At 48.0% G+C, this 72,089-nt stretch overlaps 1 non-coding gene and 1 pseudogene across 1 annotated transcript; one reads left to right on the forward strand and one right to left on the reverse strand.

Moving 5' to 3' along the window:
- Positions 1 to 22,983: 22,983 nt before the first annotated feature.
- On the reverse strand, positions 22,984 to 23,118 carry LOC114111108 (small nucleolar RNA SNORA70). Its single transcript, XR_003587233.1, has one exon. It is a non-coding gene; the product is annotated as a small nucleolar RNA SNORA70 (small nucleolar RNA).
- Positions 23,119 to 53,205: 30,087 nt separating this feature from the next.
- LOC114111051 (small nuclear ribonucleoprotein Sm D2-like) lies at positions 53,206 to 53,669 on the forward strand (annotated as a pseudogene).
- The last annotated feature ends 18,420 nt before the right edge of the window (positions 53,670 to 72,089 follow it).

Genomic DNA, 72,089 nt, shown 5'->3' on the forward strand with positions numbered 1-72,089 from the left:
CAGCAGCCAGATTTGAATGAGAACTTTGAGTTGATGAAGTCTCACTCTTCATTTTACAGACAAGACTTGTTCTTTAGCAGGGTTCCTCCCACTTTGAGCACCCTCCATTTTTTCGGCTGCCCCATCACACTTCATCTTCTTGGCAAGAAGATACTTTTCTGACTCTCTTTCCTGACTCCAAGCACAGTGACCTTGCAGCATCTCGTAATTCTTGGTTTCTTGGATCGTCTTCATTTCTTTTCTTCTTCCTGCTGCCCTCCCTTTTTCTCTTTCCCGGTTCCTTCCTTCTCGCCTTCCCTTTTCTTTTTTTTTATTTTATTTGTTTCTTTCCCCTTTCTTCCTCCCCTTCTTTCTTGTCCCTTTCCTTCTTCCTTTCTTTCCTATTCCTTTTCTTTCTTGGGTCTCCATTTTATTAGTTGCATATTATACATACTATTAATTTGCAGTCTTCTAGATTTTGAAACACTTCAATGCAACAGTGAAGTACAGGAAAAATAATGGAACAGAACCAAATACCCACTTTCCCGGTTTATCAAAAGTTCACATTTTGCCACGTTTGCTTCAGCTCTTCATTCAAACTTGTGTCCTAAAGATGTGCTTGGAAGGATAGACTCCAATCATGCTGCAGTCCTTACGTCTGAGACCAGAGGAAGTGGAGAAGCAGTGGGATGGGCTCAAAGTTTGGGGATTTAGCTATTAACTTCCTTTGAGAAACTGGCAACAACCAAAACATCCTGGAACCTGGTTTCTGCACCCCCTGCATGCTCCATCTCCTCTTCTGATGTAGCAGTCAGATGCTTCTTTTTCTCTGGCTAAGGCTCAGGCACTGTGATACACCTTCTCTAAGGCTTGTCTGAACAACCAGCTTGTTCCAAGCTCCTGGAGGGTATACGAGCCACATCATACCCACATTTGTGTTCCACACAGTGCAGAGCCATATGGAACATGTTGGAAGCTTATTTCATTTTATTAAACCGTACAATTCCTATGAATGTGGCATGTGCAGCTCATTTGTTTTATTTTAATAAGGGTTTCTCTCTCAAATTATTAACTTTACAACGTCTTCATTCATCATCCCATGCCTAGTCTGCCCAAGAATGTTGTAAACGGAACAAGTCAAATTTACATACGAACTTGCTTCCAAGGGATTCCCACTACAACGAGGATGAAAAATGGCCACGGGCGGTTTTCAACCCCATCTGCACACACCGTGCTTTGGGGACTCATTAAACACGTTTTCTGTGCTTATTTGGAAGATAAACTGTTGCAGTGTCTCCGTGGTGGGGCAGATGTAATCTTCCCTGGCCGGATCCACCGCCAATGCTCAGCCACCTGATGGAGCTGAATGTCTCAGAGGTCAATAACTCTTCCTATCATTTTTCATTAAAGGGCTTGGAACTGGCAGATCCTCAAGGAATAATTACTTGGAATCTGGCGTACGATTCTAGTTCACCCCCTGGGTTAGCCTTGAGCATTCCAGCCCAAAGCCAGCTCTTGACAGGTTTTTGTGGGAGTCTCACCTCACACCTTGGAACAACTGAAATGTCTTAGGAAAACCACATTTCCAAAGTGAGAGTTCCCGGGCTGGATGGGAGACACAAAACACCCCCCCAAATCACCATGCACCAGGGTGGGCTGACTCTCCAGATGGGGAAGGGGAAATGGGGAAAGGAGGAGCATCCTCATCCTGTTGGCTTCATGAAATGGCTCCTTTCAAACCTTGATTTACAATAGGTAAATGGCATTCTAAATGCCATGCTCTGGTAACAGAATCCAGCTCTTAAGTACAGCTTCAGCCTGACCCACACACCTTGGGATCTCAGCTGTCCTTCTTGACCAGCAGAATCTCATGGTCCAAATCTAGTTCCCGTGGCCAGAGCTCAAGTTCCCACAAGCCAGAGGCAGAGTGAGGGTCTGGGGACAGGTATGAGGGAGCCAGGGGGTCTCATCCTTTCAGACATGAACCACTGGGAGCTTTGGGAGCATTCTCAGACAGAGACACGGAAGCATCTGTACATCACCCTGGGGACAATTTGGATCCATTGGTTTATCAGTCTCTTGGGCTGCAAATAATTCAGTGTGCTCTGGCTCGGATAAACCAAAAAGGAAAGAGGATGAAAGAGAGCTGGATCGACTCAAGGAGGAAAAGACAGCTGAATCACAGCCCACGCCTGCCGAGGCTAGTTACCACTCAGCCCCAAGGGCCTCATGGAACTTTTCTCCAGAGCAGTTTTGTTCAAAGGAAACAAAATTCCAACCACATATATGTAATTCCCAGTGCTCTAGGAGCCACACTAAAAAAAAAAAAAAAAAAAAAGCAAAAAGAGACAGAAGGAATCCATTTCAATAATATATTTTATTTAACTTGATGGACCCGAAATATTATCATTTCAACATATAATTCAAAGAATGAGATATTTTAAATTCTCTTTTTTTTCACACTATGTCTTTGAAATCCACTGTCTGCTTTGCACTCACAGCCCATCTCAATTTGCATAAACACTCTGTAGCCTCGGTAGTTTTCATGTGTTGAGCAACACAACTCTGGGGTGGCGCCATTGGTCTAAATTATTACCAACAATTCTTGCTATCTGTGCATCTAAGCTCAAAATTCCAAATTTCTGGGAGACAGAGATGAAAATGGGCATTTAGTCTTCTAGCTGCCCACTGGATCAATTAGCCATGTCAAGGCGGGACCACCGCACATTGACATGGTGGCTGAAGGTCCAGACTTGGAGGTGGGGGTGAGGATTGGGGCCATGAGCAGGCAGCCCCAGGAAGGGGTAGCCAGGACAGATTTTCGTGGGCACAGGGGGTTTTCAGGGCTTCCCAGGTGGCACAGTTGGCAAAGAATCTGCTTGCCAAAGCAGGAGACATGAGAGACGTGGGTTCAGTTGCTGGGTCGAGAATCCTTGGGGAAGAAAATGGCAACCCACTCCGTATTCTTGCCCAGAAAATTCCATGGACAGGGGAGCCTGGTGGGCTACAGTCCATGTGGTCACAGCGAGTCAGACATGACTGAGCACACACACACGCACCCTGCTAGCATGTGAGATGAGCGCAATTGGGCGGTAGTTTGAGCATTCTTTTGCATTGCCATTCTTTGGGATTGGGATAAAATACTGACCTTTTCCAGTCCTGTGGCCACTGCTGAGTTTTCCAAATTCGCTGACATATTGAGTGCAGCACTTTAACATCAGCTTTAACAGTAACCAGAAGTTTTCAAAGTCTCTTGGGAAATGTACAATGGAGGAGACTTGGGATTCACTGGCTGTTATCCCTATTTTTGCAGGCAAGAACTGATCCCGGAGCACCCTTGGAACTAGTGTAAATGTCAGCCTCTTTCCCTGTCATGGTGCTGTGGTTTCAAGGTGAGAGGCAGGCAGCTTAGATGATACTATTTCTCCACTCATGCGAAGGTCCTCTGTGAATGCTCCCAACGTCCCAAGGTGGGATTGGCCCTCCCTCAACCCATAGACTTGGGTAGCTTTTATTATGAACCCCGATACTTGAAGACACTGCCTAGACCTCCTCAGCCTTTCTTAGCCAGCCTTTCTCCTTGGGTGCTTTCTCTTAGCTTCTCTTCTGTCTCTCTAAGGAGCTCTGATTTATAGCACCTGCCAATTTCGGTGGTGTAAATGCTCCCACCGTGACCAGTTTCAAGCTACCAGCATGGTATCAATCTCCCCACAAAAACCCTGAAAAGCTTCATGTTTTTTTTTTTTCTTTTGTCTTACTAAAGTATAGTTGATCTACAAAATTGTGCCAACTTTCAGGCATGCAGCAAAGATTCTGTTGTACACAAATATGTCTGTATATTTTTTTCAGATTCTTTTCCATTACAGGTTATTACAAGATGCTGAGTGTAGTTCCCTCTGCTACACAGTAAGTCGTTATTGTTTATTTCATAGATGGCAGGACACGACTGAAGTGACTTAGCAGCAGCAGGAGCAGCAGTACGTATATGCTCATCCCAAGCTCCTAATTTACCCTTCCCCAACCCCCTTTCCGCTTTGGTAACCACAAGCTGGCTTTCCATGTCCGTGAAGCTGTTTCTATTTTGTAAAGAAGTTCATTTGTAATCTTTTTTTTTTTTTTAAGATTCCACATGTAACTGATATATAACAAAGACACACAGATGGCCAACAGGCACATGAAAACATGTTCAACATCATTAATTATTAGAGAAATGTAAATCAAAACTCTAGCGAGGTAACTTACAGTGCTCAGAATGGTCACCATCAAAAAGCCTACAAATAATAAATGCTGGAGAGGATATGGAGAAAAGGGAAGCCTCCTCCACTGTTGCTGGGAATGTAAATTGGTGCAGCCACTATGGAGAACAGTATGGATGCTACTTTAAAAAACTAAAAACAGAGCTACCATATGATCTGGCAATTCCACTCCTGGACATGCATCCAGAGGAAAACTTTGTTCCGAAGTGTGCATACATTCCGATGTTCATTGCAGCACTGTTTATACCAGCCAAGACACGGAAGCAGCCTAAGCGCCCATCAGCAGACGAATGGATAAAAATAAAATTTAAAAAAAAGTAAAATAAAATAAAATAAAGAAGATGTAGTGCATATATATATACACAATAGAAAACTACTGAAAATTTAACAGTCAGATCTGGTGACCTGAGAGCAAGCTGGGCCCAGCATCTCACAGCAGCAGAACTAAAGCCCTAACCCCTCGGAGCCCTGTCCACTCTCCCCCTTCCCCAAGTCCCCCAAGCTCTGCAGAAATGTGCAGAGCTGGTCAGAACATGGCCTGCCTCCCAGGTCAGTCTCTTCCTCCCAGCTGGATTCTTTGACATTTGTGTTCATGTTAAGTAACTCTCAGGAGAGTGGTGAGGATTAGAGAAAATCCTTGCAAAGCCTGCTCACAGGAAGTATGCCACAAATGCCACCATTCCTATTTTCCCATCTCGAATTTTCAACAAGTAAACTCATGCAGCGAGCCAGGATGGAGCCAGATTTGAACACAGGGCAGTCCCTCCAAAGATTTCAAATTAAACTACCAACACTGCCCAGTTTGAGACGGCGTAGACACGGATGACACTTGCATCCTTTGGAGCACGCAGAGGGAGGGTCACGGAGTGAGAGGTGAAATTGCCATTAGGATTGTGACGACCCAGAAATGAAAGATGAGACTTCTCTGCTGGTGCTCTGGTTGGGAAACCACCTGCCAACACAGAGGACACAGGCTCAGTCCCTGGCCAGGGAACAAGGATGCCGCGTGCCATGGAGCAACCAAGCCCATGAGCCACAACTCCTGAAGCCCGTGCACCCAAGAGCCCATGCTCCGCAGCAAGAGGAGCCCCTGCAACGAGAAGCCTGTGTACCGCAACAAAGTAGCCCCCGCTTGTCGTAACGAAAGCAAGCCCGCACATGACAACAAAGAACCAGCGCCACCAAAAATAAAATAAATAAAAACGTAAAAGAGATGAAAAATAGTATTAGGTCCTGTCATTTGTTTCATAGGACTGCTGTAAGGAAATACTACAAACTGGGTGATTTACAATCACAGTTTATTCACCTAGTTCTGGAGGCTTGAAGTCTGAAAGCAGGATGCCAGCAGGGCCCTGTTCTCTCCAGAGTCTCTGGGAGTGGATGCCACTCTCTGCTTCTGTGTTCCCATAGCGTGTTCCCTGTCTGTGCATCTCTGCCAGCCTCACCTTACAAGGACACCATCATAGTGGATGGAAGTTTCTGTTATCTTCAATTGACTGAGTCTGCAAATACTCTGCTTTCAAATGTGGTCTATTCATGTGCATGCTGTGTGCTCCATCACTTCAGTCGTGTCTGACTCTTTGTGACGCTATGGACCATAGCCCACCAGGCTCCTCTGGCCATGGGGATTCTCCAGCCAAGAACACTGAAGTAGGTTGCCATGCCTTCCTCCAGGGGATCTTCCCAACCCAGGGATCGAACCCAGGTCTCCAGCATTGCAGGTAGATTCTTTACCATCTGAGCTGCCAGGGAAGCCCAAGAATACTAGAATGGGTTGCCATGCCGTCCTCCAGGGGGTCTTCCTGACCCTGGGAGCAAACCTGCATCTCTTATATCTCCTGCATTGGCAGGCAGGTTCTTTACCCCTATCGCCACCACAGGGAACTTTTTTTCCACGTGTTTGCTGCTGCTGCTAAGTCACTTCAGCCATGTCCAACTCTGTGCAACCCCATAGATGGAAGCCCACGAGGCTCCCCTGTCCCTGGGATTCTCCAGGCAAGAACACTGGAGTGGGTTACCATTTCCTTCTCCAATGCATGAAAGTGAAAAGTGAAGGTGAAGTCACTCAGTCGTGTCTGACTCTTGGCAACCCCACAGACTGCAGCCTACCAGGCTCCGCCGTCCATAGGATTTTCCAGGCAAGAGTACGGGAGTGGGGTGCCATTGCCTTCTAGAGTTACACTATTACAATCATTGATCATATATCGAACTATACATTTGATCAACTGCTTCAAGTCTGGACATCACTTCCGTTGAAGACTCAGTCGTATACTTGGTAATACAAGAAATAATAATCTTGTGAACAAGCAAAATACAAATGGTATAGTTAATAACATTAGTGGAATTAAAAGTAAATATTTTAGCCATGAGCCTCCCACACCAGTTTTTTTTAAAAGATTGTCAAGACTAGGGAAGGGTCACTTAAAGCAGATTTTTCATGTGGTTCAAATGTGTTACATTAAAGGATTTATCAGGTACAAAAATACAGCATTCACTTTGAATTATAGCACAGACATCTCCCTGAGGTGCTGTAAGGTGTCAAGGGTCTTACAGTTGTGTAGCACTGCTTTCTCATCATAGAGATCTCAGAATTCAATAGGCTAATAGCCCGGTTATTATCATTTAAAGCTTATGAAAGTTGTCAAGGTCAGTTACATCCTCCAACCCCATTGAAGGCGCACACATACACACACAAGCTGCTAAATAGTCATACCAGTAGAGTACAGATCTTTGACCCATTGGGATCATACCAATGGTAGATTGGTTGGGGTTACCTGTAATTTGTTAACATGTATGACCTTAAATTCACGGGAATCCCAGGCTACACCTTCGTATCATCCCTGTAGATGTCAAGGCCATAAATTAGTGCCACAAATCCACTGAGTTCCATATCAATCCCTCTCTCTAAGGGTAATAACCGGCATAGTTCATAAAGCACCCAGCCTTGTCTCACAATTACCAGGTTGATCACTTTTAGTATGATTTAACCATTCCCAACATAGACGAGCCTTTAAACTTAAACGACCATAGCCTGGTGTTAACCACGTAGATCCTCCCCATAACTGTAGGAGTTTTCCTTTTAATAGATGAGAAGTTAATTTTTTATTGAGACTTAGCTCATCACTCTGATTGAGTTTAAATGACCCTAAGAGAAAACTTAAATCTATGGCCAGCCTCAGAGCAGGTATTTTTAATTGGCCAGGTGAGAGGATCCCATCTAGAATGATTATGAATAGATAGAACAGGACTGAACACTCATCTAAAACAAATTTCCAACATGTGTTTAGGAGGATACAATTCAACCATAACAGATCTTTTGTAAGACGTGGCCACTGAACATCAAATCCTACAAGATATTTTCAGCCCTCCAGCCTCCTTTCTCCAATGAATAGAAAAGTGTTTTGTCTATTTATAAGCTAAACAAATATATTGTCGAACTCTGTTGACAACACGGAAGGATGGGAGCCTCTTCTCCCGATCCATCAGCCAAGCTTTATCTGGCAAAACCTAGTCTGCAGGCCTGTTCTCAGCAGGAGGACGCTGAGTGCACAGACTCTAGACTTCCCCGGTCACACAGCGTTAGAGCCGAGTCCCAGTGCTCAGACGTGTGGAGTGTCTTTTGCCCGAAGCCAGCCCTGACCCCTCATCACACAGGCGAGAAGCTGAGGGCTCAGAGAGGAGAGGGGATTTGCCCCTCACCATAGACAGAGCGTGAACCTCGCGTTCTCCTCCTCTGCTCCAGGGTCTCATGCACAGGAACAGTTGGAGTCAAGGGCAACCAGCCCCCTCCGTGGGGACAGGTGGGCAGTGCAGGAGGCAGGGTGGCTCGGTGTAGAGAGCAACAATGCCACCTTTGGAGCTGATAAGCCACTCCCCGACCCTTCTCCTTGGGGGTTCTGAAGACAGAACCCCGGACATGGATCAATCTAGCCTTGTGTCTGCCACCCAGAATCCCAGGGGTGATTCCAATCAGTGTCTCTGCAAAACGACAGATGTCCCAGACCTTCAAAGTCACGCTCCACTGTCTGGAACCACAAATGTGGAAACTGCCGATATTAAATATTACTGAAATTAACCACCCACTTACCACTTATGCAGCCTCCAATCAAGCAGAGCCCAAGGGCCCTTGAATTTAACTGGCCCTTGACGTATCTGAGTGACCATCTCAGGGCAGTATTTTTTGGCCACTGTTCCCCAGAATCCCACACCCCTTCACTGGTGATGCTTCTGAAAGCAGAGTGAAATTTGCCGGGGAAGGACAGAGAAGGAGGCTCTTGGTGGGAAGAATTCCCCAGGGGCCGGGAGTGGGGTAGGAGTGGAGGATGATGGCTGGAGGGAACTGCCTGTGATGAGTCTAACAGGTGAGTTAGTTCCAAGAAGAAAAGGCCACTCCGTGTGCCCTGGAGATCTTGCTTCTAGTCACCCCTGTCACCTGCCCTGCAGGTGTGTGTCAGTTCACACGCCTGAACCATCTGCTGGGTGATGGGGGGGAGTTGGCTTTAAAGGAAGATGGTTTCCTGGTGGATGGCAGTGCCCCTTCCTAAAGTCCCAGGGGTGGGGGGGGAGGTGGGGGGATGATGGGGGGCTCACAGGTGACGGGGGAGGAAGGGTCACCTGGTGAAGAGGGATGCTGCCAAGGAGATGAGATCACCAAGCTTCCCCCACATACATCTGGGAGGCTGGATGGGGAAGGCATGGGCAGGGCCCCCTTCTTACCCTCTTGGTTGGATGCGTGGGCGCCTCAGTGCCCTTAGGGCAGATTGCAGCAGTCATGGGCAGGAGGGGTGTCTGTGCTGAGTGGGCAGAAATGGGCTGTGCGCCCCGCCTCACCCCATCTTGCCATGTGTGTGCTCAGTCGCGAAGTCATGTCCGACTCTTTGCAACCCCAAGGGCTGTAGCCTGCCAGGCTCCTGTGTCTGTGGGATTTCCCAGGCAAGAACACTGGAGTGGGTTGCCGTTTCCTTCTCTAGGGGATCTTCCTGACCCACGGATCGAACCCACCTCTCCTGCGGATTCTTTACCCACTGAGGCGCCCGGGAAGCCCGTCAGCCCACAGGCTGTCCTGAGGTCTCTGCCAGCTCCAGTTCACCCTGCCACGCCTTCCTCCCAACTGTCATGCAGGAACAGTGAAAGTGAAAGTCGCCCAGTCATGTGCGACTCTTTGCAACCCCACGGACTACACAGTCCTTGGAATTTTCCGGGCCAGAATACTGGAGTGGGTAGCCTTTCCCTTCTCCAGGGGAACCTTCCCAACCCAGGAATTGAACCCACGTCTCCCGCATTGCAGGCAGATTCTTTACCAGCTGAGCCATCAGGGAAGCCCAAGAACACTGGAGTGGCCAGCCTATCCCTTCTCCAGGGCATCTTCCTGACCCAGGAATCAAACTGGGGTCTCCTGCATCGCAGGCAGATTCTTTACCAACTGAGCTATCAGGGAAGATCGTGGAGGAACACAGAGGCTTCTAACCCTCCCACTGGCCTCCGTCCCTGGAGGCTGGGGAGCTCAGCAGATGCATCTTATCCTGATTTGAGGTATTTGAAAGCTGGAGGCCTGCGTCCCTAAAAGAGCTTCAGAAACCTGAGGGTCCCCCAGGCCTGCTCCTCTCCTCCACCAACCCCTCCTCCAACATCCTGCTTGGCCTTTTCCAAGCGGCCCCAGATTGCAAGCGGAGGAAGATATGGGCGGGGGGCATGCGCTGGGCTCTCAGCCCTGGAGCCTCGCCAGGCAGTGACTGATCACCCCACTTCCGGCTCTTCACTCTCCTCTCCCGGGACAGACGCGGTTATTCAGGCTTTCAGAGTTCTTGGAGAGAGCGTGGTCTTCAGGGCTTTTTCTGTGCAGGGATCCAGATAAGGAAGGAAAACATCCCAAGGCCTGAACAATGAGGGCCTTTGTTGCTGACAACTCTGGGGACCTCTCTTGTGGGGCCTGGCTGGGCGAGGATGGCAGGCATTAGGAACAGGAGCCCGACTTCCCTCTGCAGCAACAATAACCTGGGAAGGAGCCTGGGGAGGGGGCAGAGGGGATGCTGGGGGTGGCGATGAGGGTGCTGGTCTGTGGATTCTGAGAACAAGGCTGATTGTCACTACTCTCTGGCACTGACTGTGCTGCGACCAAAGGACAGGTTAGGGAATTTCCAGGATTTCACGTTTTTAAACATTGCTTTTCTTCCTGTGGTCTTTCTTCCGCTCAACAATTATTACTTTTTAAAAAGCTTTCTGTTTTGTGTTGGAGTATGGCAGATTACAGGCTTCCCTCATTGCTCAGATGATAAAGAATTGTCTTGCAATGCAAGAGACCCAGGTTGGAAAGATGCCCTGGAGAAGGGGATGGCAACACACTCCAGTATTCTTGCCTGGAGAACTCCATGGACAGAGGAGCCTGTCAATGGGGTCGAAGAGTCGGACACGACTGAGGCACTAACACTTTCACTTTCATACCAGATTACAGTGTTGTGATAGTTTCAGGAGGACAGCAAAGGGACTCCATCATACATGTATCCATTCTCCCCCAAAATCCCTCCCATCCTGGCTGCCACATAACACTGAGCAGAGTTCCATGTGCTATACGACGGACCTTGTTAATTATCCATTTTAAACACAGCAGTGTGTCCATGTCCATCCCAAACTCCCTGACTGTCCCTTCCCCGCACCCTTCCCCCCTGGTTACCATAAGTCCGTTCTTTAAGTCTGCATCAACTCAGCAATTATTGAGGAACTACTACCGGCAGTAAGGATTGTGGGAGAGAAAAGCGCTGGTTCATGATGGGCTCTGGGGAGATTAACCCTGAATTACCTGTGGACACAGTCAGGGTCTCCCCTGAAACAGGTGCCTCACAGGACCCTGCTGATTCCCCTCAGGACCCTCCCCCAACCCCTCTTTGACTTTAGACCTATAACTAGATTCAACCCCAAATGCCCAGAGACCCGGAGAAGAGCCCAAGTTGCAGCTCAAGCCCAATAGTCCCTCTCGCACAGGGAGGCCAGTCTTGCTCCCTTCAGGCCTTCAGCTGATTGGGTGAGGCCCACCCACGTTAAGGAGGGCAATCTGCTCTACTCAAAATCCATCCATCTGAACTTCAACCTCACCCAAAAACACCCTCACAGATGCATCCAGAATAATGGTTGACCAAACATCTGGGCATCATGGCCCAGCTAAGTTGATACATAAAATTAATCCTGAGGGTCCACTCTCTGTGTGAGCTTTGCACCCAGACATTGTTCTTAAACCATACTTAATCTCCAAATGAAGACAGTAACACAGTTATAGCCACCCCCAATCCCCCGCAGCATGACACCACCGAAGGCATGCTAGCCCCTCCCCCAGAAGAGGATGCAAAGTCCTTGGGTGATGTCGTACTTCTCCTTGATACCCTGTAACCCAAATATGATGGTGCAACATTAGCAGTACTTAAATACTGTGATACAAATTCAGCACATCTTACGTTGCATAAGAAGGAGATAAAAGAGGAAGAAAATAAAGTTGTCCGTATACACACATGTGCACATACTAATATATTCATTACAAAATAAGGAGAGAATACTCACGACAATTAGAGTCCTCCTTCCTGTGACTGGTCATGTGGCCAGAGCTGGTATTTATAACGACCTTCTTCCACTGTTCATTCTGTATTCCTTTTGCCCTCAGCAAGCACCTCAGCTGGTTGTGGTTCTTAACTTGGTGGAGTGAACCAAACCTTCATTCCTCAAGCCTCTGGGCCATTACCAGTCCTGTCTGGAGGGGGTTGTTGTAGTTTTCCATCAACCTTAATTTCAGGGCATGGAAATACTAACAGAGGCCCTAATGGATCTCCTCTGTTCCCAGACATACTCTTCCTCACCTCTGTTGTGAATAATTGTCCAGTTTCTCCATGGTAGTCAACCCATCTAAGTAGTATCCATGCCCAGCCCCACTGCAGACAGGTGAGACCTTGTATTTCATGCTGGAGGCTGAGAAATTGAAGCTTGAATGATCTCTCCAGTTAGCTTTAATATGCATCCAGTGCTGTGACCCATTAACCCAATGGGAGAGGCAGCAAGGAAGCAGGCAGAGCGAAACACCTTGGGGTTAAGGGTGGAGCAGGTGGGCAGGAAGGACAGTGTGTGTGTGCCTGGGTGTCTTGGATGGGCTTGTTGGGAAAAGGAAAGACAACATCCCAAAATCTATCAAATGGAATGTCCGCATCAAAACTGTACCCTGAGCCGTAATGTCCCAAGAAATTCAACGTAGGAAATAAATTGTGAAAGAAGAAAACTAGCCCTGAACTCGAGGACTGTGAAGGTTGAGGAGACACTTAGCAGGACCATGATTCAGAAGATACTCCCACAGTAGCCAAGAGACCTTTAAGTAAGGTCCCTGGAAGCTGCATCTCCTCCAGATACAAGAAGAGACAGTAAGTATTGAATTTACTCCTGACAGCTGATAAGCCTTCACTTCTGTTGACTAACAAGTACGCAAGATGTTCCATTTCCCCAGTAAGCGAAAAAAAAAAAAAAAAAAGAAAAAAAGGCAAATTAAAGGAAGACACTAGCTCACACGTCTCAGAGTAGTCGAAGTCAGACAAGGCTCTTGCACACGAGAACTGGGACAGCCGCCCAGAGGCACCATCTGGCAGTGAGTCTCTCACATCAGAAATGCATATAGTGGCAGGTAGGAAATCCCTGCCTTGGGGGTGTGCTCCTAAGAACACACACACACACACACACACACACACACACACACACATACAGGCTTGCATATCAAACACATCAGATTAGGTGTATGTGGGAGAGGGGATGGGAATAGGGATGAGAAATGAGCGGAGAAAATTAATGAAACAAAGTGAGCGAGGAGCCCTACAAGACCACTGCTGGGAGCATGCCACCAACTGTGGAGTGTAATTAACTAGGTGTGCTCCATCTGAAGTCCAATTTCATTAATTACCTAATTAATTAATTACCTTGACTCAGCCTCTCAGGGCCAGCTCATCCCTTGGCACTGACAAAAGGCAAGTCTGAACCTTCCAGGCAGGAGCCAGTTTCAACCAAGGCCTGCCTTGGATGATGTCATTATGCACTGTGAATGCAAATCATCTCTACAGGTAATAACATTTTTTTTAAACACTTTTTGTCATTCTGATGAGTGAAGAAGGTACGACTGCATTGTGAAAGAAACACGAGGATTTTAAAAATTAGATCTTTCTCCAAAAGTCAAATGCATTTTATTTTATAAAGTGAAGATTTAGTGCCTTTCTGTCGATGCCCAAGAAATCCCTAAACTATCACCAGGTGGGGCTCGGTCAACGTGGTAGACAGGATCACGGCCCCCGGATGTCCGCGTCCTCGTTCTCAGGACCTGTGACTGTGTTGCCTTAGGTGGTAAAGGGACACTGCAGATGTGAATAAGGTCAAGATCTGGAGACGGCGGGGAGAGGATTGGGGTCTTCCTGATGCCTGTGTAGTTAGTTATACAAGTCCTGAAAGGGTGAGAACCTTTCCCAGTTGTCATCAGAGAGGGAGATGCGACTGCAGAAGGTCAGAGAGTGTGGCAAGGTTGACATCTTTAACAAATCTTTACTGGAGTATAGTTGCTTAGAGTATTGTGTCAGTTTCTGCTGTACAACAAAGTGAGTGTGATACAGATACATATATCTCTTCTTTCTTAGATTTCCATCTGATTCAGATCACCACAGAGCGTTGAGTAGAAAAATTCCCTGTGCTGGACAATAGATTTTCCCTAGTTATCTATATAGTAGTGTGTATGTGTCAATCCCAGCCTCCAATTCATCCTGCCCCGCTTGCTATCCATGTCTGTTCTCTATTTCTGCTTTGCTAATAAGTTTGTACCGTTTTTCTAGCTTCCACATATTAGCAATATTATGCAGTATCTGTGTTTCCCTTTCTGACTTACCTCACTCTGCATGGCAGTCTGTAGGTCTATCAACGTCTCTGCAAAGGGCACAATTCCATTCCTTTTATGGCTGAGGAACATGCCACTGTGTATAGGTACCACGTCTTCCTTATTCATCCCTCTGCCGCTGGACATTTAGGTCACTTCCATGACTATTGTAAACAGTGCTGCAGTGAACACTGGGGTGCATGGATCCTTTTTCAGTCATGGTTTTCTCCAGGTATACAGTAGTGGGATTTCTGGTTTATACGGTAGCTCTATTTCTAGTTTTTTGAGGAACTTCCATACTGTTCTCCATAATGAACCACATAGTGGCTGTACCAACTTACCTTCCCACCAACATTCCCTTTCTCCACATCCTCTCCAGCATTTATTGTTTGTAGATTTTTGATGTTGGGACACGGCCAATTTTGTAGACAGAGGAGGAGACCAGAAGCTACATACTGTGGATAGCCTCCAAAAATCAGCAAGGCAGGGAAATAGAATAGTCTCTCCTGGAATCTTCAGAACCTTCCCCATCCCCCCATATTTGTATGTTGAAACCAAATCTCCAATGTGATGGTATTTGGAGGTGGAGTCTTGAGGAGGTGATTAGGTCATGAGGATGGAGCCCTCATGAATGGAATGGTTATAAAAGAGACCCAGAGAGCTCCCTCATCTCTTCTGCTATGAGAGGATGCTGCAAGAAGACAGCCGTCTATGAGCCAGGAAATAGGCCCACAGTTCAGTTGAATTCAGTTGCTCAGTCGTGTCCAACTATTTGCAACCCCATGGACTGCAGCACGTCAGACTTCCCTGTCCGTCACTAACTCCTGGAGCTTGCTCAAACTCATGTCCATCGAGTCGGTGATGCCATCCAACCATCTCATCCTCTGTCATCCCCTTCTCCTCCTGCCTTCAGTCTTTCCCAGCATCAGGGTCTTTTCCAATGAGTCAGTTCTTCACATCAGGTGGCCAAAGTATTGGAGTTTCAGCTTCAGCATCAGTCCTTCCAATGAATATTCAGGACTAATTTCCTTTAGGATGGGCTGGTTGTATCTCCTTGCAGTCCAAGGGACTCTCAAGAGTTTTCTCCAACACCACAGTTCAAAAACATCAATTCTTTGGTGCTCAGCTTTTTTTATAGTTCAACTCTCACATCCATATATGACTACTGGAAAAACCATAGCTTTGACTAGATGGACCTTTGTTGGCAAAGTAATGTCTCTGCTTTTTAATATGCTGTCTAGGTTGATCATAACTTTTCTTCCAAGGAGCAAGCATCCTTTAATATCATGGCTGCAATCACCAACTGCAGTGACTTTGGAACCCAAAAAAATAAAGTCTGCCTCTGTTTCCATTGTATCCCTGTCTATTTGCCATGAAGTGATGGGACCAGATGCCATGATCTTCGTTTTCTGAATGTTGAGTTTCAAGGCAACTTTTTCACTCTCCTCTTTCACTTTCATCAAGAGGCTCTTTGATTCTTTGCTTTCTGCCGGCCATAAGGGTGGTGTCATCTGCATATCTGAGGTTATTGATATTTCTCACCAGACATCAAATCTGCTGGCATCTTGATCTTGGACTTCGAGCCTCCAGAACAGTAAGAAATAGATTTCTGTTGTTTATAAGCCACCCAGTCTATGGTATTTTTGGTAGCATCCATAGAGACTAAGATAGATGCTATTTTCAGACTATAGGTTTAAAAATAGACTCAAAATACTTAAAGTGATTACAAAAGTCAATCTTCAAGGAGAAAAAGTAAGTCCACCATCATATTGGTATATTTTTCTTGATAAAAAGAACTCTTTTTTATATTTGAATGATCCAAAAGACAAAAAAATACATATATATATCATCAGGGATTTAGAAGGCTTATAAAACTCAGTGAACAAGCTAGACCAAATAGACATATAATTCTGCACCCAACATTAGAGAATTCATATTTTCCCCTCAAGAATGCAGGGTAGATTTCTAATATTTTATTATGGAAGTCAGTCAGCCTTTACCTACTCATATAAATAGACTCTTTTTCTAAAAAAAGTTTATTTTATTGAAGTATAGTTGATTTCCAATGTCATATTAATTTCTAATGTACAGCAAAATGACTCAGTTATCTATCTATCTATCTATGTTCTTTTTCATTGCAGTTTATCACAATATATTAAATATAGCTGCTGTGCTACACAGCAGGACCTTATTTATCCATTCTCTACATAATAGCTTGCATCTGCTAATCCCAAATCTGTCCCCCTAACCTTCTCCCCCTTGGCAACCGTAAGTCCGTTTTCTATGTCTGTGAGTCTGTTCCTGTTTCATAGATATATTCTTTGGTGTCATATTTTAGATTCCACATATAAGTGATACCATATGGTATTTGTCTTTTTCTTTCCGACTTACTTCACTTAGTACGACAATCACTACGTCCATCCGCGTTGTAGCAAATGGCATTATTTCATTCTTTTTTATCCACGCACGTTTTAACTCCTGCTTTGTCCTGGCAAGGAGGTAATGAGAGCCTTGATAAGTAATGGCGTATTTTTAAAAGGTCCTGTTGGAATAGAATTCACACTTGGAGTCAATAGGCCTGGTTATACCACTTGCAGGTCATGTGATTTTTTAGTTCTCAAGCCAGTTGCTTCATCTGAACAATGAGGCGCAAACCGCTCCCCCGACATCAGAGGGTGATGAAGGCCCAGTGAGGCTGGGTATGGGTTATCATCGTCCTTGTCATCGGATCCAGCCTCTCATTTTCTAGAGGAGCACTCCAAGGCTGAGCAGTAGGAGTAACTTGTAAAGATGGCCAACAAAGGATGTGAGCACCCTCTAGGCTAACTCTGTACCTGCCAGCGTCACTCTTCCCGAGAGAGAAGCATTCCCAAGCAATTCAGGCAAAGCTGTCCTTATTGTTCTTAAGGGACAGCGAATCTGCAGCACCTCAGGAAGAAAGTCTCCTATCTGGTCTCCTCCCCAAAGGAAACAATATCCTTATTTTTCCAGATGAGCATAAATGTCAGGACAAGTGATTGCTTGAAAGAATTGTGTTTATTACTTTTTCATGAAAAGTTTGTTCTTCTGATGTTGCAGTGAAGATTGGCCTTCCTCAAATAATGGAACTTCCATGGGAATTGTTGAGCTAATTAATGAATGTGATTGACTTGGTATGAGCAATTGGCAGTAAAAATTTTTAAAAGTGACTTGCTTATCCAAAAGAGCGTACATAATATGAACAAAAATAACTTGAAATGTATATTTTTAAAAAAGAGTTAAGACAATCAAATAAATAAATAAACCAGAAAACAAACGGACTCTGTCATTGTAAATTCTCCATAGGAGTTGACAGAAGCTTTATCAGTTGGTGTGTTACTCTTGTAATAGAAAACCCTATACATGATTTTTCACTTTTTTTACCAACTGATAATCACTTATCTGTGACTTTCTTTGATAAAGTGAAAGAAATGGTCAGACAACACACAGAAGGAGAATGCTTCAAAATGCTAGGAAGGCTTCCCCGGTGGCTCAGCGGTACAGATTCTGGCTGTGATGCGGGAGACCTGGGTTCCAGCCCTGGGTTGGGAGAGCAGCAGCATTGTCTACAGGGTGGGGAGTCTTTCCACATCTCTTCCTCTGCGGCTGCAGTTCCTCCAAAGAAGCCAGAGCAAGTTGAGGGTTAAAATAAGTAAGCCCGACTTGGAGGATACCAGGGGGACAGCAGAAAGAAGAAAGGCCACTTAGCATGCTTTCCGAGGCAACAGCTCCTGGGGGGATCCCTGCTCCGTGTCTTAACTCCCTTGCTCTGGCATGGAAGATCAGTGTTTTCCCACATTGTTGTTGCTGTTGTTCAGTCGCTTAGTTGTGTCCAGCTCTCTGTGACCCCATGGACTACAGGATGCCAGGCTTCCCTGTCCTTCACCATCTCCCCGAGCTTGCTCAAACTCATCTCCATCACGTCGGTGATGCCGTCCAACCATCTCGCATCACATTTCATAATGAAATTGAGATCCTCAGCAAAACGGTTCATCTCAAAACACTGTCATCCCAGTCTCTTCCCTGATTCCCTCTACCCACGCCAAGACAGACCTCAGGGACATTGAAGTAAAGGCAGGTGTTTCAAGGAAACGAGGCAGTGACTGATCTTTATCCAGCACCAGTCTCTTGCCTCACTGGTTTGTGAGGACAACTCGACAAGCCAGCGTCTCACCATTTGACAGACGAGGCCCAGGCTCCTGTCAGGTGGCTCAGAAGTGGGGGAGCTAGGAGGCCAGCCCACTTGTCAAAGCCTAAGTTGTCTCCAGAGCTTCTTAAACTTTCTCAGGAGTGAAATATCCCTAACAAGAGAGATGCGTTCACGCATGTTCCTGGGTGCTCAGGGCTCCATAGACACACCCAGTGGTATTCAGTCTGAATGGAATGTTCCTCCTGACCGTTTATTGGGCAAGTTCCCTGCCATGCTTCCAAATCAGCCAGTCATCACGTCCTCCCAGGTCTGGCTCAGTTGCCTCCCACGGGCTCCAGGATCACACTCAATGCAGGCGCTCTCCTGGGTGGTACCACTCAGTTATTTGTCTGTGTGGCCCCCCACGAGGTCACCGACCACGTCAGCCTTATGCATCTCTGCACACTGCTCGACACAGTAGAACTGCCCGATTAGTGCTTGTTGAGGAAAAGTGTTGACTCTAGCTAAGCTTTCTAGTTCTAGCCTCTAGAACAGCTGTGCACGCATGGCACCAAAACGAGAAAGCAGGGACATCCCTCACCGCATCCCGTCTACCCCATGGTGTTTGCACTCCAGCCATGCGAGCCCTTGTGCAGTTCCTGAAGTAAGCCATGCCCCCCCACCACCACCACAGGGCCTTTGCACACACTGTTCCCTGTAAGTGTGTGTGTGTGCTCAGTTGCTCAGTTGTATCCAACTCTTTGCGACCCTTTGGACTGTAGCGTGCCAGGCACCTCTGTCCATGGAATTTTCCAGGCAAGAATACTGGAGCAGGTTGCCATGTCCTCCTCCCGGAGATCTTCCCGACCCAAACATCGAACCCACATCTCCTGTGTCTCCTGCTTTGCGGGCAGATGCTTTACTCCTGAACCACCAGGGAAGCCCTGAAGTATACCACGTCCTCTTTGTCTGGATCTCTGCACTGTACGCGGCTGCCTCACATCATTCGGTGTGTGATTCAGGTCTGATTGCCTCTTACACAATGAAGGCAGGCAGGGGACCTTTTTGTTTGCTTGTTTGTTTACCCTGGTGACTCGGGCACTTACCACAGGGGCTGACATGTATGAAAGCTCATTCATTGTGCGTGAACAGTGAAGAGAGGCTTCATTGGAGGCCTGTGTGGGGCGATTCCTGAGGAGAGAGATATCATCTGTATTTAAAGCCAAGTGGAGTCCAGTATGTCTGAGCCACATAGAATGACAGGGTGAGTGTCACAGGTGAGGGTACAGGGTCTTCCAATGCACATTAAGGCCTTGGACTTGACCCCTGGGGTCATGGGAAGTCATCAAGGGGTTTGACGCAAGGGGGTTATTCTCCTGTTCCTCACAGGAAACCTGTTCAGCCGTGTCACTGCATGCCACTGTGCCTTTGAAGCTGGTCTCTGGACCAAGGGTCAGCATTACACACACACACACACACCCAGTGCCTCTGTGTCTACCCAGGTTCATCGCTCTCACCTGACGAGGTCATTTTTCACCTTTGCTGTATTATCTTGCCTTCAGCTCAGCTTCAGAAGCAATTTGGGGTAATAAAAGAAGTCCCAGCCATCAGGAAACATTAGAAAAACGAAGGCAGATATTTTCCTGAAGGCCTCCCTCCAAGCTCCTGTGGTATCATGAAGGCCAGCCTTAGATTTCTTGGAATGCGACCCTTGTCTGTTACAGAATATGAGATAGCCAGCCTCACCCCTCCTTATGCTATGATTTTACATACATGCCCCTTTATTTCTTTATTCCCTTTTCTGCTCCTTTGGTTCCTCCTGAATCCAGTTTTGTTGTTGTTGTTTAGTCCGACTCAGTCATAAGTCTCAGTCATGTCCAACTCACTGTGACCCCATGGCCTATAGCCTGCCAGGCCCCTCTGTCCATGGAATTCTTCAGGCAAGAATACTGGAGTGGTTTGCCATTGCCTCCTCCAAGGGATCTTCCCGACCCAGGGATTGAACCCAGGTCTCCTGCATTGACAGGCAGATTCTTTACCACTGAACCACCAGGGAAGCCCACTATATTCAATATCTTGTAATAAACCATAATAGAAAAGCATATAAAAAGAATACGTATATATGTACATTCACATATATACATATGTATAACTAAATCACTTTGCTGTATAATTGTAATTACTTGTTTAAAACAGAAAATCAAAATGATAAATAGATTTGCTTTGTCAAATTGAGACTAAAAGAAAATCAACGATTGCTCCAAAGCAACTCATAAAGCAGGAGGAGGGGGCGGCGTTGAGGACAACTCTGCCGGGTGTTTGGCCAGCGACGGCCGTGGCCACCCAGGGTCTTCCGACCCATCGTTGGGTACACTCATTGTCTCCTTCTGTGTCTGCATCTCTCCCACAGGGAGACAGAGAGCGCCCTGGTGGGACATCCTGCTCCCAGCGGACCAATCCAGACACTCATGACCCACTGGACCCCATAAGGCCCGTTCCAGAACAGGGAGCAGCTGAGTCCGTTTCAACGTCTCAGCAAATCCACCGGCTCCTGGTCGCCCCTGAGCCTCTTTCCAGGTGCTTATTAGCTGCCTTATTGCCAAGTATTTATGAGGTTCACCGTGGGAATCCCTGGCGGCGTTGACCTCCCCACCTTCTGAGCACCGTGTCCGCAGCATCGCACACCCAGAGCCCAGCCTGGCTGCCCCAGCAGCCGGTCCTGTGATGAGCAGAGGCTGTGACCTCCTTTCAGCCCTTGCACAAAGAAGCAGACATCCAAAAGCAAACGTCTTCGTTCGGGAAAAAACAAATTCTTCCTGCCATTATTTTCAACCCAAAGAAAGTGCCAAAATGTTTTCAGTTCGAGGGTCAGATGTGGATCTCGGAACACTCTCCACTGGCCAACGGGAGCTTTGAGCCAACCTTCTGGGCCACAAGTACTACAGATCCCAACTCAGTCCCCGGGCACTCCAAGGTCACGCGAAGCTCTAGAGAAATGGCCACGAGAGCCGCAAAGAGACCCCTGGGCCCACGTCAGCTACAGGCTGTTTATTCGGAGTCAGTCCACAAAGAACCGGATTGTCTGGACTCTCCTGGTTGGCTCACGGCTTTGCCCTTACCTGGGGGTGGGGACGTGCGGGGGACCTGGGAGCCTGATTCTGTTACCATCTGACTGATGAAACCCAGGTGCTCTGTTTATTTCGGAGTGCAGAAGCACACACCAAGAGCTTGAAACTTGCATTACAGACAGGAAACGCACGCCAGCGTCTGAAACTTGAGCTGGGCCTCTTCTCAAACAGAGGCTGTTTCTTCCTTGACGGACGCCCCTCCCTTCGGATGGAAAGAGTGCTTCTGCCCCCTCACCCTGGGCAGTTCAAGGCTCAGCTGGTTGTAAGCCACATGTTTTAAATGTACTTCATCTTCCTTTCTCCTCACATCTAAAAGCAAATGGTCTAAACTTGCTCCCAGCCATGCTGCCTCCAAAGACACAGTCCTCATAAACTGGCCACGAGGGGACCTCCCCTTGGTGATCCAGTGGTTAAAACATCGGCTTCCAATGCAGGGGGTGCAAGTTCAATCCCTGGTCAGGGAGCTAAGACTCCACGTGATCCCACATGCCTCCTGGCTAAATTAAAAAAAAAAAAACAACAACATAAAACAGAAGAGATATTGTAACAAATTCAGTAAAGACAAAAAAAAAAAAAAACAACCTGGCCATGAAAATCTCCCTAAAAATGGATTCTTAACACAGAGTCTGAGTGAACTCCGGGAGTTGGTGATGGACAGGGAGGCCAGGCGTGCTGCGATTCATGGGGTCGCAAAGAGTCAGACACGACTGAGCGACTGAACTGAACTGAACTGAACACACAGATAAATCAAGGGTAGTATCCAGCCAGGGAGAAGGACTGCGGAGGCAGGCTGGGTTTGGAGGACAGTCACGGCCTTGTAAAATCTAATTACCTTCCTATGCTTTTCAAGCATGGAGATTGGAGGGAAATTTTGTTTAATTTTATTTATTTTTGATTGAAAGATAATCGCTTTACAATGTTGTTTTGATTTCTGGAGGGAGAATCTGTGGATGAGCTTTCTGAGCCTGTCGCATTAAAGTGACCCCTTGCCTCCTTGTCCTGCACTTTCTGTCTCTGACATCAGTAGCTCTGCGGGGATTTTAAAAAGATAAACAGAAAGGAAACATCTTTCTTCCTGGTCCTAATACAAGCCTCTTCAGTATTTTCATGTGGGTGTGGGTCAGAAAGAAAATAGAAAACCCTGTTTTCACCTTGGGAAGTCTTTTTTTTTTCTTTCTTCAACAGGAAAGTAGGATTCATTGGTGGGCGTGAGTAAGGAGGGGATAGCGCCAAGGCTCTCATGAGTCCGGGACGGGTCATTTGTCCAGGGGAGCGTCATTAGGGATGTATCTGACCCCACATCCATCTGGAATGAGCTGCTTTTCAGCCACCCTGTTTTCAAATTCATCCTCATTCGACCTTGTAAACCCCCACCTCTTGGAGGTGTGGATCTTCTGGCGGCCAGGGAACTTGAACTTGGCCATGCAGGGGGCCTCAGTCACATGTTCTTTGTTCTACAGCCTGGTGTGGATGGATATTAGGACTTGGCCAGTGTGGACCCTGGCCTCTGCCCTGAGGCTTTTCAGAGGCACCACACACACCTGAATGGAGCCTGGACTGGGGACAGCGTGCCAGTCATGGATGCCCACCAGGCAGGGCTGTCTCCAGGTCTCTTAGGGCCAGCCGTGCAGGCAACGGGATGCACGCACTGCCAAGGAGGCTGCTCTCTGCAGCCATTGCACACTGGGCCCCCACGAGGAAAAGAGCACAGCAGGGCTTCATTGGCCGTAAACTCCTTGGAAGGTCTTAACGCCGCGTACACCTTCTGGCACAGACTGAGGTTCTTTCGCTTGGTACGCAGGACAGTGCCCAGGATTAGCCACGGGCGCTGCTCGGAAACACGCAAGCCCGCAGCGCGGGGCCTCAGTCTCCTCTCCTGTAGAATGGGGGGAGGACAGGACGGCCTCTCAGGTCTCTTCCAGCCCCGGAGCTCTGGTTGCCATGTGTGCTCCTGGTCAAGGGGGCTGCCTGCCTGTCTCTGGAGCCTTTGCAAAGCTCTCTTTGATATCCAAAGAATGCAAGCAATGCAGAAAAGACACAAAAGGAAACTGGTGAAGATATCACGGTGATGGAGCCATTTCTCAGAATTCAATTGTAAGCCTTAAAGGTCTGTGTTAACAACCTGAACCAGGAGAAGTCGTTGGACTGAAGAGAAAAGCATCTGACCAGTGGGGCAATCAGAGGGATAGACCCAAGGGTGTATTTGGAGAATTTCCAGAGACGGCACTGCACAGGGTTTCCATGGTGTTGCAGACACCATAATGAGCCATCTCCAGCTGACTTCTAGTCCTGATGTCTAAATGAAAATGCCAGTTCCTGGCAGAAAAAAAAAAAAGTCTTTTGGATATATCTGAGTTACATGCCTCCTCCTGTGGCTCTGGGAAGGGTCCAGGGACTGACGGATGACCAGGACCCAGGGAGAGGGCGGGTTGGGGGTTCCTGAGGAAGGGGCCTCCTCTGGCTGGTGGGCAGCCAGGCTCTGGGAGGTGAAGCCCCTTCTGCTGTCCTTCTCGGCTCATGACTCCCTCGTCGCAATTCACTGGCTGGGATTTTGAGTCCTGCCAGGTTTGGAGGGGATGGAATCAGGGAGAAGAGTTGAGCCGGAGAACAGTTTCATCTGAGGGCAAGCTCTCCTGCTCTCCAGCCTAGCAGTTAGTGAAAGCTGACCCTCCGATGGGGGTCCCAGGGGTCCTCTGGAGATTCCCCAAACTGGGGTCCTTCAAAGGGAACCACTCAAATGTGGACCCTACTCTCCACCCTCAGACTGCTCTGCTTTCAGCTTGGGCTCCCTTCTTTGGGCACCACGCAACATCAAAATGTCCCCTTGGAGGCAACCTAGAACAGGTCCTCATGGCTCGCACGTGGACCATAGGAAAAAGACCCATCTTCAGAGCAGCTCCCCTCCACGCCTCTCCCCTGCCTGTCCATCCCAGTCAAGCAAGTCAAGTCAAGCTCAGTGCGTGGAATTCTCCACCTGCAGGGCATATATATCAACTCCTGAAGGTTGTCTCTCCCTCTCCTTCTGTGTCCTTCATCTCCAGGAAAGGAGGAATCACTATCAATGGTGCTGATAACCTGCCGGGTGTAAATCCTGCCCAAGGCAGCCAAAATTCCCTTCCAGGTGACTGGTGCTAGCAATTCTTTTTTTCTTTTTTTTTTTCCCAGAAGGAAGTAATCACTGCTCCCAATAGTTGAAAGCCTGGCTAGTTTTTAAGGAGTTTAAACTTGATTTGTTTCCCCCAATTCAAGAGCTTGCCCAACACAGAAGTTTTACAGAAATAAAGGAAAGAAGTAAAGAAGGAGATTTGAAAGAGAGAGGAAGAGAGAAAGGAGGATGGGGGCTGGGGGAAGAAGAAGGGGCTTCAGAGAAGGGAAGGAAGTCCTCCAGCTCCTCCTGCACCCCCACATGGTCCCCACCGCATCCCACAGTATGGAATCCTCAGGACCACTGACTCCCGGGGACCGGAGCTCAGCTGGCCTAGGGCTCCTTCCCTTACATCCTCACCTCACCCCTATCTGCGCCAACCTCACCTGCACCCTCAGCCTACTCAGGACCTTAACCTACAAACAGGGCCACAGAAGCCATGGTTTCCCCTAGAGCGTCCTTCAAAGGCATCCCAGGACAGTGTGTGAGGCCAGGAAGACCGTCTGAAAGAGCTGGACCATTCAGCCTAGGGAGGAGGCGGGAAACATAGTTGGCTCCTTTAGGGTGGTGGGTCACCTCCCCCTCCCCCACGATACCACTGGGTCCAGTTCCTCCCCCCTCCTGCCCCTGGACTCACTGCCCCTCTGAGTGCCCCTGGGCACGCTTTCCCCTCTCCAGCCCACCCACGATCAACTGCAACATCTAGGCATCTGTTTTCTGGGTTAATCTTGTCTCCTCAGGTTGTGTAGACTCACTGGGGCCCAGTCTTTTTAGCCTCTGCTTTGATGAACCACTCCCAAAACACACACTCCCTGACTCTAACAACGCTACTGAAGCCAGCACAGAGTGGGTACCTCAGATATTTTCTGGAGCCCGGGAGCCCCAGCCCTGTGGCCCGCAGGTTGAGAAGTGTGAGATCACAAGGTCAGGCCTGCCAAGTCACAGTGCCCACCAGAGCTGGGGCCCCGGCTGGGACCGTCCCGGCCTGTCCCTCCCAAGTCCCCAGCTTGTTCCCTGTCTTGGCCATCAGGTGGCACCACGGTTCCACGGGTCACCAGGACTGCGGCGTCTGGGAGGGAGGCTTTCTCATCCCGCCACCCGCCTGGACAGGTCCCCAGCCTGTGTGGAGGGGAACCTGGGGCTGTGCCCTGAGCCCTGGGCAAGTGAAAATCAGCGCATGGAACTCTCCCTCTGCGGGCAGAGGTGGGGCTGTCCCATCTTTCCCGGGGCATGTTGGTTACCCCTCTTCGGAGGATGTGCTCTGCGCCGAGCAGGTGAGTAGTTCAGCAGAGCCCACTAAGGCTCTAACCAGAGGGCTCAGGAAGGCAGACGCCTGGGTGTACCACTGACATTCACCTCCACTGGGTGTGCCCGAGTCCCTACATTTTTTTCTTTTCATCCCCACCTGCCCCCACCCACTCCCCTTTCCCAATTCAGGCAGGAGAGTCGTTCGTATTCCCTACAAAGTTATCAGTGGAAAGCAAAGGGACAGGGTACCCAGAGGACCCCTCTGCCCCAGAAGCCACTTTTCTCTCAAGTCCTACCACCTTTTCCCCCGAAAGCCACTTTGACTCACAAGACTTTCCACTAAAATCTCAGCAAAGTGATCAGAAAAAAAAAAAAAAAAAAGAACTTATCCAGTACGTTTGTTTTTGCCAATTAACCTTTCCTTAAAGGCACACAAATCGAATGATGTTGAATGATCTTGATTTCGCATCAATGCCCAGGGCTATGACCACAGGCCCGCCCAGAGACTCTGGAGTGAGTAGCTGTCACCTTCAACCTCGCCCTTGGGTCTGTGTGTCTTTGTGTCCTGTGTCCACGGGCATAGTAACTCAGACCACGGAGCCTATCGGTGAGAAAGAAGAAGTAAGAAGAACAGCTCTAAATGATTTACCAACAATTTAAAAGATACATTTTAATAAATGCAAACTGCATACCAGCAGTGGCATAATAATACGCAGGGCATACAAGGCTCATCTGTAAGCTGAGCTTTATCTGGCGTCACGTGACCCCGAAGGCAGCTTCTACATTTGAGAGTTCTCTCTTTCTCGGTCTCTCTCTCTGTTTTACACACACACGCGCGCACACACACACACCTGCCTTCTGTGTCAGATGTCTGTTGGTCACACTCCAGAAGCCCTTCCCTGACGGCCCCCAACCCACCAAACTGAGTGCATCGCGCTCCAAGCATCTCAGACTTGCCCTGTACCAGGACGGTCCGTGGCCCCGTCCACACCGTGAGCTCCGTGGGAAAGGCGCTGGGTTCTGCTCTTCTCTGGAGCTGGCCTGTGATCCGTTACACCCATGAACACATGTGCGTGAGGCATGTGCACACAGACTCACATCTTTTCATGGGAACTGGACTCCAGGGCATCTCCAGGGGCGACAGGGACCACATGCTCCCCTGCAAGACTCTGGGGTGCTTTTCCAAGTGCCAGGGTGTGGAGAAAGGAGTTTCTGTGGCCAGGGACAGACTCAGACCCGTGCATTGGGCTCGGTGGGGACACAGACATGTCAAGTCAGCAGGGGTCTGACTCAAAACGGCCCTGGGGCCCTCTCTCCCCTCTAGCGCCCAGAAGTGCCCTCTCCTGACACCCCTTCCTAGTGGCCTCCAGCCTGAGAACCCGCTGCAAGGAAATTGCCAGCTTGTCAGGCCCGTCAGCCACAGCCCCTTCGCCTCCTGATTATCCGTTTATCTGAAGAGGGTGGCTGAAGTTCTCTGCATCCAGCCAGGGCAGGGCCTTCAAGTTCATCCCTCACTCTGGGGAATCTGAACCCCAAACCTGCTCCCTGGGGTGTTTCCTCTCACCAAGGTCTTGCATTTTCTAGGATGGCAAATAAACATGCAAAAATGCCTTAAACTGGAAGATTACAATCCTGCTCTTCCTAGGTCATTTCTGTTTGGCCAGAATGAGTAGAGGCTTTGCTCTCTGCTCTTCTTGGCTTAACAAGGTGACTGGGAGGCCAGGGCTGCTCTTTGGAGAAGGTCCAGCACCTTCAAGGGACCAAAAGGGCCTGAAATCATCTCCCCACTGCCACATCCACGGCTCCCTCTAAGCTTCCTCGGTCTTCTTTTTCTTCCCAGCACTTACCCCCACCTGAATTATATTATATATGTATTCATTTTCCTTCTCATGATCTGTCTTCTCCAGAAAGATGTCAGCTTCTTAAAGTCAAGAACTTTGTGTTGTTTATCACTGTAGCTGCAGAGCGCACAAGAGCGCCCAGACGTGGGAGGGATTTGATATGCATTTGCTGGATGAGTGAGTGAGGGAATGCGTGAGTGAGTGAACTGATTAATGCGTTAGAGTGATGGATGTGTGCATGGACGATCGCTCCTGTCCCTCTGCGTCTCCAGCTCCATCTCCTATACACTCTCCTTGGCCTCTGTGCCTGGGCCACCCTGGCCTCCCCTTCCTCTACTCACGCGTCTGTCCCAGGATCCAGCACACTTGATATATACCCGCCCCTCCCAGACCTCAGGAGAGCCCGCCCCACCTGCCCCAAGGGGCATCAGGCACCCGCCACACAGGTCACGCCTACCAGTACCTTGTCTGCACAGCACGTGTCATCCTGTGCAATGCTGTACTTATTAGAGAGATTATTTACCCAGGGACTGTGGTCTCTGACCGATTACTCACCATGTATTCCCTGTTCTTAGGGGTACACAACAGGTTCTTAATAAATATTTACCTCTGATATTTATGATAGCGATGATATTTGTTATACCTGTCTTATTTATGATGCTTTTATTGTGAATAGACATTTCCTTCCAACTCTTTGAGTCTAGGGTAAAGGGTATGATTTGGAGGTGGTGGTTTAATCACTAAGTTGTGTCTTACTGTTGCGACCCCGTGGCCTGTAGCCGGCCAGGCTCCTCTTTCCATGGGACTCTTCAGGCAAAAATACTGGAATGGGTTGCCATTTCCTTCTCCAGGGGTATAATTTATAAAGATAGAAGTCACATCCCAGGTGACCAAGAAGTTTTAAAAATCTTTCTAGACAGACTTTGCTAAATCTTCCTACTTTCAGAAGCCAAAGCACATAGGATTAAACCCATTATTTTTCTGCTCTTTGCTCACCATGATGTTATAAGCTGGGTACCAGAAGGATGGAGAGGTGAGATCAGGAGTGGGAGGCAAGGGGGTGACGATAGGGAACAGGAGGATTTGCCAGAGAATGAGGTCAAGGTAGTTAATTCTGCATCTTGGTCTTCCCTCACTAGGGACTACCTCCCCATCCCCCACTGCTACATTAGAAAAGGACAAAAAACAAGCCCTTATCACGAAACACCTCGGCAGTGCAGACTGTGAAAATGTCTGCTTTTCCTTACCGCCACCAGATTAGCAAGACAACTTGGATCCGATTTCATGGTGCTGGGAACATTCAGATATTGGGCAAATCATGCCATGCAGCCCTCTAACCATACAGATAAGGGAACTGAGGTCCCCAAGATACCCCGGTTCACAGAACTCAGCCCTATCTCCTAGGCCACTCTCTTGGCAGCAAGCTTTCGTTCCCCTAAATTAGCCAAAATTTCCAACGTCATTGTTTGGATTAGAATATGGTCCGTAATGGAAGACACATGACTGCCGATGAGAACAACGTGTATATTAACTACCTGCATATCCGGGCCACAGATAGCGAGTCTTCATCTGGGTTTCCCACAAGGCAGCCTATGACAAAGGTTTGAGTGCAAACAGTTGATTCTGGAAGGGATGTCAGGGAGTGGGGAAGAAGGGGGTGGGGGGTGGCAGGGGATGGGGAGGGGGGTGGTGAGACAGCAGAGGCAGCCCATAAAGTTGGGCCGAGGTGCGATTTCCCATCTTGCTGGAGACAGCCCATGTTGGCTAGTCACCTCGACTCCATCCCTTCTCCACTGAGCTTGCCTGGGGGAGCCTGATGGGTGAGTAGCACTTACAACCTACCCACCTGCCACCGCCTGTCTCCTTGGCCGTAGCCCCTGAGGCAGGGCTGGGGGGCCATGGAGACCGGCTGCAGGCAGCCTCCAGGCAGGTCAGGGGGCATCCACATACCCCCACCATGGTGTAGACATGTGAGATGCTAAGCCATCTAAAGCATGACACTTCACCACCGATCCCTACAACCAGAGGGGCCTTGGAACGCATCCAGTGAGAACTCACCAAACATTTCTGTCAACATCCAGGTAGTCAGTGTTTTGGGTTTGGGGGTGGCCTGGTCTCTATCTGGGACTACTCAGTTCTGTTCTATAGTCAGAAAGCTGCCATAGAGAATATGGGGAAATGGGGCGTGGCTGTGTTCCAGGCAACCCTTATTTACAAAAGCAGGGAGTGGTTAGACCTGGCCCTAGACCATAACCTGCTAAGCACTGACCTGAGCAAAGCTTTTTATTCTAGCCTTGAGGACAGTAGACCCACAAAACTGATCTTGGCTCGGGAGGCACAGTCAAGGACCTACTTCTTGAACCACACAGCAGGCTCATGTCCTCTCGATTCCGGATGGATTCAACGGTGGTTGGGAGGAAGGAGGGCAGTAAGACTGAAGCTGTGTAACCCAGACCGGGACTTGAACCGATGATCTTCCAACGAAATCACAAACCTGGTTTCAGGACTTCAGAAAGCTCAGGTTCTTGATGTCTCATTGCAGAAAAAATTCAGTGAGAGACAAAGGGATGTGTCAGAAGTGAATGTATTTAGAGAGAAACGCACATCACGGACAGAATATGGACCATCTTGGAAGGCAAGAAGCTGCAGGATTTGGGGTCGTCCATTTTTATAGGCGTGGGTAACTTCATAGGCTAATGAGTGGGAGGAGTATTCCAGCTATTTTGGGGGATGGAGTGGAGAGTTCCAGAAATTGGGCCGCTGCCCTCTTTTGACCCTTGGAACTTCGCATGACGTCTGTGGATGTGTCATTTAGCTTGCCGAGGTATTACACTGAGCCTGGACTGAGGCTCAAGGTCTAGGGAAGCTAACTCGTCTACTGCCTTAGACCTATTTGATTCTAATCAGTGTCTTCATATCACTGGGCTATGTCATTTTTTTTTTTAAGTTGTGCCATGCCCCCTTCCCTCCTGTTTTTAGATCAGGACATTTGCTTTCCCATGTTCATCCCAAGAGGTCTCTGCAAACTGAACACTTCCCTCTAACAAAGGTCCAGCCCGGCTGGTCCTGGTACTGACCTGCCCTCACTCCTTCAAGCACAGAGGTGGATAAGACATCCCCGGATGCCAGCGCTGGGGAATCCATACTTTCACGCCTCTCCTACCCTCTTCCCACACCTTTGTAGAAATTCCTGTATTAAATAGTCATGAATATTATGAAATTACCCAACTTCAGTGTGGCATCTGTTTACCACCGGGCTCCTGGCTGCCAAGATATAATATGCATCGAGCGACTGTCCAAAGCTCTACATGCTGTGATACTCAAAGGGGAAGGAGGATCTTCTCCTGGTGGGTCCAGCAGGGCATGCTGACCCGGACCTTGAGGATGGAGGGCAAAGATGAAGCCATGTCTGGAGGCAGAAGGAGGATGGTGGTGTATGTGTGGTGGTGATCAGCTTCAAATCCTTTGCCTCAACTGAGCAAGAGGAGGCAGCCCAGGCAATGCAGTGAAGATTTAGTGAAAAGGCCGGGAAAATGTGCCCTCTGAATGGGGAAAGGGGCTGCCAGCTGCAGACCAGAGGAGGAGATTAATCAGGATTGCCTGCCAGGGTGGCGGGAGGGCCAAGCGGACAGAGGAACCCCCGTGTGCACTGAGACCTTCAATCCTTCTAAAAGGTCACAGAGCAGTCCGCAAAGGCTAGTGATTCTTCCCAAGAAGGTGTGAGGTCAGAGTCAGGACCTGGTATCACAAAGTCCTGCCCTGCCTTTGGAGGCCAGACTCAAAGCCCGAGGCGAGGAGCCAGAGGCTGCAGAAAGCTGCAAGAAGCCACGGCCACCAGGACTCAGAAAGAAGGTCCTTCTCTCCTGGCAGATTAGTCACACGCATACAAGTCACCAAAATTGTGTCCCTGCTCCGTTCCCCAGTACAAACAGAAGCCAGAAGGAAGGCACACACCGACGTGCAAAGACCAGGACGCGCCATCTCCAAGTGGATTACATGGCCCATTTAGCAGCCTTCACCATGGATGCCTCAGACACTCTTAGAGCCAGAAGCCTATAAATTGGATGTAAAATTCAGGCAGGTTTCCTGTAGTCTATCAAGCTGGTGACTCCCTCAAAGCGGAAAACAGAATGTGCCCAAGCTGAAGAGGGAAGAGATGGAAACTTCATGCAGTTAAGATTGGATTTAGAATTCAAGCTTGGGCAGGCGGCTCACTCAGCCCCTGGAGTCGGGGGGAGGCCGTAGGGTCAGGTGGTGACTGGGGAAGAGGGAAGGTTCTGGTTCTTCTATTTGACCTTGGCCTCCAAGGCAGGAGATGTTGGCCCTGGTTATTTTTTTATGGAGTCACAACATGCAAATTTATTTTCCTCCCTAAACTGACTACCTTTGAAATAGCAAAACTTTTTGATGCTTTTGAACTGTGGTGTTGGAGAAGACTCTTGAGAGTCCCTTGGACTGCAAGGAGATCCAACCAGTCCATTCTAAAGGAGATCAACCCTGGGATTTCTTTGGAAGGAATGATGCTAAAGCTGAAACTCCAGTACTTTGGCCACCTCATGGGAAGAGTTGACTCATTGGAAAAGACTCTGAGGCTGGGAGGGATTGGGGGCAGGAGGAGAAGGGGACGACAGAGGATGAAATGGCTGGATGGCATCACGGACTCGATGGACGCGAGTCTGAGGGAACTCCGGGAGTTGGTGATGGACAGGGAGGCCTGGCGTGCTGCGATTCATGGGTTCGCAAAGAGTTGGACACGACTGAGCGACAGAACTGAACTGATACTTCTTCCAGGAAGGTCCCTAAACTGGGTGTTCCAGAAAGTCTTCTGTCTCTTCTTCCCATCAGCTTCATAGACTTTGATCCCATTGGCTTTAGAATTTCAGCCATCTGGTTGACATGTGTACCTTGAGCACCTACTCTGTGCCCCAGAGAGATTCTCTGGCCCCTCACTCCTCATTCCTTAGGGTGTTTTGGTTCTTCTCTGTTCCCCCTCCCCTCCTTGGTTAACTTCCTAAACAGCCTCCCCGGCCTGCAAAGATGCAATGAGTGTGTCATCCCTCTCTTTGGCAAATGAGGCAGTCGCCGTGGTGCAGAGATATTTTATTCTTACAGACCAGCCGCTGGGCTGCGATCTCCTTGGGAGAAGAGAAGCATTGCAGTTCGCAAGTTCGGGCTCAAATTCCACCCCTTCCTGCCAACCAGCCTGGTGACCTTGGACATGCTGATGGTGAACTGTCCCAAGCCTTAGTCTCCTAATCCAGAGGCTGAGGATAATGCCACTTCTCTCGAAAACACGTTGGGGAATTAAGTGCAAAAACTTGCAGGTGATGTGGGAGCCATTCTCATACGCACCCAGACCTCTTGTTGGCAGACGTGTGGATTTCCCACTAGAAGAAGGCGTAAAACTACAAAGAAGAAAGGACGGGGTGAGGAAGGCAAGAGAGAGGGATTCCCTGCTCTCCTAACGCCATGCAGGTCATGAGGAGAGGTCAACAGTAACCTCCTGCCCAGCACACTGGTGTCTCATGGTGGGGGGTCCCTTCTCCCTTCCTCCAGGCCAGTTTTCTTGCAGAGAGCCTTCCTGTAGGTAGGCAGAGAATAGGGCTATTTCAGAGCCATGAAAAGATTGGGGCTTTATATTCAAATAATAGGTTAATGCCGCTTCTGGCTACTTGATATGAACTTGTGGAAGGCAGTGTCTATTTTCCAGCCCTGACTCTCTCCCTCTGGACTAAGAAAGAGTTCCCTTCTCAAATAGGACCTGGCTATGGGAGCTTTGGTTTTTATGTGGGACCTGCCTGAGAAGGAAATTCTTGTCCAGCCAGAGAAGCTCAAAGCTCTTGAGAAGAAGCTGGGGGCTTGCGGAGGAACCTGGCTGATCAAAGTCACTTTAGATCTGGGCAGGTGGTGGGCAGGAGTCCCAGGGGGCAGGTGTGCAGAGCCCCTCGATGTCAGGGCAGATAATTTGGTCCTTTCTGTGCCCCATGGGTGGACTCCGCAGGGACCAGCTTGGACCTGGGCTTGTCCCCTGCAGGCTGGCTGGCAGACGGTTGTGCTTCACTTTCTCCTTGGATAGCCCTTTAAAATAAAAGACATCCATGATTTGAAACCCTTAAGAATCGCTGAGTGGCAGGTGCTGGGGGTTTGGCTGAAGCAGCTGCTGTTGTGACCCACCCCGGGACCTGCCCTGGCACTGAAGCAAGGGGCAGGAGGGAACTGTCACCTGAAGAAAAAGGCACAACCGGAAAATGGAGAGCCGTGTTTTATTCAGTGAAATAAAGCATGAAGAGGTAAGGGAGGAGCCAGGATATAGTGGAGATTTAGCAAAAAAATAAAATCAGGTAGTTGGACTATCAAAAGATTAAAGGAAATCGAGCACCTCACGTAATAAATTTCACGCTTTTCTCTGCATGGGAAAATGCAAAAGTTTAAACTCATTGAAATGATCCCTTAGATGTAGACCTATCTTATTTTTCTGCATCCTAAATCCCCTCAGGGTGCAGGGCAGAGGGTCAGTGGGGGGCAGCTGCAGTGGCTGATGGCTTGATGGCCGCAACATCCATTGTTTGCTAACATGGCAGCTGACATTCTCTGCCCACCATCGCCCCCATGCTTGATCCTCACCAGTCAAATGCAGAACTAGGTTGTTTTTTCTCAAAGTCTGGCTCTTGGATCATCCTTTTCAAATGACCAAGGTATGTTGTGACAGGGGTCCCCCAGGCTGATCAAACAATCCTCATCTTGGAACCCAAGACTGAAGAATCACTAAATCTCTTCTTGATTGTTGGTCATATGACAGTGGGACCAACAGAGAGAGCAGCCAACTCCACCCGCTTCACCGTCTCATCTTTGAAAGGATCAGGGCTTCAGCGTCAGAGTCTGATTAAAATACCACCCACAATATAAAATAAAATACCACCCACACTTCCCTTCCTTAGCTGAAAGCTGTGGCCCATATTCCAAACTCATGGAGATAAGCTGTTATCAGTCACTTAAACCTGAGTCAGGCCAGGCTTCAGATCCTTTTTGAAGATGGATAGAAATACGAACGTGCAGAAAAGTGGGGGCCGTGGGAGAGGGGAGGAGGTGGGACGGGGCAGGGAAAGGAAAGGGGAGGGCAGAGGAAGAAGGGCTTCCCTGGGGTGACCGTTGTTCCTTCACGAGTTCAGCCAGGGCTGATGCCAAGTAGGAAGTCAATCCTCAAGAGTCTGCACGTGCCTTCCAAGACAGGGGGCTGTTTCCGACTTTACTACAAGTTTGGAGTTTAGTACCCCCAGACTAAAGCCTTCAACTCTCCCTGCAACAGAACTTGTGTTGCAGATCGGTGCTTGCCAAAGGCCTTCCTGCTCAAAAATAATATTTGTGGAGGGACAGAGCGTGTCTCAGAGAAGCTCTGAGCAGTCTGGAAGCTTCTCGCTCACAGGCTGGTCCTGTGTAACCAGCCGCACCCCATCCACGAGCCCATCCATCCCTCACGTTTTGGCACTTCTGGGGGACACACCGGCCCCTTCAGACACTCCAGCAGGAACCAGGAAACACTGGAGGGGGGTTGGGGGCAGCACTATGAATACCCCCTCTCAGAAATGACTGGAACAGGCACCAGAGCTGTCTTAGCCTGAATTTAGTGCTGTTTTCACTTCTGTTTGAAACGATCTGGACTTTCCTCTACACTCCTGGGCCTCTTTAGCCTCGTTTTCCCAAAGATTCAATTCCTTTTTCTTCATTTATTGCATGCTGCTCTCAGAACTCCCCAAACTCCCAGGAAACCATCCCTGTTCAGTGCTTCTTGTGTGCCCCCCCACTCATCTCCCCCAGAAGCCTCTCTCCTTCTGGTCTCTTGGAGGTGCCCTGGCCACTCCAAGGGGCTCCTCCCAGCAATTCTGCCTCTGGCAGCAGGACCAGTGAGCAGCAGGACCATTCTGGAAGGTGCATGCTTCCACTTCTCAGAATCAGGCAGGAAATGCTAGAAAAGACCGAAAGGGCGTGGGTCAGTCAGTCAGATTCACTGAACTTCTCGCTCCGGACCAGGAGATTCTGGGGAAGAGCAGAGAACAGGACATGTAATTTCTGTTCCCAAGAAGCTCAGAGCTGGAAGGTGCTGACCACCCTCCGCTCCACAGCCCCTGCTGGGTGTTTCAGGCAGAAGAGCTCAGAGCCCAGACCAGGTGACTTCAGCACCGCTGTCCGTCTTACCATTATGGAAAAGGAGACCCCCAGAGGTGATGCAGCCCCACAGCGGGACCAGGACGAGCCATGATGCTAAGTCAGGGTCAGATGCCCCAAAGCCCAGGGCCCTTCCCGCCCAGTCGGCTTGACCCCCAGTGCCAGGGTAGGAGGTCTGGTGCTGAGCTCACAGGGACTGGCCCTGGCAAGCCAAGTGTGGACTTGAGGAAAAGCAGCTCTTTCTGGAAGGGAGCCTGGGGTCCACGTAGGAGATGCATGGAAAGGAAGAAGGGTAAAGACTCTTTACTGCCATTGAAGGGGCTGTTGAAGGTGGGAAGAAAAGGGGATGACAGATGAGATGGTTGGATGGCATCACCGACTCAGTGGACATGGGTTTGAGCAAGCTCCAGGAGTTGGTGATGGACAGGGAGGCCTGGTGTGCTGCAGTCCATGGGGTCTCAGAGAGTTGGACACGACTGAGCAACTGAACTGAACTGAACTGAACTGAACTGAAGAGGTTGTTAAACTAGTCAACATGATCAGGTGACTTTGTGCGTGTTAATTGTCTTGCAGGGCTGATACTCTGATTTACAATAAGACGTATATAGTCTTTGTCCTGGTTCTAGCAGGAGTTCCTAAAACCCTTGGAATTTCCTAGAGATGAGAGCCTTAAAAATGCCTTTTATTATGTTAAGGACATGATTTTGGGGATGCCCCCATAAGATGAGGACAGGTTGCCAGGGGAACGAATCACGTGACTGGAGGGTTGGACCTTTCAGTCCCACCCCGACCTCTGGGGAGGGGAGAGGAGCTGAAGCTTGAATTGATCGCCAGTGGCCGATAATTGAATCAATGGTGCCTGTGTGATGAGGCCTCCATAAGAACCCCAAGGACTGAGTTAGAGAGTGGCCAGGATGGTGAAACGCATCATGATGTGGGGAGAGTGGTACCCGGAAAGGGAGTGGATGTGCCCTTCACCACACCTGACCCTCAGCACCTCCTCCATCCGGCTGTTCCTGAGTTACATCCTTTTATAATAAACCAGTAACCTAGTAACTAGGGGCTTTCCAGGTCGCTCAGTGATAAAGAATATGCCTGTCAAGCAGGAGACCTGGGTTCAGTCCCTGGGTTGGGCAGATCCCCTGGAGGAGGGCATGGCAACCCACTCCACTATTCTTGCCTGGAAAAACCCATGGACAAAGAAGCCTGGTGGGCTACAGTTCATGGGGTCGCCGAGGGCTGGACACGATTTAGTGAGTAAACATTCTAATAACTAAGTATCTCTCTCAGTTCTGTGAGCTGCTCTGATAAATGGACATCACCAAGCAGGGGGTCCCGGGAGCCTCCGATCTATAACAGGTCAGTGAGAAACACAGGGGACAGTGAGGACTTGCAGTTGGGTCTGAAGGGCGTGGGTGGGCTTAGCCCCCTAACCTGTGGGATCTGATGCTGTCTTGGAAAGGAGGGTCAGAAGCGAGCTGACTCATGGGACAAACAGATGTTGGAGAATTGTTGCTGGTGAGGGGAGATCCCCTTACTCCCACCACTGGACTTGGTACCAAAAGTTTTTAAAGGCAAAATTCAAACAGCACGTTTGTGGGTAGATGGAATTAACTTTTCCAAGCGAGCCCCCCGACCTCCTATCCTCACAGCCCCTAGGATGAAAGGAATGTAAAAGCAGCTCCTTGTCATGCTTTTCTCCCTGAGACCCAGGTCAGCTGTCCTTCCTGTAACAATGAGGGGGCCTCCACATTCAGCCCACACTGTCCACCAACCTGTCCACACCCTGGGCACCGCAGCTGCAAGCATCTCCTCCCAGGCCAGGCCCCCGCCAAGCACATGGCTCCACTCCTGGGAAGTGCCACCAATTGGCTCATCGTCCAGCCATGATTGTCGAGGGCCTGCTCTCTGCCAGACACTGTTCCAGGCCCTGGGATACATCCACTGGCTGAACGCCCTCTTCTGCAGCCTTCAAGCTGTCGGAGAGGGACAGGCATCTCCTAGCAGGGAGGAATGAGACGGCCAGGCAGGTCATCACAGGTGGGGAGCACTCTAGATGGAGGGCCACTGGAGGCCTTTTAAACTGGGGGTTGGAGCCTAAGGGACAAGGAGATTTAAGCCTGCCCAGAAGCTGGAGGGTGAGAATGCCCAGTAGAAGGGGCAGCTGGTGAAATGCTCAAAGGCAATCAGTTTCTCAGTTTGAGGAACCAAACGGAGGCAGACAAGGCTGAATGTCCAGAACATGAGTGGGCCTGGTACTCAACCAGCAGGCACCAGGGCCCACATGTTGGTTTTTGGCCAACATCTGCTCTGATTGGGCAGTTGTCCTCTCCAACTGTGTCAGGTAGCTAGTCAGACACAAGCAGTCCCGCCTCGTCCTGGAAGGGGTCATCTTTCCCTCCCCCACTGGGACACTGGTGATCAAAGCAGATGCAGAGGACTTTCCTCTCCTGGTCAAGTTTCCACTGCTAAGTTTCTAGCCTTATCAGGATCAAGCAAGATAAAATCACCAGCGCAGGCTAGTACAGATGCACCAAGACCTAAAAAGTGACTCAAAGTAACCCAGGGCTCATTATGCCATAATTAAAATAAATCAACATGGCGGGTTTTGCTCCTCGCTCATGCCACGGTGTGCAGGGCCTTGTGGACCATCGCAAGGAGTCTGGATTTATTCTAAATGAGGAGGGGAAACCCACGAAGACGTCTAAGCACAGAGCGAAGTGGAGTGTTCGTACTTGAGAAGGTAGCCTGAGCTGCTCTTTGGGAACTGGATAGGAGGCAGTGTCTGCAGTAGCTCAGATGGAAGAAAATGCTGCGTCATGGCAGTGGGTGTGTGGACAGGGTGTTAAATTTGGTCACTCTCAGTGATGAGGGGCTGTGGGGGCAAAGGGATGAGAAATTAAGGACGCCTATGGTTTTGGCCTCAGCAACCACGTGGACAGAAATTTCATTTGCAGAATATGGCAAGGGTAGGTCAATGAATGATGCTGCTGCTGCTAAGTCGCTTCAGTCGTGTCTGACTCTGTGCGACCCCATAGAGGGCAGCCCACCAGGCTCCCCCGTCCCTGAGATTCTCCAGGCAAGAACACTGGAGTGGGTTGCCATTTCCTTCTCCAATGCATGAAAGCGAAGAGTGAAAGTGAAGTCCCTCAGTCGTGTCCGACTAGTAGCGACCCCATGGACTGCAGCCTACCAGGCTCCTCCATCCATGGGATTTTCCAGGCAAGAGTACTGGAGTGAGGTGCCATGGCCTTAGTTTTCAATCAAAAGTGTCACTGATGGCCTCCTAAGAAACCATGGTTTCTGGAGCACAGCAAACAGCCTAGATTGTTACATGTTAAGCAGATCAAAGTTGTCTAGGCCACAGCCGCAGGCTTTCATCACACCCACCCCAGCTCCAGATTTGCACCAGCAGGGTCTAACCTCAAGGATTTTCTGTGGTGCACAGAAGACTTACCCCTAATGGAGACACTGTCCTGACGGTGGTGGTCAGGAGTGGGAACTGCTCTCTGCTTCCAGCCTGAAGCAGTTACAAAGAGCAGGGCCTCCCAGGGCTTAGAAAAGAACATCTCAGATGAGGTCTCAAGGTTTGGCTCTGCCTCTCTCACTGGTTTTTCCCAAAAAGACTAGACAGATTTGGTTCAAGGTCAGCTTGTCCTTTTACCCCTTCAGCTTATCAACCTTCTGTTTCTCCCCTCTATCCCTCCTGTCTCTGTGACAGTAACAAGATCCTACTTTGAACTGTGCGTTTGGCCTCACACAGCTCTTCTGCATGTGTGATCTCATTTGATCTTCTCAACAAGCCTAGCGTTATCATTCCCAGTTTACAGATAAAAACCTGAAACTCACAGGCTATCACTTGCGCAAGATCATGAAAAGAGAACTCATGGCTTTCCTCTAGATATGCCCTTCCTCTGATTTTCTCCATACCAATGATGGCATGCACCAGGTACGCAAGGATTCATGCCAGAAGCCTGGAAAACATTTTTGACGCTGCCTCTTTCCCAGCCCCTGTTTCATCAATGGCCAAATCCCATCATCCCTGTCTCCTAAACAACCCTTCTTGTCTCCAGCTCTAGACCACCAACTAAGTCGCCATTATCCCTCCCTGGGATGATAAAGTGAAAGTGAAGCCATTCAGTCATGTCTGACTCTTTGCGACCCCATGGACTGTAGCCTACCAGGCTTCTCCAGTTCAGTTCAGTTCAGTTCAGTTCAGTCGCTCAGTCGTGCCTGACTCTTTGAGACCCCATGAATTGCAGCACGCCAGGCCTCCCTGTCCATCCATGGGATTTTCCCAGCAAGGGTACTAGAGTGGGTTGCCATTTCTTTCTCCAGGGGATCTTCCCAACCCAGGAATTGAACCCGGGTCTCCCACATTGCTGGCAGATGCTTTAGCCTCTGAGCCACCAGGGAAACCCCTTACCAGGAATGATAAAACAGCCTCTTATCTCGTCTCCCAACACCACTCATTCTCTCAGTTCAGTTCAGTTCAGTTCATTTCAGTCTCTCAGTTGTGTCCAACTCTTTGCAACCCCATGGACTGTAGCACACCAGGCCTCCCTGTCCATCACCAACTCCCAGAGTTTACTCAAACTCACATCCGTCGAGTCAGTGATGTCATCCGACCATCTCATCCTCTGTCACCCCCTTCTCTTCCCTCCTTCAGTCTTTCCCAGCATCAGGCTCTTTTCCAGTGAGTCAGCTCTTCACACTTGTTCTCTGCTTGCATCCATTCTTGACACCAGGTTGAGCATTATTGCGGCAATGCAAATCTGATTATGTCAGTCTATATTTTAAAGCTCCTTACAAAGTCCCAAGGTCTAATAAACAAAGCAAAAAAAAGAAGAAGAAAATGCATAATCTGGTTCCCAAGGTCCTCATGGTTGAGTGCCTGCCACGTCTTCATCTTCATCACAGCTGCTTCTTCCCCTCCGCCCCTAAGTTTAGGCACAACACCTTCATTCCATTCTCCAAAGACCCTAAACATCTCCAGCCTCAGGACCTCACACCTGTTGTTCTCTCTGTCTGGAATGTCCTTTCTTTCAGTCCAATATCACTTCATCTTGTCAGTTCCAACTCGAGCTTTTGATCTCAACTTATATATTCCTTCTTCAGAAAAACCTTCCTGGCTTGTCCAGATGAGGTCAAGCTGTTCTCTTACATAAATTTATACTTCTCCCTAATGACTAGTATCACAATCAGAACTCATTCATTACTTATGCAATTGTCAAAGTTGTCTATTGCCCCAAAAATGCTGCCTCACAAACAGCTCTGAAACTCATGGACTTCCCACAATAATGATATTCTTGTGGATCTGCCGATGAATTCGATGTGGCAGAGAGTGTGTGTGTGATGTGATGTGTGTGTGGTATGTGTTTGTGGAATGTGGGGTGTGTGTGTGTGTGTGTGTGTGTGTATTGGGACAAAGAGTCAGAGGACAAAAGCAAGGAGTTGAACTTGCAAGCACTTGAAAATCCAGAGTTCTGGTTCTCCAAGTCTCTTGACTTGAAATCTTGGCGTGTGTTAGATGTCTTGCACAAAATTTGGCTGTCACACTCAGAAACAATTTACTTCTCCCATCTCCCCGTGCCACTCACTCTTACTTCCCCACAAAGCACCAGCCCCACAGGAACTGTGATGGCTGTGTGTCAGCACTTGAACTCTCAGGGTCTCTTTGCCTCTTCTACATAATGAGATGATTAGATTCTGTGTTCATTTAGGCTTATTAGGCTAAGTGGTATAACAGAACACTCCCAAATACAATGACTTATATAAGTTAAAAGTCTATGTCTTTTTCTCATAAAATCTAAACTTACGTAGTTCAGAGTAGCGTGTGTTTGTGTGTGTGTGTGTGTGTTAGTTGCTCGGTCATGTCCAACTCTTTGTGACCCCATGGACTATAGCCCACCAGGCTCCTCTGTCCATGAAATTCTCCAGGCAAGAATACTGAAGAGGGTTGCCATTTCCTTCTCCAGGGAATCTTCCTGACCCAGGGATCGAACCTGGGTCTCCTCCGCTGCAGGCAGATGCCTGACTGTCTGAGCTACTAGGAAAGCCACAGTTCAGGGTAGTAAATCAGCTCTAATCAAAAGGTCAGGGAGCCCAGCTAGTGGGTCCCCTCTCCTGTGGTGGCACATGCTTCCACCTCTGGATTTACAGCAACAGAAAGGAGAGACAGAAGAGTCAGGCTTTGCTCTTTAAGGAGATGACACTTAAAGATTTCACACCTCATTCTGCTCATATCCCTCTGGCCCATGACAAGCTGCAAGGCCCCTACACTACAAAGAAGCTTGGGAAATTCAGTATGTAAATGGATCATAATTACAAGCTAAGAGTGGGGGAAATAGTGGGCCTGGGGCTATTTGTAAATAAGTTAAACATATGTGTGAGAAGAGAGCTTCTACCAGAGACAAGTGGGTCTTGAAAGTTCTTTTGGCTCCTCCGGCGACAAGTGGGTCTTGAAAGTTCTTTTGGCTTCTCCGGCGAGAGGCTGTGTTCTTCGGCCATACACAATCTTTCCCAATCATTGGCTTCATCTCATTGTCATGTCTTGACTCCAAATAGTCCATCTTGTTTTTTGCCACTATTTACAATCCATGGCTCGCTGTGATCTTGAATCTCTCTGACATATTTCATATCGATTGTCCAGCTCGTGTGCTTTTTCCTTCCATCTTTTGCATGACCGCTTGTAAAATCCGAGCTAATTAGCAAGCTTCATGGTGGTTATGCTCTTTCTTTGATGACTTTCCTTGTTCTCTTCATTGCTATTATTCCCAATTATTGGTTGGCTTTTCACATGTCATGGAATCTCTTGGGTTATTTTTCGATTTTTTTCCCCTTTGGGAATCCTTTCCTAATAACTGAGGCATGTATCTGGCTATGCTCAACATCCTCTTCCTTTTATTTCTCCCAAGGCTCCCAGACCACGGTGTTCAGCCCAGGAGAAAGAATTAAGGCCAGGGCAAGAGTTCCCCGTATCCTTTACCCTACATTTCAAAAGCTGAGATTAAGGCTAGTCAGTATTCACAGAGGCTTGATTTTCTGCAGATCATTCCCCATTGCCTCTTTAGTCTAGAGCAGAGACCCCAGCCTTTTTGGCACCAGGGACCGGTTTGGTGGCAGGTGAAATTTTTCCATAGATCAGAGTTGGGGGGAGGATGGTTTGGGGATGATTCTCATGAAATGCATGAACTCTGGTTCCCTCACCTGAGCAGTGCACAGCAGGGTTCAAGCTCCTCTGCAATCTAATACTGCAGCTCATCTGACAGAAGGAAGAGCTCAGGCAGTACTGTGAGCGATGGGGAGCAGCTGTAAATCCAGATGAAGCTTCACTCGCTTGCCCACCGCTCACCTCCGCTGTCAGTTCCTAATAGACTACAAACTAGGACCAGTCTGTGGCCCAGGCTTTGGAGATCCCTGGTCTAGAGGGAGATTTCAACACTTTAATACGTCATCTGGAGGTGACCATGGCCAGATCCATATTCCCCAGTTTCTTGCTGTGGTTTCTTTCTGCTAATCTTTGAGCCCCACGCACTGTTTAGCATTGTCCGACCTCATTGTCCAACCAACACAGCCAGCCCAGCAGTAACGAGGCTCTTGACAGCACTTCTGAAGCTTCTGGGCTTTCCTGGACTCAAGCCACTTTCCCTCTACTTTATTCCGGGATCCTGTTGCTCACGATGACTCTCTTTGTCTGGAAAAGAATAGGAACCTTGCCTGGATGGAAGGGCCAAAGAAGAAAGTGGGCAGTGCTCAGGGAAACGGGAAAGAGCCAAGGAGAAAACTGAAAAAGAACAGAGGTTTGGCTGGAACTCAGGCTCTGAAGGTCATGGCCAGCAGACCCCAAGAGCCCGCAAGCCACGGCAGCCAAGGAAGGAGGTGCAGCCAGCTGGCTCGGGGGCCCTAGAAGGAGAGAGCTCTGGGGGGATGGATCCTCTGAGTGCCCTGCGCGGTACAGGGGAGAGAAGCGAGCCTCCATCAGCCAGGCTCTGGTCAACAGATGCAGGAGGGAGATGGAAGAATTCCAGACGTTAATTCCCAAAGTGTGGATGACAAAGACAGCCAGTCCTGGGGGGCAGAGCTGGCCAGGACCCACAAGCCCGTGTGGGCAGCTCAGGAATGCTGCCTTTTGGTGGAGAGGGGACGGTGCAGAGCTGGCACCCCAGGAGGTTTTGCAGAAGTAGATGTGGGCATTCTTTGCCCTGCTCCAGAGTCTGCTCCACACCCTTCGCGTTTTTCCGGTGAGTGAGTGAGGGGGAGATCGGTGCTCCACAGAACAGAGAGTTCAAAGAGGGGCTTCCATTTCCCTCTGTCAGAGACTCAAAACGAAAAATAGGGATGGTTGAACTGAGCCCGATGTTACCCTGGTTCGAGTTTCATTCAGGATAAGGACAGATATTTGAAACAGTTCACATCAGAACTTAGAACTAGAAATACTTCTATTGCAGGTTGAAAAACATCCTCAGAATCAATTCCAGGTTTAGCAGGAGAAGGAGGGTCTGGCGTAGTAATGCTTTGGATTTGTGGCAGCCTTCCTTCACCTCAGGGACAGAATAGTGTCTTCTTTTTGACCACGTTTTCTTTTCTTTTTTTCATAATTTATGTGGCCACATTATACAGCATGCGGGATCTTAGTTCCCCAACCGGGAATTGAACCCAGGCCCCCTGCATTTAAAGCATGAAGTCTTAATCCCTGGACCACCAGGACAGTCCCTGACCACATTTTCTATCAGAGATGGTGTTATGGTCTGAGAATCAAGGTCACAGTGTAGCCTCCTCTGCTACTTAGGAAAAAGCAGAAGCAGAGCCCCTGCCCACCAGTTGAGGTGCAAGGTTACATGGGAGCCCAGAAAATTTGCACAGAAAGACTGGGAGGCAAGACAGAACATTTACAGGCAATGTTCTCAGAAGGGCTGCCTTACCAGCCCCTGCCCCCTCGCACTTTTAGAGACCCAAGTCGCATTCTCCACTTTTTTGCCCTACCACTTTCTCACTATTCTGGAGCATCTCAAACTCAAGAAGCCCAGGACATAGTCTCCAGGTCTTGGATGAACAGAGGAAACAGTAGATTTGCCAGAAGTCAAGACAGACCTCAAGAAATAGCAGTAAATCCGTCTGTGAGCTTTTCTACAGTCCCACAAATATTTTGTGAATGAAATCAGATGAAAGCTTTTTTCTTTAATATAAATTTATTTATTAAGAAATAAATTTGCTTGATTAATTACTTTACAATATTGTATTGGTTTTGCCATACATCATCATGAATCTGCCACAGGTATACACGTGTTCCCCATCCTGGACCCCCCTCCTCCTCCCTCCCCGTACCATCCCTCTGGGTCATCTCAGTGCACCAGCCCCAAGCATCAAACTTTTAAAAATGTGTCTGCTTTGCAATATTTACAGTTGCCAAGATATGGAAGCAACCTAAAGGTCTACATATAGATGAACGGATAAGGAAAATGAGGTATATGTCTATACAATGGCATCCTACTCATAAAAAGAACAAAATGCTGCCATTCACAGCAACAAGGATGGACTTGGAGGGTATTATGCTAGTGAAATCAATCACAGAAAGACAAATAACTGTATGATATTACTTATACGTGGAATCTGAAAAGTGACAAACTAGTGAATATAACAGAAAAAGATATCGACTCAGAAAGAGAACAGTCCAGTGGGAAGGGGGAAAAGGGAATATAGGGGTTGATGAGGGGAAGGTCAAAACCACTGGGGGCTAAAAGAGGTATTGTACAACACAGGGAATACAACCAATACTTCACAATAATTGTAAATGAGTGTAATCTTTAAAAATTGTATTAAAAAATTTCAATGAAAAAAAATGTGGCTGCTTTGCAAAAAAAAAAAGTGCTTTGCAAAAAAAAAAAAGTACTTTCCAAAAAGATCATCTGCCTGTGTTATGTTGGGAAAGTGTTAGTCACTCAGTCATGTTTGACTTGGGATTGACCTGGGATTTCCCAGGCAGGAATACTGGAGTGGGCTGCCATTCCCTTCTCCAGGAGATCTTCCTGACCCAGGGACCGAACCCAGGTCTCCGGCATTGAAGGTAGATTCTTTATCATCTGAGCCTCCAGGAAAGCCCCAAATGTTGGGAAAAGGGCACATAGATGCAAGAGGCTGGCCTTTGCGTGTGTCCTGGTGATGGTGGCCCAGAGGAGCTGTGGGCTGACTGGAGGTGAACACATGCTTCTCTTGGGGCTAGTACACAGCATAAATTTATTTCACAAACCATGGGCTCAAGAATCAGCCCATTGCTTTATTTCTCTATGCGATCTTCAACCTCCCTCAACCTTCTAAGTCAGTTTCGATTCTTCTCAGATCATTGAAAAAAAAAAATGCAGCCGTTCACAGCATCCCAGAAGTGGGGAAGGGTCCCCCACCTCAGCACTGTCTTCCCCGCGTTGATGCTTGAGGTCCAAGCCTGCCCTGTCCCTTCTGAGACCCAGGCTCTGCTTCTCCCGCCCACTCCTTCCAAGCCTATCAGGGAGTCTCGAGAACCCTTCAAAGCTCTTACAGACGTGGCACTTCCTGTTCACCCCCAGACTTCACATGCATTCCATCCCGGGTCCCGGACCTCCTGTCACTGGGTGCCCGCAGAGCACAGGTCCCCACACCCAGGGGGCCAGGACCTCTCCATCCTTCCACTCTGGGCATCCTTCCTGCCCTTCAACCTGAGAAACCCCCGGTGGGATTGGCTAGCTCCTCCTCTGCGCAAGCCTGTACTTGCTCCTCCCTTGGGATGAGGGAGGTTCAGCTCCCTCACAGAGCCCTGCTGCCCTTGAGGGGAGGTGGGAAATCCTGCTCATTCCTTCCAAAGGCCCGCACAGCCCGGAAAACAAGAGGGGATGGATTCCTGAGTCAGGCTGTATGGCCGGCACTATATGGGAGGAGGGAGGCGCCTCCCCCCGTCACCCCCAGAGGTGATTTCCCCAACTCCCTGCCTGATGCGGAGAAGCCTGGCATCCACTCTGATCCCCTCTTTCTGTTAGGGTTAAGGTCATCTGCCCTGACCCAGGGGACAGGGACGGCGGGCTGCTATTACGGCTCCTTCCCGAGCGCTGTGCCCGGCTGTGGAGCTGAGTTTGACTGGAAGAGGTGCCTTTAGCTCTGCATGGTCTGGGGTCAGCCCTGGACCTGAGTCTGCACACCCCTGGATGTCAGGACTCACTTAACTAGTCACAACCCAGTGCTCCATGAAGCTTACACTTAGCACAGAGGTCCCACGAGGAGGACAGAAGTGGGAAGTGCTTCTCATCCCAGGAACCAAGCCCCCAGAGTCTGCCAGCAAGGAAGACAGCTGGCATGTTTAAAGGATGTGACCCAGCTCAGCAGGCTCCGAGGAGGGTCAGGCAGGGACATTTCTCCCCTCTGGACAGTCTCTTCCTAGAAACCTCTTCCCCAGCTGAACTGACTTACACAGTTTACTGGAAAAACCTCTGAAATAGGAGTTGAGAAACTTGAGCTGCTATCCCATTAAAAGATCTTTGAAGATGACCTCTCTTGTCTGGTCCTCTGTTCCCCCATCATTATGCTGCCGGTGAATTTAAGGCTCTTTCTTGTTGGAGAAAGAATGCGGAGACTAGCAGAGAGGTAAAGAAAGTAAAGTGTTAGATGCTCAGTCGTGTCCATTTCTTCACAACTCCATGGACTGTAGCCTGCCACACTCCTCTGGCAATGGAATTCTCCATGCAAGAATACTGGAGTGGGTTGCCATTCCCTTCTCCAGGGGATCTTCTGACCCAGGGATGGAACCCAGGTCTCCTGCATCACAGGCAGATTCTTTACTGTCTGAGCCACCAGGGGAAGCCCTAAGAAAGTACTGCTGCTGCTAAGTCACTTCAGTGGTGTCCAACTCTGTGCGACCCCATAGACAGCAGCCAACCAGGCTCCTCCGCCCATGGGATTTTCCAGGCAAGAGTACTGGAGTGGGGTGCCATCGCCTTCTCCATAAGAAAGCACAGTGAACGTTTATTTAAGCAAGGACTTCCCTGGTGGCTCAGACAGTAAAGAATCTGCCTGCAGTGCAGGAGACCTGGGTTGGATCCCTGGGTTAGGAAGATCTCCTGGAGGAGGGCATGGCAACCCACTCTAGTATTCTTGCCTGGAGAATCCCCATGAACAGAGGAGCCTGGCAGACTACAGTCCACGCAGTTGCAGAGTCGGACACGACTGAGCAACTAAACACAGCACAGCTTGCTCGGAGGAAGAACGGGCGGACAGGTGAAGGGCTGCTGCCCCGGGACCCTTTGGCAGGCGGCTTAGGAGGAATGTACAAATGAGAGGGTGGAATATTCACTGGGGAAGGAGTCTGGGGGTCAGCTTCCCTGATTTTCATCCCAGCTGCATTTTCCTGAGGGGAGGAGCAATCTTATCCCTATTTAGCTTAGATCAGATGTGTCAAAGTGCATCACGGGCCCTTCTTATCTGTAAGGCTAATGTTATCATGAGAACACACTGAGCGGCAGGTTACATTCAGTCAGGAGACCCCTGCCTTTCCCAACCTTTCTCCGTCCACCCCTGGAACCCTTATCAACCAAAAGGTGTGGCTTCCTGTCAGTCCGAAGGTCCCTGCTAACATTGTCTGCCTGTGGATTCCTGCTGTGTATAACATGCGTGGATTCCTGCCCCGTGGCCCTCGCTCCCATTTCTCTGCTCATACTTAGCTATCTGCCTGCTCTAACCGTTAGAATCCCAAGTTCCACTTACAGTAGTTAGACATCACATTAAGAGAGATGGATAAAACCACTGTGAAAAGTACAAAGAAGGACACAAACATAAATAGAAGGAACAGGAGTTCTGTTAGGTTTGAGGGCCTGCGGACATGAGTTGGAGCAAACTCTAGGAGATAGTGAAGGACAGGGAAGCCTGGCATGTCTCGGTCCATGGGATTGCAAAGAGTTGGACATGACTGAGCGACTGAACAACAACCTCTTGTACTCAGATCTTTGCTCCTATAACAGGCCCTGCACAGAGAGTGTAGGGGTCTCTAGAAGGATGCTGGGAGATGATAAGAACAAAACCGATGTCTCCTGTTCTGTCTTGACAGGAGAGGACAGACGGCCACCTCCAGGCTTTTAAACTCTCAACCATGGTTTCCAGGAGCTTTCAACAGTTTGTCCATTTAGGCTGGGTCTTGAGATGATACTGGTCCCCATCCCTCTGGAGTCCCCTAGAGACAGCTGCCCACTGCGGGCTGATCCCCTTGAAGCCTTCCTCCTTCCCCAGTCATGTCCAGCCACATGCCCAGCTCTGGGGAATGAAAAGAATTGATGGGGAAGGGTGTTGGCACCAGGGATCCGGGAAAGGACAGGGAACATTGGCTTCCTCAGCCGAAGCAGACTTGGACTCTAAAAATAGTTTCATGATGTAAACCGTAGAACAAAGTCCTCTTTGGCTCCAGGAATAAAAATTCTCCATTTGGAATTCAATCGAAGGCTTTGTTACAAATACTGTACATGACAGAACCTATGAATATCTCCAGCTAATTGCTCCCAGTTTTGTAATCTCTGTGGTGAGAATTCCAGCCAGGTCAATTACAGGGAGTAGGCCTGCTCTACGAGGGGGAGGGGGACCCAAGTTCCTGTAAATCAGGTCGTGTTTGGCTTGGTACCCAACTCAGAAGCCTGTTGTGTGACTTGCTCTAAATGCTCTGCTCCCAACCCAAACCTGTTGGATTCTCAGTCTGTCATGGTGGGGGTGGCAACAGAGACTGGGGAGGGGACACACAGGGACACGCACTCCATTGAGGCTTCAGATGAGGCACGGCCTCAGACCGCAGGCAAGCTTTCATGAATTTGGTCAGATTCAAGAAGGGGTTGCTGAAAGCCCCAGCTGTATGCTTTGTAAATTGGATCAATCCAAACCCACCATCTGGTTCCTATTAGGGAAGCTCCAGGCCTGAGGTGGGGTAGGTGGCTCCATCCTCCCCAAAGGAGGTCCAAGCTCCTCACCGTCAGAAGCATCGAGAATTCAGAAAATGGCAGCCAAATCATTTGGTCCACGGCTCTGGCCCAAGAGAAGACTTACTTCAAATTCGTATCTACCAGGGCCCCCCAAGTGTAAAACTTCGTGAAAATAAGTCTACATTGATTCTTCCATGATGTACCACCGGTTGGGGCTGAGTGACTGAGAATTATTTATCTGTTGCCCCAGGAATCATCTGGAACAGCTAAGGTTCATGAAGGTTAATGATATGAACGTTTAGAAACATTCTCAGGCTGGAGGGGGAAACAGACCATCCCACCTACACATAGATTGAAGGGCAAGTTACACACAAGCAGAGCAGAATGGTACTTAACCCAGCTTGTATGTTGTTCAGTCGCTCAATCATGTCCAACTCTTTGCGACCCAGTGGCCTGTAGCCCTCCGGCTCCTCTGTCCATGGGATTCCCCAGGCAACAATACTGGAGTGGATTGCTATTTCCTTCTCCAGGGGATCTTCCTGACTCTGGGACTGAATCCCATTGCAGATGGATTCTGTACCATCAGAGCCACCAGGGCAGCCCAGCCTGGCTCCATACTGTTCTTTAAATGAAATTGAAAATTCCCCTTCAGATCTTAGTCCCTGATTGTGTTGGTTTTATTTGCTTGCTTGGTTTCTTTTCTTTTTTTTTTTTTTAAAAAAAACTTTTTATTTTATATTGGAGTGTAGCCAATTAACAGTGCAGTGACACTTTCAGGTGGACAGCAAAGGGACGCAGCCATACATATATATGTATCCATTTTCCCTCCAAACCCCCCACCCATCCAGGCTGCCACATAATAGTGAGCAGAGTTCCCTATGCTATACAGTAGGTCCTTGTTGATTATCCATTTTAAATATAGCAATGTGTGCATGTCCATCCCAAACTTCCTAACTATCCCTTCCTCACATTCTTCCCCCTGGCAACCGTAAGTTCATTCTCTATGAGTCTGTTTCTGTTTTGTAAATATAAGATCATTTGTATCATTTCTTTTCAGATTGCATATATAAGAGATATCATGATATTTCTCTTTCTCTGTCTGACTTACTTCGCTCAGTATGACAGTCCTCTAGGTCCACTGGTTTCTTTTCTAATTAATCATTTTTAATGTGCAAACTTATTCATCAGGGATTTTTTAAGGGACTATTATATTCTAGTACTAGGTGCTGGGAATTCAATAAAGAGCAAGACTGGCCAGGACACCTGCCTTCTTGGAATTTACCATCCAATTGGATAGCGGTATTATGGGAAGCAGAGATCCTCAGAGGGTACCAGGAGATGCTGTCTCGTAGATGGTGGCTTACTTTGTTTGGAGGTTTGACTTTGCTTTGTTTTAGAAGATTGGCCTCTGATGATGGTGGTTTGGGGTATAGTGCTTTCAATATGATCTTTACTTGTTTCGTTCTTAATCAATTACATCCTGGGCCATAACCAAAACCTCCTCTTGGCTAAAACTACATGAATGATCCGTCCCAAATTGCTTGGAAATGTCAAGAAGACAAGAACATGGGCTGCTGTCACCAATTCAAGTCAGCGCTCGTGAAAAACCCATCAGCGGCCTCTGAGGCCAGATGCCGTGGACTGCGGTCACCTCTTCATCGCCAGGCTCTGCAGTGGTCCCTGAGGAGCATTCGTCTAGGTGACTGCCCTGGACAGAGGTCTCTTCTTCGGGGTAATGACATCTTTGCAGGGACTGAGCTAGCATCTCATACCAAGAATTTAGATCTAAAATGAAAGGTACATAGAGGGAAGGTTTGCACAAGTCTTTTCCAAAAACATCAGTTACAGACATGCAGAGAAGCTCCTGATGGGGAGACGTGGGAACTGCAGGCTGATTGGACACTCTCCCCAGTGATTTCTGCACAACCTGGGGAGAAGCTGCTCTTGAGACAGCGCCGGCCAGTACAGACCCTGGAGCCCACAGCTGAGAAATCACCATTTAACCAGACCCCCCAGGTTAACCTGGCATTCCACCAGCCTTCCTTCCCTCCACACCCCAGAGCCTTTCCTCTGGGCCTCCCAACTGTGCATTCGCTTCCTTGGAGCCTCGGAAACCAGCTTCCAGGAAGATGCTGAGCCTGGAAAGGGTGGCTACCTGAGGCACCATGTTTGACCAGCCGTCACTGGGGCTCACTCATGAATGCAGTGTGGGCAGAACATGGGCTATCTCCTAGGTTTCCAGTCGACAGCATCATCTACCCCTCTGTCTTCTGGAAACCTAGATATGGGGTTTTTTTATTTACCTTCTGAAGAAAATCAGTTCCAAGCATAGAATTGGCGGGATTCCTAAAATCTGTTAATATTCATCCTTCACCATGTTATAAATCTTCTCTAATGCGTCCCCTTACGAGAGCCAAACAGACAAATTTCATATTCCTCTCTCCTTCCTCTTCTCCCTTCTTTCTTCTCTTCTGCCTCCTCGCCTCCCTCTAGCAGGGGGGGAGTGCGAAGGGGCACGTGGGCCTCCGACTTTCTGTGTGTGCATAGGAATTACTCTCAAGGCAACAATTTTCCCAACAACGATGTAATTATGAAATATTACCCAAACACATTGGGTATTATTGAATGTGCCATTTCTGGATCCTGGCCAAAGGCTTTGGCAGAAACGGGACGCAAAGGAGGAGAGGAGGGAGAAAAATTATGCACACGTCTCCCTTTCCGCCCTGCTGTTGAATTAAACCACATGTAAGTTTTGTAGCTGCGCACAGCAGAAAGGAACAGCTCCAAAACACATGTTTCAGAGCAGAGATCTTGTCTAGGGGATTTTGAAAATTAGCGGCTGAAACAATAGAACATGAAGTCAGGGCATGTGGAAGTGATTGAGGGCCACTGCCATGTACAGTAAGAGCTGTTAATCAGCGCCTCACTACTGGCTGCACAGAGACAGGATTTGAGTAAACACGGAGCTCTGCTCAATCACTGAGCTGAGGGTCATGAGGACCCCGGTGTCAGGGAACCCATTTACCCTTGGGATGGAGGTAGAGTTAATGACATGACAAATTCCTTAGCAAAGCAAACCCCAGATGGATGCTAGAGCAGAAACCTCATCCACAGGGTAGTAATTACATGTGCTCAGGGCTCCAAGGAGTCCTGGCACTTTTTCCAGCCTCGAGTACCAAGCCATCGCCAAGAAGCACCCCCAAAGCTAGGGTGTGTATGATTTCCTTATATTTCAGTCATTCACCCATTGGTTCATTTATGAATGCCTTCATACATACGTTCAAGCAGTACTGATTGGACAACTACTATGAACACTTACTGTGGACCATGTAAGAATCTGATCTCTACTCTGAGAAGACCTACTACCTAACGAACACAGAAAACCTATCATTACAAGCAGTTAAATTAACAATAGAAGACATGGGCTCTCCCTTGCTCTCTCTTCGAAAGGTCAAAGCAATGCGGATGGTAGTGACTAGAGGGCGTGGCCACCGTGAGCCTCCTCAACAAGCCCGGGAGGCAGATGACCCTGGAGGAGCTGCAGGAGTAGGGGGAGGAGGAGCTGAACGTCAGGCCACTCTCTGTGCTCACGTGGTCGGTCAAGAACAGCACCCAAGGGCTCATCAACCGCCACAACAACAGAACGTTCCTGGGCTGGGTGAGGGCGTTCAACACATGTGGGAGAATTTGAAGGAGATGCGGACCCAGGTCCCCAAGAGTGGTAAGGGCAAGAAGTCCAAGCCAGTCAACAAGGACTGCTGCTGCTGCTGCTAAGTCACTTCAGTCGTGTCCAACTCTGTGCGACCCCATAGATGGCAGCCCACCAGGCGCCCCCCATCCCTGGGATTCTCCAGGCAAGAGCACTGGAGTGGGTTCAACAAGGACCTTTGCATCTCAAAGATGCTCCTGTGCAAGGACTCGGTCACTGTAGTCTCACAAAACCCACACATTGCTTGCAAGTAGAGGCCCCCTCCCTGCCATCAGAACTTGCCCCTTTGTTTTGTGAAGACCTGCCCTGTGTACTTGGGATAATAAAGTCTTGAGTTTAAAAAAAAAAAAAAAAAGAAGAAGAAGAAGAAGACATGACATCAGGAAACATATATGGTGAAAAGTAAAGGAATAATGCAGACAAGAAACTTCCAAGGAGTTTAGGAGAGGGTGCTGAGATTACTGTGGTCCAGGGTCACCTGAAAGGGATGAGGTTGGAGCCAGGCTGTGGATGGGAGGGAAGGAGGAGAGGAGGCGCTCCAGGTGAGATAGGCCAGCCTGAGTGGGGCTGAAGTCCTTCTTTTGTTCCATTCACATGTAAAAACCACGCAAGAGCTCCGCCATCCAGGACGGGGCTGAGCAGAGGAGGCTGACACTGACAAACACTGCCAGAAAGGATGGCCAGTGATGCTTCCATTCGGGTGCACCCTAATCTGCTCTGACTGGTAGTCTTTGTAAGAGGAGGAGCTTAGGACCCACAGAGAGACACCAGAGGTGCACAGGCACTGAAAAATTATCTTGAAGAAGCAGCGAGAATGGGGCAACTGCAAGCCAAGGAGAGAGGTCTCAGAACACACCACACCTGCTCACACTCTGGTCTTGGACTTCTGGCCTTCAGAACTGTGAGAATATTAAGTACTACTGTTTAAGCCACCCAGTCTGTGGTATTCCATAACGGCAACCCTCACAGACTAATACTTATGGCTTTTCTCATTGCATTTGCTGATGTAAAATATATTAACAAATTTTAAAATGTTAATTTGTGCTTGCATTCTAAGGATAGAGCAAAGTGGTTTAGGATGACTTGGTATTGCTTTTTAAAAGCAAACTTACTTCCTCTTGGTTGCCGTGGGTCTTCATTGCTGCGCGCGGGTTTCCTCTAGTTGCAGAGAGCTCCCTCTCTAGTTGTGGTGCACGGGCTTCAAACGGCAGTGCCTCCTCTTGTTGCAGAGCATGGGCTCCAGCGCGCCATATCAGTAGTTGTGCCACTTGGGTTTAGTTGCCGCAGAGCATGTGGAATCTTCCCGGACCAGGGATCGAACCTGTGTCCCTTACATTGGCAGGTGGATTCTTAACCACTGGCCCACCAGGCACGTCCTAAACTATATTAATCAAGACCGAGAAGTGTTGGTACAGAAAGAGAGAGAGATAGAAGGAATTAGACAGTCCAGAAACACATCCAGACATTTATGGAAATTGTTCCATGACAGAGAAAGTATTCACCCTTCTGGAAACAGGAAAGGGTGAACAAAGTAGGACAAATTCCTCCAGAGAGAATCTGAAAAAAGAAAATCCAAATGACCAATAAATGTATGAAAAATGCCCAACCACATCAGCAGTCAAGGAAATAAAACAGACCACAGTGAAATACTATTGGGTAACTTACAATGTCTGACAATGTGATGAATCGGCAATAATATGGAGCAACGGGAACTCATATCTTCTGTCAGGAATTTAATCTGAACAACCACTTTACAGATGGATTTAGGGATATATATATATATATATATATATATATATATATATATATATATATAGTCAAGCTGCGGAGAAGGCAATGGCACCCCACTCCAGTACTCTTGCCTGGAAAATCCCATGGACGGAGGAGCCTGGTAGGCTGCAGTCCATGGGGTCACTACTAGCCAGACACGACTGAGTGACTTCACTTTCACTTTTCACTTTCATGCTTTGGAGCAGGAAATGGCAACCCACTCCAGTGTTCTTGCCTGGAGAATTCCAGGGATGGGGGAGCCTGGTGGGCTGCCATCTACGGGGTTGCACAGAGTCGGACATGACTGAAGCAACTTAGCAGCAGCAGCAGCAGCATAGTCAAGCTGAAGATGTATGAACTCTGTAACCCAGCTATTCCATTTCTAACAATCTACCGTAGCGAAACACAAGTTTCTCTATAACTCACAGGAAGTGCAAAATGTTCAAACAGCACTATCTGTCATGGGAAAAACTGGATATTTTGTCTAAATATCCATCAATAGGCAAATTTCTGCCTTGCTTCTGAATTCTCAACACTTACCACAATGCTTGATAATACTGCTCTAGGAATATTTGTTGCATCAATAAATCAGTGTAAAAGAAAGATGTTCCCAAGTCCTTCCATCCATCAGGAATCTAAGTGGGAAAAAAAGGGCTTTCAATAGAATTTTCCATGTTGTCTCTTAGTCTGTACAGTCTGGGGTTCACCTCCTCAGGGCTTGGCGATTTGTGCTTTATCTCTTCTACAGCAAACTGAAAAGAAGGTTCTTGTAGCTTCTCATTTTTCTGCCTCCACAATTACTACTAAAAATCACCATTATGGCCTTCTGGAAAAAGAATTCTCTCCCCTGTAAGCTTTGTCACCTACTGGAAAAATATTTTCTACCAAAACACATCTCCACCAAAGCAGGCACATTTTCTAAAATGTGACATAGCTCTCTCTGTATCTATCTATCCATCTAATCTGTGTGTATTAATGTATATTCTTACTCATGTAATCAGAGATATCAGTGCTTCTGATGCCATATTTGTCAACAAGCCTGAGTGATTAGCATGAGTTCCTGAGACTTGGAGCCTTGTGACACTACAAATCCTAGGTCACTGTCAAAAAACTTCCATGGGGACATTGATGCTGGAGGGCCACCTTGATCCGTTCCTTCAGGATAATGCATTACAGAAGCTTCATGAAACCCCTGGTCCCAGGGTCTCAAAAGCAGTGCAGAGAGTTGCTGCCTGATGCAAGTCAAGCTATCCATCAGTGATCCACATGAGCTATCTGCTCACAGGGCTTCCTTTTGTGGGAAATCACTTTGATATCCAGAAGACTGGGCTGTACTGTATGCAGCTTTTCCAAGAATTCTTCACATGAAAGATTTGGCTAGACGCTCTGTCTGGTAGCCTGGATTTAATCCTGAAATGAAGAAGAAGGCAGGGGGGAGTGGGTTTGTGCCAGACTAGCCAAGGGAGGTGATCAAGATGCCGGGGCTAATCACCCATATTTCTTTCTCAGAAATCATCTCTGGGGAAGAATGTCTTGGTTTTGATCTGCTTCTTCTCTAGATCTCTCCTGATTGCAGCTGATTATAGCTCCCTGGGCATCAATCACGACTCTAAGCCAATTAATTGCGAAACACTGATAAACAGACGTTAGAGTTTCTGACTGCGGATCTGGTTTTATTGTGTGGATACATCTCTGCTCGGCCTGCATTGTTCCCCGAAGTCTTTACTCAAATAGCCTTAAACAAAGGTATTGCAGATGTTCTTAAATCAATTAATTGAAGGAGACTAGACAAGAAAACTTGTCCGGTTTCTCATTTCTGATAAAACAAGTAAAGTCATTCTTGTTGAACTATTAAAGAGGAAACATCTTAAATCTTGCCTAATATTTCCAGTCAGACTCAGATAAGACCTTGCAACACAATCAAGGATGTATTCTGAATGTTTCTTAATGATGCTTTTTCTACACCTACCTTATCCTCCTTTTCACCACCAGTGTTGGCATGGTAGAAACCGTGGGGCTTGAATCAAGAAATGGGCTCCTGATGCCAAAATGATGTGAAAGTCAGTGACGTGGAAATCCAGAATCAGACAGACGGATGCGGCGTTGCCATATAAAAGCTATTTGGGGTGTTACTTTTCATAATTTCTCCCTAACCTACACATCACTATGGTACAGAAACGAGCTTGGAAAGATAGGAAGTAAACTTCCCAAGGTACAGCTGCTAAGTAGAGCAATAATCCAAACCCAGGTCTGTCCGTCTTTCCCCCAAACCCACCGCACTAAGCAGACCATTCTTCAAAATGGCAGCTGTAACCATGGTCCCCTTTTAAGAAAACTGCTCAAGGCAACACATTCATATGGAGAACAAGCCTGAGATGCTTTCTCGAATGCACTGTCTTGCTGAGGTCGTTATTACCTCTGGCTGATCTGAGTGCAGCAGGGGTGAGCCCTGCCTCTAGCTTGCTCAGTTGGCCAGTCAACAGATTGATCAGCTGCCCATGAAGCAGCTCAGCCCAAAGCACATGGCCCAGAAAGGACAAGGACAATTCACTCCGTCCAGTCAAATGCGCCTTCTATTGAACTTTAACAGAAAAGACAGGAAAGAGTCAACAGCTAATTCTGTGGGGGATGGGGACGCAAAAAAACACACAGAAAGAAGACAAACCACGAGGGCCATAAGTGAGCAGTGTTGATGACCTGAGACAGCGGAATAAAACACATAAAGGATAGGGGACAGTGGCCTGTTGGTAGTCACCGGTGTGCCGCAAGTGGAGAGGAAGGCATTCTGCGTCACCGGAACTGTGGGGACTGGGAAACCATAAGGCCGGCGAGCAGCAAGCGGAAGGCGGAAGGCAACCTGGTGATTAGAACTACATAGTTCCGGTTCCCAAGCTATGTTCCTGTGTCTTGGAGGGCGCCTCTGCACCTCTTTCTGAGGATGCTGTGACATCTCTGCCTCCCGTGTTACACATGTATTCTGGCTCCGAATCCACCTCCCTGAGGATCAGGGGATGCAAGCTGACCAGTACCCTCCCTCCCTTATGCCATGCTCCTCCCGGGGATGAGCGCCTGCTCAGCTGTCTCCTGCTCCTGCTGTGGCCGGGCCAGGAGAGCAGCCGAAACATCTCTGCTAAGCCGGCAAAGTCTCAAGTTCTCGCCGGTACCCAAGAAGGGCCTCTGGCCACAACTGCTGGCGATGTAGACCCCGCGCATCACGTGACACAGGGACAGCCTAGAAACAGTGTGAAATGACTTCACTAACGGAGACGGGGTGGGGGGTTCCCCCCCCTGCTGTTTGCTCCCTTCTGGGATTGTGGGCGCCTGCTGGTCTGAGATTCCTGATGGTCTGTGCTTTGGAGAGACACGCTCAGGGTGGCCTCGTGAGTTTTGCCTGAATTTGAGGGTCTGCTGGGTTCCTGCGTGTCTTGCTACTTGCGTACAGCCAGAACTCAGCAGATGGTTTCTGATCAGGAATAAAGTTGAGAGGAGGGAAATGAGGAAAGATCAAAAACTCCATTTGAGACCCAAAAAAACAGGGGGCGCAGTCATAAAAGAACATGCTTGTCCTCCTCCTAAGGGCCCTGGATCTGCCCCAGAAAGAGGATCCCCCTCTGCCCCGACTTGAATGAGGAACGGCGGCCAGCAGCACACTCAAGACAGAGGACCAGGCACGTCTTTTGAACATCAAAGAGCCCACGGGCTTCCGGGTGACCTTGGCGGAGGGAAAGAGAAACAGGGAAGCCCCAAGCCCAGTGTTGATGGTATAAACATCAAACGGGACCCAGTGGAACATAATGTTTCCCTTTATCTCCCGACTCCAGGAGTCTTCAAACTGCCCGCTGTGCCCTGAAGCTGGGGAATTAGGAAGGAATTGAGATGTCTTTCTTCATTTGGAGAGAGAGAGCAATGCAGAAATTATAACTCATCCAAGGAACGTCTCCTAAGGGATTTTCACCTTCCCTGTTCTGGGGAAAGTTTTTCTTCCAAGAAGTCTCACTCCCATCATTGCAAACCCCTGGCTCCCTGCTCCGGGGTCTCGGCCTCTCTGTCGCTTTCATTGTCTCAGGACTCAGCGCCTAGCCCAGGGACTTGTTTTGAGACAGCACTAATAAGTATCTGCAAAATAAAAGCATAATGAAGGAATGAATGAGTATCAGATGTCTTGTCGGAGGGGGCAGAGTATAAGCACAGTCAGTCCGTCAGCATTTTATCATTGCACTCAACTTTGGTGAATCTATACTGTACACCAGCCAATTGCCTGTGTGTGTAGGGGGCAGACAAGAAGAGCCTTACATATAGGACCTTTACTCAGGGAGCCTACCTAAAGAGAAGTCTACCTAAAGAGAAGACATATGGGCCCAATTACAGGAATGTGGGCAGTGTCTCAAACTATCACCCAAGGAGCACTAGTTAAAGTTGCAAGTTTCCCAAGCCCCACTCACCAGGGCTTCTGATTCAGATAAGGGCCCCCCAAACTGAACATTCGAGCCAAGTCTGTATGTAATTCAGAAGCTGATATAAACCAGTCTACTCTTCGAGAAACACTGACATGTGGGGAGAAATAGAGCCACTGGGAAGGTATTGAAGTTCTTGCTTGGTCTCTTCAATGACCTCCCATGACTCCTGAGACCTTTCCAGCATCCTCCCTGCCCACACTACCCAGCCTATGATGACTCAAAGCTCTAAACCCTGTATTAAACGGATGCGCTTGGATTTCTGTGCTCTCGTCTCTGGCAGAAAGGTTGAGATGGCTCCGCAAAGCCCGTTGCCTGGGGGCTAGGAAACATCTTGGGAGAGTCAGCTCCATCCCCCAACTCCAGGCCCCTGCTTTAGCTCTTGCAGGATGTCCTAGGGGAAGAAGGAGCCAGTCACAGTGGGCTGAGTTTTCAGAAGTGAGGGACACAGCAAAGATGGGCTCTGGAAAGCCAACTTCCCTTCCCCATCCTCCTCTGAGTCACCTGGAGAGCAGTGAGTCTCTGCATAACAACTCAAAGGACCATTTTATGAAAAGTGCATAATCATTAGGAAACGAGCAGCTCTCCTCCAGGACACTTAACATTGAAGAAGAAAGAAGAGACACCCCACTCCCGCTGGCCTAGGTCGCAGCTCCCAGCCTGTGGTGGCAGAAGCTCCCCGGCGGGGGGGGGGGGAGGGGAGGATGGGGAGGAGAGGGCAGGGAGAAACCACGCAGGGGGCATAGTCATTCACCAGCACCTTCAAGGCAACCCTGGGAGCCCCCAGAAGCAGCAGAGAGGAGGTGGTATAGGGTTACAGGGTCATCAGTGGGGCGACAACCATTTAAATTTGTATCAAGATTATTGTTACCCCCAGATGGACAAAATTCTAAAACATCTCCCAAATCCGTCTGCACGTCTGCCTTATCTTTGGATGACTATTCAGCCTCATGTTGGGTCTGCCTGTCTCTCATTTCTTCCCTCTCCATTCTACTCCCTGTACTGCAGCCATGATTATCTTTTTAAGCTGTAAGACTGGTCATATTTCTTCCTCACTGACTAGAGAATGAAGTCCAGACTCCTGCAGACCCTCCAGAGCTTGATTCAAGCGTAAGGTCCTCCAAGAAACCACCTCTGGCTTCCTGGGGTAGAAAGGGATATCCTCCTTGGCCTCTGCTATACTTGGTACCTTTCTTCCTTGAAGCCGGTATCACATTTCATGGATTTTATTTATTTACCTGATTCTCCTAGACTGGAATCTCCTTGAGGGCAGGACCTGTGTCTCTCATTCATCTCCACCACTAGTGCCCAGTACTCTACAAGTTTAACAAACGTTTTCTTCATTCATTCATTCATTACTGCCCTCATATCAACCCCGTCCAGAACTATTACCTCCTTGTCCTTAAGTATGCTTCTATTCCCATCACTTTGTTTTTCTTCTTCCCCTTGCCTGAAATGTTTTCCATTCTCTTTTTCATTCTTATTATTTCTTTAATTTTTCTGTAACCAATCACGGCAATACAGCAGACCTTTGAGAGAATGAGCCTGCTGTTTTCGGTGGTGTTTCTGTGGACTCTTCCTCACAGAGCCTTGTTTCTCTGTGTGGTTTGTAATTTGGGGTTATGAACTCGCGTTTGATAAGGTGCCCCAGGCCACTACCAATCAAGAACCACTTCAGGTTAACTTTGTAGCTTGTAGTTAGCTCTATGATGCAGGTAGTATAAAGTTAAACCCCGATCCCAGGTGAGACTACCTACAGTCATACAATCCACAGAGGAGACAGTTTTCTTTGTTTTTTAATCCAGAGCCCAACCTGATAAGACAAGTTCCTCTGCTTTTCTTTGCCAGGGACCACATTCTCCTAGACCATACTTTCCCTGGGATCTTATTTTATGTGGATGAGGGTTGTGTCCATTCTATTTTCTTACCTTGTATGGGCTCAAGATCAGAAGATTCATAACAGACATTCAACTCTAAAGCCCCAGATCAGAGATTGGCAAAGTATGGCCCAAGGCTCAATTCCAGTTTCCTGGGGGTCAAGCCCTCCTACACCTGTTGCTTATGTATTATCTCCGAATGCATTCATGCTACAAAGCATTGAGTTGTTGCAACAGAGAACCACATGGGCTCTGAAACCCACAAATATTTACTATCTGGCGCTTTACAGAAGATGTTGGCTAATTCCTGCTCTTACCCACAAGGACTATCAAAAGCACCAGCAACTCTTACCTTTTTCCAAACTCAGTGATGCATTTCAAAGGAATTGTGATTCCAGATGGTTTAGCTGTATTAAACAGGGAGATTTCCTAGGATGTCTAGTCTACCACATTGCCAGAAGGTGAAATCAACCTCTTCTTTCTTTGTAGCCTTTCAAAAGGCTCAAAAGGTCCAAAATAGAAGCTCTCTCCTCCCCCAGTGATTTCAGCTCATGGTATCATTCCCGATGCTTCCTACACCCTTTGCAGAAACTATGGTTCAGCAGTTCATTGTAGGTGTGTGTTCTCCAGTTTGCATCAAGCAGGTAATTATTCTCATTTATGAGGCTATCAGCACCTTGAGAACAGTGTTTATCATTTAGATCAAGACCTAGTCTTGTGAATTTAGAGAACTGGAGCAATCCTCGGGGGCTATAGAACTGTAAATCTGGCAAGTTCGAAAAGCATCCTTGGCAGTGGAAAATGAGCTAAAGGCAGAAATGAGTGATCAGGCTTTGGCTTTAGATGAAACGATCCAAATTCAAGTTCTGTCACTCACTAGCTGCATAATACCAGCAGTTACATTCTAAGTTCAGTTACATTGAAGTGCAGGTCACTTCATCTATGAAAAGAGAATGGCATATCTTCCATGGACAACTGGGAGACTTGGAATGGATGCACAGTATCTGATAGAGATAGACAACCAATTGGCCATTATCATGTTGTTATGGAAGCGACTTGTTTATTAATGCTCTTGACAGTACACTTGAAGATGGCTTTGACTATTCTAATACTCGATGCATCCAAGCTGGAATTTGATCTGCATTTGTATCCAAATTTGAAAAACCTAGACCCTGGAGAGAGATATGACAACACACTCCAGTATTCTTGCCTGGGTAATCCCATGGACAGAAAAGCCTGATGGGCTACAGTCCCCGGGGTCACAGTCAGGCATGACTTAGTAACTAAACAATAACAACCACAGACAAGGAGCATAGGAAACTCAGAAATTGAGGATGCATTCCTAGATCTTATAAAAATTAGACTCCCAGCATCCCAGGTCTGACCACAGAATTTCTGCAGGGCTGGCATATGAATTCACCAACCAATCTAAGCCACTTAACCAGTGAAAGTGTTCAATGAGTTGTCACTGTAACAACTATCAAAAAGTGTGGCTGACCACTACTGTAGTTGCTAACTGATTCTTGTTTTGCACTTGGCATTGGCCTCCTTAAGCTCTGTGGGTGTCGAGACCCACCATCCTAGCAGCCCTGAGCTCTGTGAGCTAGTCCTACTCTTTAGAGAAGAACAAATTCGTTTGCCTCTTCTTTCCTTTCTCTTAGCATTTGTAAGAGGAGGAACAGGACCCCACACAGGAACTTAAGAGAATGGTGTGGTAGCCTGAGGTTGCAGCGTTACCCCCAGGGTGACTTTTACCTACACCTTCAGCACTGGTTTGGGACTTCTAGAAATCTAGTCTAGGGGCCCCAGGGAAGGGTTTGGACTAGGGATGGCAGGGGAAGAAGGCACAGATTTACTTATGTTCCCAGTCACACAAGAGGCACAAGGCATTTGCAGGCGAGAAAATTGGTCCTTCCAGGCACAGGGCTTAGATTTCTTAACACTGGGCACATTTGTATTACCTTAACCTCAACATTCAGAAAAAGAAGATCATGGCATCTGGTCCCATCACTTCATGGGAAACAGATGGGGAAACAGTGGAAACAGTGTCAGACTTTACTTTGGGGGGCTCCAAAATCACTGCAGATGGTGACTGCAGCCATGAAATTAAAAGATGCTTACTCCTTGGAAGGAAAGTTCTGACCAACCTAGATAGCATATTCAAAAGCAGAGACATTACTTTGCCAACAAAGGTCCATCTAGCCAAGGCTATGGTTTTTCCAGTGGTCATGTATGGATGTGAGAGTTAGATTGTGAAGAAAGCTGAGCACCGAAGAATTGATGCTTTTGAACTGTAGTGTTGGAGAAGATTCTTGAGAGTCCCTTGCACTGCAAGGAGATCCAACCAGTCCATTCTGAAGGAGATCAGCCCTGGGATTTTTTTGGAAGGAATGATGCTAAAGCTGAAACTCCACTACTTTGGCCACCTCATGTGAAGAGTTGACTCATTGGAAAAGACTCTGATGCTGGGAGGGATTGGGAGCAGGAGGAGAAGGGGACGACAGAAGATGAGATGGCTGGATGGCATCACTGACTCGATGGACGTGAGTCTGAGTGGACTCTGGGAGTTGGTGATGGACAGGGAGGCCTGGCGTGCTGTAATTCATGGGGTCGCAAAGAGTCAGACACGACTGAGCGACTGAACTGAACTGACCTGAACCTCTTTAAGGCCTTGCCTGTGACTGGCACAACCCCCAGATCACCACTCTGCCCCTGACACCCTGGGACTCATCAACACTCACCTGCTTCATGCAGTTTTCTCTTCCAGGCAGTGAAAGGGATTCCCACTCCATCCTCACTGCACCTAAACATACTCTGCCTAGATCTTTCTTCCCAGTTCCCAGCATCTTCCTGGTCCATCAATTCCAACTTGCTTGATTATGAATTTTTAAGCCTACTTGCCTGTTCCTTGCAGTGTATAGTACAGGTGTTCTGTGTTTCTTGACTGTTTCAACCATTGTTTAGTAAGATGTTTTGCACCTGACAAGGGAAGTTAAGCAATCAAGAATATGTAATTTATGCAGTTTTCTTTTTTAAGAAGGTAACTATACTTTTCAAGTAAATAAAGTAGCAATACTATGGTTTACTAAGTCATCTAGAGTGGTTTATAACAAGCAATGAAAAAATTTGCAATTCCAATTTTCCCAATACATAAAAAGTATTGCAGAAAGAGATCAAACCACAGCAGAAAAATGGCAAAGAATATGAACATATAGCTCACAGGAAAAGATATAAAAATGGATTTTAAGTATAGGAAAGTGCACACAACCTCATTCATAAGAGAAAAGCAACGTCAAACTATATCATCTAACAGTGTTTTTTGTTTTACTTTCAGACAGGCATAGATCAAAGATTTTGTTAATACACCCTGTTGGCAGTTTTGTGAGTAAGGGTGTGGGGAAACAGTCCAGCTCATGAGCTGATGGAAGGAGTATCATGTGTGATTTGGCAGTATTCATATAAATGAACCCACCTTTGTTCAAACAATTCTTTTGCAAGAACTTATCAAACACATGTTTTCTCACATATAGATGAAATAATATATTCACAAGATTATTCATTGTAGCACTATTAATAATAGCAAAGATTTGGGTATAAAACCTCAATGTTCATCAACAGAGAACATTGCTAAAGTAAATAGCGGTATAGCCATACAATGGAATACTATGCAGTTGTCAAAAATGAAAGGGAGTTAGTTCTTGGAGAAACTTTTTATATTGTTACGAATATATGTTAAGTGAAAAAAGCAAAGTGAAGGACAATTTGTAACACACATGGTTGTCATCTGTACCAAAAATGTTGGGGAAAGGAGACTAGATGCCGATACTTTTATATTCAAAGACTATCTCTAAGGATACATAGATATTCAACATGGGTTGCCTCTGGAGAATAAAACTGGATGTCTGGGAAAGAGAGGCATGTATCATTTTCTCCACCCTCAGAAGCAAAACAAATATGGGTGGTGATGGGTAGAGGGAAAGAGATGTTATAGATATTATCTGTAACACCTTCAGTCAAACAACAATTTTAGGTAACCACTACACTTACAAAAACACAATTTTGGACAACTCCATTCTTACAAGGATTATCACATTAAGTTCTTTTACTTTGTAGCTTCCTTTATGGACCTTTATTAGCCCAAACCCATAAGAGCTACCCTCCTGCAAATATCTTCAGCCCAGCCTGGTTCCAGCCTGCACTTTGAGCTGTATCAACCTTCCTAAAACACCTAAGTCATGTGAGGGAGACTGGCTGCACTGATGAGCCTGGAAAGTGGACAAAACATTCAACAAGGAATTGTATGTGTGCTCTGTGAGAGTCTCTGGGCTAGGCGACCTGTAGCAGAGAGGATCTGGCCTTTAAGGAGCCTGAAGAGTGGCAGAGAGTATAAAACACGCACACCAAACGGTGGCCACCCAGGGCCCAACATGGCGCATGATGCAGAATCTGCACAGACAACATCCTGCGGACACTCACAGCAGGGAGAGGCTCTGGCTAGTTGGAGGAGGCAGTAAGATATAAATCTGGTCCTGAGGGAAAAGTAGCATTTAGACCCATGGAGAAGGGAGAGGAGAGTCTGAGCCCCATGAGAAGATGCTCAATGTCACTGATTATTAGAGGAAAGCAAAACTATGATGAGGTACCTCTTCACACTGGTCAGAATGGCCATTCATCAAAAAGCTTACAAATAGCAAATGCTGGAGAGGGTGTGGAGAAAAGGGAACCCTCCTACACTGTTCACAGGAATAAAAATTGGTGCAACCACTATGGAAAATCATATGGAGGTTCCTTTAAAAACTAAAATAGAACTACCATATGATCCAGCAAGCCTGTGCTGTGCTTAATCACTCAGTCGTGTCTGACTCTTTGCGACCCAGTGGACTGTAGCCCACCAGGCTCCTCTGTCCATGGGATTCTCCAGGCAAGAACACTGGAGTGGGTAGCCTTTCCCTTCTCCAGGGGATCTTCCTAACCCAGGGATTGAACCCAGGTCTCCCTCACTGCAGGTGGATTCTTTACCAGCTGAGCCACAAGGGAAGCCCCAAAGGGGAAAGTGGGGAGAGTAAATTAGAGGTAGGTCCATCTAGTCAAGGCTATGGTTTTTCCAGTGGTCATGTATGGATGTGAGAGTTGGACTGTGAAGAAAGCTGAGCACCGAAGAATTGATGCTTTTGAACTGTGGTATTGGAGAAGACTCTTGAGAGTCCCTTGGACTGCAAGCAGGTCCAACCAGTCCATTCTGAAGGAGATCAGTCCTGGGATTTCTATGGAAGGAATGATGCTAAAGCTGAAGCTCCAATACTTTGGCCACCTCATGCGAAGAGTTGACTCATTGGAAAAGACTCTGATGCTGGGAGGGATCGAGGACAGGAGGAAAAGGGGACGACAGAGGATGAGATGGCTGGATGGCATCACAGACTCGATGGACGTGAGCCTGAGTGAACTCTGGGAGTTGGTGATGGACAGGGAGGCCTGGCGTGCTGTAATTCATGGGGTCGCAAAGAGTCGGACACGATTGAGCAACTGAACTGAGCTGAACTGAACTGATGAACATATATGAGCTTCCCTAGTAGCTCAGCTGGTAAAGAATCTGTCTGTCAGTGCAGCAGACATGAATTCAATCCCCAATCCAAGAGAATCCCACATGCTGCAGAGCTACTAAGCCTGCGCGCCACGACTATTGAGCCTGTGATCTTGAGCCCGTGACCTGCAACTAGAGAAAAGCCAGTGCAGCAACAAAGGCCCAGCACAGTCAAAATAAGTGAATAATAGAAGAATAAAATAGATAAGCAGCAAGGATTTACTGTATAATACAGGACTGCTGCTGCTGCTGCTAAGTCGCTTCAGTCGTGTCCGATTCTGTGCAACCCCATAGACGGAAGCCCACCAGGCTCCCCCATCCCCAGGATTCTCCAGGCAAGAACACTGGAGTGGGTTGCCATTTCCTTCTCCAATGCATGAAAGTGAAAAGTGAAAAGCGAAAGTGAAGTCGTTCAGTCGTGCCAGACTCTTAGCGACCCCATGGACTGCAGCCTACCAGGCTCCTCCATCCATAGCATTTTCCAGGCAAGAGTACTGGAGTGGGGTGCCATCGCCATCTCCGATAATACAGGAAGCTATGTTATAATATCTTGTAATAACCTATAGTGGAAAACTGTCTGAAAACCTATAATATATAACTGAATCACTTTGCCATACACCTGAAACCAACATAATACTATAAATCAACTATATTTCAATAATAATTTTTTTAAAAAGAGAGAGAGAGAAGAGCTTCAGCAGAGGGGACCATCTGAAGCATCTGGATGGGACCCTGAGCCCAGGAAGAGCTTGGTGGGGGTGAGTTGGGGTAATAACCATAAGACTACCATTTCAGTGGAGTTCTTTCCTGCAAATTGTCACGTGATGACCCCCTGACTTGGACACTTCCATATAAAGCAACTAGAGTTCACAGAGATTGTTTGAGGTAAGTCACCCAAGGTTACTCAGTGGCAAAAGCTGGTTTTAAGTTGGGAAACTACGCAGTACTTTGCATGAGAAGGCACTAAAAATGCCATAAACAGGTGCTGGTTGGCACCCCGTTGCTTGAAGCTAATTTCTAAGGTTCTTTTCCAGAGTTTTAACATTCCCCTTGAGTAAATAATTTTCCAATATTAATTTACATGATGACTCATTTCTTAAGGTTAAATTTCTTCCAGTAATTGCCAAGTTAAACTTCAGCCTGTACCCTCTTAGAATCATCCAGATTCTGAATTACTAGGAAGTGAACTATTGTCTATTCCTTCAAGTCAGGTGGCCCAGACCAGTCGTTCCAGCCCCATCATTTTCACAGCAGGTTGCTCACTGGTTTTGTGATGACTTCAGACTAGTTCGGTCATGCTCGGGGAGACCCTTTATCTTTGTCTCCCTTTTTTTGTTGTTGTTACCGCTATTTTGTTTTGCTTTTAATGAGGATTAAAAGATGAAAAATGATTCTGATACACCTTTAGGAGAGAAGGAACTGATTTTGTTTTACACATATTCTGAAATTTCTCCTCACCTGTTACAACTGTTGATGTAACTGATCTGGGTCAATTGCAAGTAATCCCTTCCCTTGAGATGCCTGATGTTGGGTGCGTGGCTAGGTTGCTTCAGTCACATCTGACTCTTTGCAACCCCATGGACTGTAGCTCTCCAGGCTCCTCTGTCCATGGGATTCTCCAGGCAAGAATACTGGAGTGAGTTGCCATTTCCTCCTCCAGGGGATCTTCCGGACCCAAGGATTGAACCTGTATCTCCTGCAACGCAGGTTGATTCTTAACTGCCGAGCCACTGGGAAAGTCCTGACGTTGGTTTGCTTCTATTATTCTTAGGTTGATTTCTATTCCCCTATTAGTGAGTGGACTTTCTGTTTTGTTTTATTTTGTTTCTCTTGACCTTGCTTTATCTGGGGTCAGGGAGGGTTGCTGGGTAAATACTCTAGAGAAAGAGCTCAACACTGGAGAGAGAAGCCCTGACTCACAGGGTCACTGCCCTCAGGGTTTTCTGAAGACATTTGCTAAGTGAGAGGAAACTTCTTCACCCAAGTGAATCTAGAACTTCCCAGGTTTCCTCACTTTGTTACCCAGGGAGGCACTTGGGGACAGGGTTGTGGACCAGTTCATCCCCACCCTCATCACGAGACCTGGATGAAAAATACAGTTTTATTATTCCCGGTGATATTCTACAGGCTGTGTGTGGACAGCCTTACTGAACACTGAACCACAGCTCCCAGGTAGCTGCAAGCCTCCAGTCACGACATGTTCATCAACCAATTATTGCATAATCTCATTTTAGGTCTGCTGCAGTTTGAAGACAGCTTTTAAGATATTTGTTGTTGATGCATTAATTCATGGCCAACAACTGGATAACTTGCTCCTGAAGGAAGTGTATCTAAACGGCATCCCTTCCGGGGGGCATGTCACAGTCTTCCTGTACTTGGGGACCCTGGACAGCACTTAGCCCTCTGCTTGGGTGCCCAATCTAAACTGCGAAATCACCAACAAAAAAGTACCCAAAAGGTAAAAAGACATGGCACTAAACACATTACAAAAAGGACATCTGTTTACAGGAGGAAAGAAGAAGGCAGAGAGGGTCTCCTCATTTGACCTCCTCTGGGAATATACACATCAAAGATCCCGACTGTTCACTGGCAGGTCCACAAATGACCCCAAAGCACCGTGAGTACTGGTTTGGGGTGACAAATAAATTTTAGCGAGTAGGTGAGTTCACAAACTCCGAATTTGCAAATAATGAGCACTGATGGAATATTAAAATCGCCTGTGTGTGTGTGTGTGTGTGTGTGTGTGTGTGTGTGTGTGTGTGTACAGGAGTGAAGGGGGCAGTCTGAGGCTGGGCAGTGTTAGGCTAGTGTGCTAGATCATGGCCACAGCCACCTCTCCAGTGCCTTCCTATGGATTAGAGGTGCCCTGTGGCAGCCTCAGACTCATGACTCACAGCTGAGGAGCAGGCACAGGAGGGGAGGAAAGGAACCCCTTTCCTGAGGGCATGGAGCTTGGCCCAGCATTGCCTGGACTGTGCTGAGAGAACACAGACAGGAGGCCGGGCCCTTCCCACCACCCTGGGCCCTGCACACTGCAGGCCAGATGCGGTGGCGTAGACAGGCCAACTCTGTCTTGAAACAGAAATGAACCCTTCAAACCGGCCTGTCAAGGAACCTCAGAAGGGTCCTCTTTGTCTGTATTTCCCTCCTCTGACCTGTCTTTTGCTCCAGGTCTTAATTTCCCTAAAAGCCCCCATTTCCAAGGGCTGTTGTAATAAATGGCCACACACTGGGAGCAGGCGGGCAGGGGGAAGTTAACAGCAATGGAAATTTGTCCTCTTACTGTTCTGGAGCCCAGAAGTCTGAAATCAGGGGTCAACAGAACCATGCTGTCTATGCAGGTTCTGGGGAAGAAGGTATCTTTATCTCTTCCAGCTTGCAGTGGCTCCTAGTCCCCCTGGGGGTCCCTGGCTTATAGCTGACAAGATGGCTCATAGCTGACAAGATGGCTCAAAGCTTCAGTCCCTGCCTCGTCTTTTATGAACTTCTTCCCCTTGCGTGTCTCTCTTCTAAGAACACCAGGCACTGGATTCAGGGTCCGCTCTCATCCAGTGTGTGCTCTCATCTTAACTAATTACATCTACATAAACTCTATCTCCAGATAAAGTCATAGTCTGAGTTTGCAGATGGACCTGAATTGAAAGATGTGAAAGTGTTAAAATATTAGTCGCTTCAGTCGTGTCCGACTCTTTGTGACCCCACGGACTGTAGCCACCAGGCTCCTCTGTCCATGAGGAGTCTCCAAGCAAGAATACTGGAGTGGGTTGCCATGCCCTCCTCCAGGGGATCTTCCCGACCCAGGGATCAAACCTGTATCTCCTGCATTGAAAGTGGATTCTTGACTTTCTGAGTGGAAATTATATTCAATCCACTACCACGTATAAATGAAGTCAGGGGCACATCCTGATAATAAGGACCTTGGCAGTCATCTGACCTCCTTTGCCCAGAGCTCGAGATTATTCTCAGGGTTTCCATGATCACTTCCTGCCAGTTTTAGGGGCTCTTTGGTCCTGTGTCCTCTACAGGCTGAAGGAGTTAGAATCCATGGTAGCCCAGGATGGGCAGCCGTAAAGAAAAACACTAAAAATATTTCACCTTGAAAGTTTATGCAAATATGTACAACCTCTTCAACAACATCTTAAAGTTTGCTGGGGCCCAAGGACAAATTCCAGGACTTTAGAATTGCAACCAGAATAAAACAGGTTAGACATTAATGACCCCTTTGGCCACAGTGTTTTCCACAGACTCATAGATAGAAACGTGGCAAAGCACAGCTTCATCACACAAGCTCTGACGCATTCCCTAGGTCAGCTTGCCCTTTCATCTGCTCTGAGCATCGGGATCTTTGACCATGACCTTGAAATGAGTCCAGCTGGTTTAGGTGTATTTCCACCTACAATCTATCCACCAATATCCTTTTATTAATAAGCTTATGTCCTTTTGACAACAATGATATAATTTTTTGAGAATGAGTCCATCCACTGCTCTGTAAATACCAAATCCAGTTGACTCCACAGTTTTTCAGACTACTCAGCATCCTTCCACCCTCCCCCATCTGTCCGGGTGTTCTAGGTAGACTTCACGTCTGCCTCCAGTTGGACAGGTAAACCGAGCCCGACCAATTGGAGCACCAAATACTTCAGGCCACAGGGGTTGGGTGAAAGTTGAGTATCAGACACTGGTTAACAAGAAACCATCAACCAAGTCCAGTTTACTTACTCTGATCCAATCATGCAAACAGATTTTTTTTTTTTTAGTACACAGACTCCTTTGGATAAAAGTTCTCAGTTACTAAGATAGAACTTCCCTCCTGTTTCTCTTCCTGAGAGGGTCTCTGGGTAAGGAAGGAGCTAGCGTGCCCTGCACCGACAAGAATGGAGGGTGCCTTGTGCCTGGCATCCTCCAGAGTCTAGATGCCATCCCTGTCTACCCAGGGCAAGTCTGCCATGTAGATCTCTTGCTCTTCTTGCTCAGAATCAAGTGTCTACCCCA

Source organism: Ovis aries, chromosome 26 (genome assembly GCF_016772045.2).
Source record: "Ovis aries strain OAR_USU_Benz2616 breed Rambouillet chromosome 26, ARS-UI_Ramb_v3.0, whole genome shotgun sequence".
Taxonomy (NCBI): domain Eukaryota; kingdom Metazoa; phylum Chordata; class Mammalia; order Artiodactyla; family Bovidae; genus Ovis; species Ovis aries.